Raw genomic sequence first — 72,089 nt, 5'->3', positions numbered from 1 at the left:
ATAGGATTCAAGATTACAATTTCAATAACAAATTTATCGAAAAACAAAACAGAATATATTTATTAATTTACAAACTACGAGTTTTAGGACATAAAATCCAATAGTAGGGGTGTTCCCTTGCCGTCATCTTATATACCCCGCCTTCGACAATAGGTTTACCATCATGTGCGTGAAAAGCAAAGGTCATGAAACGGAGATAACTAGCTTCATTTATACACGATCGGATTATATTTGTTTGATACACTGTTGTATAGATAAACTGGCTACATATTAATCTTTTACTAATTATTTTAGTTCTAATTTTATTTTATAACCATTTATAAAATAAACAACTAAAACACTTATCCCACATAACGAAGTATTTATAACGCTTATAAATATAACGTTAAATAAATAAAGCATACATAAATATAACCCTTATATTATATGATGCATGAGCATGCACTTATGTAAATTAAAACATGCTTCTCTAAATTATAACAATTATAATAAAGAGATGATGCATGACCAATGCATAACCTAAGGTGGGATTTACTATATGTGCATACTATATGACATATTAAAAAAACATACATCGCATGTAATAAATAAAGGATTAATGGATCGGGATAAGCCTTTACAAAACAACGGGAATGAAATAACCCTATCTATTATATTTTTCATCGAGCAAACCAGTTCATAGGCGAACCAGGTTTTGAATCGCCAGGAGGACTCCATCGTGTAGTAAACATCATAGGTAGACGATCGTCCAATGCGCACTAGACGATAGAAGCTAAATTAAACGACCACATAGACGACAACAAGGCTGTGATTATAAGATGAGCTATGTGATCGCTTTAAGTCAGCGACAGGTAACGAGTTTACCTTTGAGTTTACTAAGCGATCATTTAGTTTAGTTACTAAGCGATTGATAGCTTGCTGACCAAACGATCATCCATTACTGACACTTAAGCCGGGCGACAAGTAAACGATTTACCTTTTCTAACTCTAAGTGATCGTTTAGTCATTACTAAGCGTGAAGCTTGCTGTGACTAAAACGATCGTCCTGCGATCATCTTAATGTGACGATAAGGTAAACGATTTACCTTGCGTAATAAAGCGATCTGTAGGCATTATACTAATAACGTTGAAGCTTAGTATGATGCCTCAAAACGATATAATAATCGACTTTGCACTGCGCGTGTTTAAATGTATGTGAGCATCCCATCGTCTACACGACCTGATACTCAGCCATCAACTACATCGATATGTCAACACCAATGCGATAACCTTTGATCGCATCCCTATTTTCTAACCGATCCGTTCAACAGTGATGCATTACCCCAACGTTTGCATGATACGATACCTTTGATCGCGTAACCCCATCGTCTAACGCTGCAATCAACAGCGATTCGCGTTTCCCTATTGTATGCACGATGCGGTCAACCCTTGATTCGTCTCTCTTTCGAAAGATATCACAACGCAAGATAGAATTCACCCCTCCAGAAACAGGGGTCAGTAGATAAGATAGATTGTTCCCTTAAGATTGATTCCCGGCTTGAACATGTTGCCAACGCTTCTCTTTGGAAGAGAAGAACTTAGTCATGAATGTAGGAAGGATTAATTGTGAGGGGATTATTGGAATTAATTATTGGAAGGGTTGACTTATTGTCAGCTTTTCTTTGGAAGGGTTTACTTATTGGATAATTATCTCTTTTTCTCTAATAACCAATTGAGTGAGAGATTATTGGTGGTTTCATGGTAACCATGAGATAAAAGGAAAAATGTTTTCCTAAATTTAGTAGTTGTTAATTTGAGATTTCCATTCTTGGAAATTACTCATGGAAAGTCTGTCAAGTAAATTAGATTTACTAAACGATAGTTGAAGAGAGACTAGACGATCGTGGAGTGTTTTTATATGATACATCACTCAGCTAGCCGATTAGCTCAACGATCGCATAGCTTTTATTAAACGATTGGGTATCGTCCTATTACAGTAGGCTTTGACATCTCCCACTTGCTCAATCGTTTACACGATTGTTCCTTCAGTCTCTTCCTCTAACCAAGTCCATATAGAGCCCACACTTCTGGATTCTCATACCGAGAATACAAAGGTAGGCATTATGGTGGTGTCATACTCAACTCGAAATAGTCGAGGTTATTTGGAGGCCGTTCGTGGTGTTCGTGTGGAGTCAGCTATGTTCGTGATCTTGGAGATCACAGTGTTCGAGTTCATTGTTGATCGTGCTGTGTTACGGTTGTGGTGGATGAGCATTCATGTGTGGCAGCCTAGAAGTCTGTTCGAGCATTCGTGATCAAGGGTGTTGAATATGAGTCTTCAAAGGTATGTGTAATTCTTCCCTTGATCGTTTAGAAAAGCATGTTGTAATTTTGATTAGTGCATATCCTGTTGTTTTCGTTTGTGTACTATGTTCATATATGATTGAAATTTGGAACGATCATTCCACTACTGATGGAAATTCTCATGTCTGATTTCCTTCAAATTGCATGACATGTGTTGGCTTCATCAAGATATTCCATCACTTTGAGAATGTTAAACTGCATCTTCTGGCCATTACCTACATGGTGATTTCTCCTTTGTACACATCGATTTACGTCCTTCCTGTGGATAGAAAAGGTTTTCGCAAAATGATGAGTAGATACTTGTCACCATATGGGTAGGTAAAGGTTATTTTTTCTTAATCCTTTGCCGCAATCATGATTTAATTGTACCCTTCATAGCCATCCAGAAAGAAGAAGAAGTCATTCTCTGCTAATCTATCTAGCATTTAATCAATAAAAGGTAAGGGGAAGTGGTCATTCTTTGTCATTGCACTAAGATTTTAGAGTCCATACAAATCCTCCATCCCGTGACCATGCGTGTAGAGATAAGTTCGTTGTTTTGATTAGGGATTACAGTGATACCACCTTTTTTAGGAACGCATTGTACGAGGCTTACCCATTTAATGTCTACAATGGGAAAGATAACCCTGCGTCCAAGCACTTAATGATTTCCTTCTTTTAACTTTTTTCATTGCAGGATTGAACCTGCGTTGATGTTCAATAGAGCCTTGCTTTCCATCTTTGAGTCGAATTTTATGCATGCAATAAGAGGGACTAATTTTCTTGATATCTGTTGTGGTCCATCCTATTGCCTTAATATACTTCTTCAAAATCTTTAAAAGAGTATCTTCGTTTTCTTCAGAGAGGGTTACTGAGATGATGACAGGTAGAGTGTCATGTTCACCGAGAAACCCAATGAGCAGGAAGCACTTTTAATTCCAATACAGATGATTGCTCAAGTTCACAAAAGCAAAAATTCGGGACAAATAGGAACCGTTAACTTTAACTGAAAAACTTGATATTGCTTTCTTGAATTTCCAAGCTTAGAGGCTCAAAATTCCTACGAATTTCTTTTATCGCATAACATGGTTCAAGCTGCTGAGTGTTCATCTCATCTTTCTCTTCTTCCATTGCCTTATTGATTTCAAATTCAAGCTTGTAAGGCCGGTTTTCTTCCAATTCAATTGTATGACTGGTAGGGTCGAACTTACCATTGCCTGTAAACCCACCTACGTAATTAATATTTATAAATCACCGAACGACCTACTTATACTAACTGGTAATATAAGGGGCAAGTCCAGGGTCGAACCTCAGGGAAGCGAAAAAGATTAGTTCATCAAAACTTGTTTTCAGTTAAAGTGGTAAATGAGGGAGGGCTGTCTCTTATACACATCTAGATGTGTATAAGAGACAGGGGGGGTTTAGTGTGGATGGATAATTGTAATTGCATAAAAATAAAATGCGAGAAAAGTAAAGATAGAAGCGCAATTAATCGAGATGTCTTAGCTTAGAGGAATGGATTTGCCCAATGTAATTTAGATCATCGACCCAATTTATGATTTAAATTTCTTATTTATGCTTAGCTCAATTGATTGGAATCCCAACCAATGGTTCTAATTATCTAATTAATCAAAATGCATAGAAAACGAATCCGCTCCATACAAATTAATAAGTCACATTAAGTTCTAGGGATTACACTAAGATGAGTGTTTAATTTTCAACATCTAATTAAACAATCAATACGGTTTTTCTCTAGGTTGCTAGGAATAGTCCTTTTTGCCTAACTGACCTATTACTTCCAATAGGATTATCCTATAAATATTTTTCAAATATTATAAGGTAATCTCAAATCGTTAGAATCACACGAGAAAATTATTAGGCGTCAATCAACAATTAAAATCATGCAATTCATACATATAGATTCAGATCAAAACCCAACGCATGGTCCAACGCTCACTTGCTCATGCGCCTCGTTGCTTGTCCGTCAATCGTCACAACACTTTATATAAGCGTTGCAACGCTGTGCTTCTGTCTTTCAACGTTGAGATGCATTGGAATGTTGGCAATGATTTAACTCCGGAGCGTTATGACGCTTGGGGCAGCATTGCAATGCTCCCCTGTACTCCAAGCTTATGCCTTTAAGCGTCAGGCTTATACCAATTATGAGCGTTGTGACGCTCCGGTATGGGCATTTTGGTTATTTTGATTCCTTTGAAACCCAAATACTCAAATTAACTCCAAATTGCTTTAAATTAACCCTATTCTTCACCAAATAATTAATTCTACATCTTGGATACTTGATACCTACAAAATAAGGGAATAAACATGTAAAATTCAATAATAAGCCCAAATTAATGTAGGAATAGTAGCTATTTTTTAGAGCTATCAAACAACCCCAACTTAACTCTTGCTCGTTCCGAGCAAGGTAGAAACACACAATCAAGTAGAAAATAATTAAAACATGCTAGCTTAATTTGCAACATTGTTACTCCAGTCTCAACAGTCAATTAGAATGAATTTTGTAATCAAGAACGAAATTCAATTACAATCAATCATTGAAGCACAAGTTAAAGAATGATTCTCAATCTGTTCATGCATGAGTGAGCCTAGAGTTTTTCTAGTTAAGCTTGCACAGTCCGGAAAGGTTTTATAATGTCCTTATTCCGTTTTCCCTCTACTCTGGTTCGATTATCGGCCTCGGACATACCAAACTTCCAAAACAAAAGGGCAACACTAAGACAGGTGTCTAAACACACATACACAAAACATAAAGGGCATTTATTTTACCTAGAGGACTAACTTTCACACCCTTTCTCGCGGGCCCTAACTAGACACGACGGAGGTAGTTCTTTTCACCTCTATCCATGCATATACACAAACTATTTTTTGCAGGCACGCTAGCAAATTCCTCATTTTTTATTTTTTCTATTTTTTTTTAGAATTGCAACTAATTTGATTTTCTTTATTTTTTCTTTCTCTTTTTTATTCATAGTAGGCTCTATTTTATCCACTTTTTCTAATTTTACTCTAAAACAAGCATAGTTACTCCTAAGTCAAAGGTGAACCTTTCAGGGTGACAACAGAAGTACAAACTAGATAACCCAATAACTTAAAGATGCATGAGGGACAAGAAGTTATTTTTAAAATTGGGCTAAAATCATGATCATGCTTTCCTAACGTTTTTTCATGCAAATTTTATCACAAGAAGAGTGTGTCATAAAACTATCATGATAACAACAGACAAACAGTGAGTAAGGCAATCAAGCACATAGCATAGTCTGAGCACAGCGCTCAAGGACCCCAAGCTAACAAAAACTACCCAATAGGTACCCCACCCCTAACTTATAATAATACATTGTCCCCAATGTATCTCAAGTAAAGCTCAATAATAAAATAAAGACAAGGAAACAGAAAACCTCCCCTGATAACAATGTCGCACATGGGATGGTGGTGGTAGTAGGCTCGCCTTCCAAAAAGATGTTCTCCTCTCTTCTAGGTCGTCCCTATAAAAAAAAAAAAAACAAAAAGAAACCTAATCTAGCGTGAAAACAAACTAAGAAAGCAGTAATTGGTTTTTCACCTGGCTCTCTCCAAGAAGGGTAAATTTTTAATGTCGATTGCTCAATGTAACTTGTCCCCTGTCAAGGCACAAAGAAATTCTCGTATTTCTCTAGTTCTTTCTTGGATGAGTCAATATAGCTTAGTAAGGCTATAAAGCTTCTCATCTTCTGAAGAGAACCAGACTTGTCAAATTTTGATTTTTTGGAATGCGATTAAAAATGTAAATAGAAAGAATTGAAAGACTCAAGTGACTCAAAAGAGCCGAAAGAAAGAAAAGTCACAACAGACTCGTGAGGACTAGGGAAACAAAACTCGAATATATACGAAATACCAAAAGTTAGGACAGGGCGAGGTCTTTTGACCTCTAATTCTATCGCCTAGATCTCGTCAGATTTAGGCTCTGAATCCTTCTTAACCTCATAAACCGGCAAACATGGAATCACGTCCTCCTCATCACTAGAGTAGTAGCGCTCTGCAAAGAACTCGACCTCTGAGGTATAAACGATGGATTGCTCTGGTGTGCTCTCTAGTTCTTGTGTGGTCTCCATTAGCTAGGTAACATGGGTGAATAATCCTTTCCATTGAACTTGAAGATCCTACTGAGACTGAAAAGAACTATTAGCAAGTTCAAAAATTGAAAATTTCAAATTCATACCTAGGCACGAATCTCTAGGAAGCGGTTTCTATTCCTCCACCGTGTCAACATGGACTATCTAATGCTTCTGAGTCTCTGAAAAATCAAAGGAATGGTCTGGCAACGACTCGTCCGGCCTTCTAGCTGAAGTTGCAAGTCGAGCAACAAGGTCACTCAAACTTTGCAAGTCAGTCCTAGCCTCTGCCTTAGGGCAAAGACTCTTCTGCTGGATGTGATCAAACTCTTACTGCCTATAGAGGTTGTCCTGCTCAAACTTAAAAGTTTTATTAGCAAGCACCATAGCCAAAGCCTCTAAAGACATACCCGACCTTGAAGACTGAGAGTGAGTCGACTGGTGTGGTGCTGTGAAATTGTGGCCGCCAAAGCTCTATTGCCATCTTGACTATCCATGGTCAAAGGACTCCGCCCGCCAAGAATGGTAAGAATCGTAGTCCTAAGGACCATAATACCCCTCCTTGGTGAATCCACATGGTACTGGTCTCCACTGCAACCTTGGGCATGCTTGCGTGGGATGCCCCTTGAGTATGCAACTCCTGCACACCTCTACTTGCTGCGATCTCCTTTTCACCAAGTGGCCAACCAAGTAAGTCAACTCGGTAAGCTCTTGGCAAAGACTACTTACCTCGTCATCATAATTTTCAACTCGACCTTTGAACGTCGAAGATTGATTAAGAAATTCTGCCAGCTTAACTGACACAAAAAGAAAACAAATCAAAGCAAAAGAAGTTTTAACTAAAAACTGACTAAGAAAAACTAATTGGCTCCCCCGGCAACGGCGCCAATTTGGCAGGGTCGAATTTATCGTTGCCCATAAACCCAGCCTACACAAATAATATTTATAAATCACCGAACGACCTACTTATACTAACTGGCAGTACAAGTGGCAAGCCCGGGGTTGAATCTCAAGGAAGCGAGGAAGATTAGTTCATCAAAGCTCCGTTTTAGTTAAAAGGATAAATGGGGGGTTTGGTGTGGATGGATAATTAGAATTGCATAAAAATAAAATACGAGAAATGTAAAGATAGAAGTGCAATTAATCGAGATGTCTTAGTTTAGAAGAATGGATTTACCCAATGTAACTTAGATCATTGTCCCAATTTATGACTTAAATTTTTTTGTTTATGCTTAGCCCAGTTGATTAGAATCCCAACTAATGGTCCTAATAATCTAATTAATCAAAATGCACAGAAAATGAATCCGCTCCATACAAATTTATAAATTGCATTAAGTTCTAGGGATTATGCTAAGATGAGTGTTTAATTTTCAACGTCTAACTAAACAATCAATATGATTTTTCTCTAGGTTGCTAAGAAAAATTCTTTTTGCCTAACCACCTCCTATTGCTTCCAATGGGATTATCCTATAAATATTTGTCAAATATTACAAGGTAATTACAAGCGTTAGAATCACATGAAAAAATTATTGGGCGTCAATCAACAATTAAAATCATGCAATTCATACATATAGATTTAGATCAAAACCCATCAACAAGTTCGAATAAATCATTAAATTGAAATCTTACAAATTATAGCGAGTTCCTCCAAGTCCCTAAACTAAGAAACCAAAATCTTACTTTCCCATGGGGGATGAGAAGTTACAATCTGGCATTACTCGAAAAATTACTAAAGATACTAAAAATTGAAGAAAAAGGAAGAATGATGAAGTTTAACTTCAGTCTCCATCAATTTGGCCTCCCAAATTCAGCATAATTCGACCTAGGGCCAAGGAGAAGTATATATAGAGATCAACGTAGCGTTGCAACGCTTGGAATACCGTTGCAACATTGATGCGGCCAAAAGGAAGCGTCAGACAAGAAGTCCAACATATGGTCCAACGCTCACTCGCGCCGGCCTCGTTGTTGGTCCGTCAATCGTGGCAGCGTCGCAATGCTCTAGAGAAGCATTGCAACGTTGATGCTTCTGTCTTTCAGCATTGAAGTTCAAGTGTTGAGATGTGTTGGAATGCTGGCGATGATTCAACTCCGGAGCATTGTGACGTTTGGGGCAGCGTTGCAATGCTCCTCTGCATTTCAAGCTTCAAGCGTTGAACGAGCGTCAGGCTTAGGCTAATTATTTGTGTTGTGATGCTCTGATAGGGGCATTATGATCATTTTAATTCCTTTGAAGCCCGGATGATCAAATTAAATCCAAATTGTTTCAAATTAACCCCATTCTTCACCAAATGATTAATTCTACCTCTTGGTTGCTCGATACCTACAAAATAGGAAAATAAACACGTAAAATCCAATAACGAGCCTGAATGAAGCTAGGAATAATAGCTGTTTTTTAGAGCTATCAATGACATGCGTTGACTTCGTTAGGATATTCCATCGCTTTGACAATGTTAAACTTCATCATCTGGCTATTTACCTGTATGGTGATTTCTCCTTTCTACACATTGATTTGCATCCTTCCCGTGGATAGATAAGGTCTTTCCAAAATGATGGGATCATCCTTGTCAACTTTGTAATCCAATATTATGAAGTCGGCAGGTAGAATAAAGTTATCCACTTTCATCAGCACATCTTCCAATTTTCCTTTTGGATGCACTAATGAACGATCTGCCAATTGCAGAGTGACCGTTGTGGATGCAAGCTATTCTATTTCCAATCGCTTGAACACCGATAATGGTATGAGATTGATACTAGATCCCAAGTCATATAGGGCTTGCCCTATGTGGACTCCTCTGATTGAACAAGGAATAGTAAAACTTCCAAGATCTTTCATCTTAGATGGAAAATTCTCTTATATAATGGCACTACACTCCTACGTCAATGCTACTGTTTCATGGCTACCCATCTCTATTTTTTTTATGGAGAATTTATTTAGAAAATTTTGTATAAGATGGCATTTGTTCCAATGCCTACATTAGTGGAATTTTGTTTCACCACTTCAAGGAAACGTTGAAATCGCCCTTCATCATTCTTTCCTCAACCATTGCGTATAGTAGGGTTATCTACTTCTGACGCATTCAAAGTTGAAGTTTCCTCAGCTAAATCTCTGCTTCCTCTAGAGTTTCATCAGATGAAGTTCGTGTAATTGAAGTTTGTGCTGGTTGTCTGATAGGCTATCCATGCACCTCGTGGATAAATTTGTTGATTGAATTTTCTCTTTTCTGATCTTTATTCATTGCCCAACCGCTTCTCAATGTCACCGCATGACATTATTCTTTACTTGAACGTCCTACCTTCCGAGGAACTTCAGTGTTGTTTGATAGTGATCCTTGTGGTCTGCTTTTCAATTCTCGGTGATTTTCCCCATTTGAAGTTCAAAATTTTGAATGGAGGACACTTAACTTTACAGAACTGCCTCATTTTTCTGTATGTATTCTTTTAACAGATTTTTTAGAGGTGGAGTTGCTGGTTGTTGCAATGAGCTTGACGCCTGTTGGTGTTCATTCTATCCTTGATGGAACCCAGATGGTCCATCTCTAGAGACACCATGATGGTTGGTGTATACTTGCTATTTCCACCCCAAGAGAAATTTGGGCGGTTTCGTCAACCAGGATTGTAGATGTTTGAAAATGGGTTATTCTTGACAAAGAAGACAGATTGTAGGTTATGCGGCCATACCTCTAGTGAGTGGGCTTATTCGCATAAAACATAACTCTCGTTAGCCACCTGAATAACTGTATTCACTTGCTCATTTCTGATTCCAGTTTTTTTCATTGCCATTGCTTGCAACAAATTGGTCATTGCATTCACTTGCATCTATAATGATGCGATGACATCATTACTATGTAAACTTTCTTTTCTTCCTTTATAGTTCGATCTTGAGCCATATTTGTTATCCTTCTAGTCCTTATGGTTCCTTGAAAGACAATCAAGGATGTTTTTGGCTTCAACATAAGTTTTATCCAATAAACCGCCTAAGCAATTTGAGATGCTTCATTCAGGCCATCATAAAAAATCTCCATTTGTAAATAGTCAGGGAGTCCATTATGTGGAATATTTCTCACGCCTTTTGAGCCCATACGTCGCTTAATGTTTCATTCTCTCCTTGTTAAAAATTTGAGATTACCCTTCTCCTTTTTGCATTTTCTGTACGTGGAAAATATTTCTTCATAAATTTTTCCACGACTTGCTCCCATGATGTGATTTCACCGGGTTCAAGTGAATAGGCTCACTTCCTGGCATCTTCACATAGTGAAAATGGAAATAAAGTGAACCTAATTTCTTTAGAATTAATGTTGAGGAATACGAACGTGTTGCATATTTCGATGAAACTTCTCAAGTGAGCATGAGAGTCTTCACCTGGTCTCCCTCCAAATTGTCCAAATGTTTGGATCTTCTGAAATATGATAGGTTTTATTTAAAATCTGGAACCATCTAATGCTGGATGCATAATTTGAAGTGAGAAATCATATAAGATAGGCGAAGCATAGTCTCTGAGTGGTCTATTGCAATCATTAGCTAGGAGAATGAGGTTAGCGAGAGCAACCATATTGTCATCTCCATTGTCTCCTACGTTGATTACTGCATTTGGCTCTTCAAGATTGTTTTGTTGATCTGTCATCTTCCTAGCCCTGTTCTTTTGTCTTCTTTCCTTATTTGTTCTTCTTCTTCTGTGAAAAGTTCTTTCGATTTCTGAGACATATAAAGGCTCAAGCGTTGATCCTTTGTTCATAGAACGTTTGTACCTTTTTCATAGATAGAGATAAAATACGCCAGCTTAGGCACTGATCCTTTGCTTATAGAACGAACTGTAAGTTTAACTAGAGTTCTTGTGAGTCTAGAGTCGAACTCAAGGATTGCTTTCTAAAGATGCGATGAAGTGCTTGTTTTGATCTTAATGCACCGTTTTGTCAATAACGTAGATGTGAATGGTTCTATTCTACCAATATTACTAAAATGCGTGAAAGAGTGTGATGAATACCAAAATTTAAGTGAAGCAAGATGCGGAGAAAAATGTAAGATTCCAATAAAAGGAATAGGGTTAAGAAGAATATCTACTAACACTTCGTACGCAATGCATATACCATGCGTTTAAGCAACTTACTCATAATCACAAGTCGCTTCTCAGTGTGTTTAACCACAATATCCTATTTCTAGGATGCATGCAATGAGTATTTAATGCAAAATACATATCTTTATGTCTAAAGTTATTTCTATCCTTGTTTGAGATCTAAAATCTCTTGCATTTTCAAACAGTGATCAGTTTTATTTAGAGCAATCTGTCGATTTGCTCGAAATAGTTTATGAAGTATACATTAAACAAGTTGTACACTAGTATATGATTTACTTAGTACATGTTAGTTTCATTTTCCTCAACCCATTATGAAATTAGTTGCTCATACTTGGTAAAAAGAAGATGGATAGACAAGAAAAAGTGATGGCATTCATATTGGAAATGCAAGTTTCTTAACGTTACACAACAACACAAATGCTAACTAAAATATAAAACGAAAGATATGGATAGAGATCTAAGCCGTCAAATGCAATTTCTTGCGCCTTCTAGCTCTTTTGAATGACTACTTCACGTTGGTTGTGATGGAGTTGATGTTCTTATTCCTTTCTACAAGTGGAAATCTTGAGCTCTCACTCAAGATTTCTCAAATGGAAAGCCGGAGAGGAAGTTATCCAGGGGAAGGAATGGAGAATTTTTGCAGACTTTCACCAATTTCTTGGGTGTATTTTGGAAAGGAATCTTGTAGCTATTTATAAGCATCGATGAGGAGTTTTTGTGTCTCTCACTAATAATTGTGTTGACGCTAGGCATTAATTTCGATACCCTGTCGCGCCACCTTCCTCGCATCAGTAGTGCATTGACTCTGTCACGAACCTTTCATGTAAGCTACCAACTTGATTTGACCTCTACCGCCCATGCATCAATTGTATTTACTGTTTTCTCCTTTGATTGCATTGAACTTATGCGATTTTATTTTGGGCGTCAGGATTTTCCATGCACTCTGGCGGCAACAATTGCTTCATCATTTTAAATAGATTTCTGCATTCAAAAAGCTCAAATTTTATAATTTACAAGGATTATGAATATTTGCATGCTAGTGATCGAGTAATGTAATTAATTGCATGATTTCCTTGTTAAGATAACACATTTTCTATTATTTTTCCTAATTTTTTTAGATTAAAAAAGTAAAATAACTTGCATTTCTAGAATTTATTATTTATTCATGTTGATATAATTCTTAATTGTCGAATAAAGATGTAATGGAACCTCAAAAAAAGTTGTAGTGTTATCCATGGTTGAACTATATAGAATAGGCAGTATGCTCTAGTGAAAAGAAGTTAGCCTAAATAAGAGTCAAATGGATGGATGGCTACTTCAGGGGAAACTCAGTTGGTCCTTTGTTTGAAGGGGGGATTATTGGAATACGACCAAAGTCCTACATTGGTTAGATAAAATCATGGGTACATAGGTGTACATATATATAATTTCAATTAATTGAAAGTCTTTATTGAGCATTTCTAAGATCTTGAAAAGAGAAAATGAAGATTGATGATTTATGGTTGTTATATGATTTAGCAACTTTTGAAAAGACATTATGAATTAAACATGGATTTTCAAATTCTGAAAGGAAACAAACCAATTAGGTTTAAATGAATCTTCAAATATTTTGATGTATATTCTTATATGACTAAAATATTTGAAATAGCCATTATAAACCATTGATAGCATTTGTATAATACATCACATGGATGTAAAGTAGTATTTATTCAAGTTGTTTGAGCTGATTATGTGAATATTTGTTAGTATCCTTTGATCCATGTGTTTGCTCAAATTTATTTAAGCTGATTGTGTGATTATCAATTTGTTTGTTGATGGTATACTGATCTTTAATACGAACATAGATGTAAGTAATAATACTATGTTATTTATGTCCTCACAATTTGAAATGAAAGATCTAGGTGAAGATGATGTGACATTTGGTGTTAAGATAAGGAAAACTGAAAATGGATTTTCTTTATATCAATCACACATTGGAAAATGCTCCTATAAGAACACCTTATGATGCTAGTATGAATCTTAAGAAAAATAAGGAAGATAGTGTTTCTCGATCTAAATATGCAAAGACCATAGGAAATGTTATGTTTTTATAAACTATAATAGACCTATGATTAAAGATCATTTGATTTCTCTTTGTCGTTTATTAAGGTAACTTAGAATGACGAAATAAGCTTTACTAGTGGATGTGTTCTTATTGGGGTAGAGGAGCTATTTCATGGATGTCTGCAAAACAGACTTGTATAGCAAGGTCCACCATTGAGTCTGAATTTATTGCTCTAGAATTAGAAGGAAAAGAAGTTGAGTGGCTTAGAAGCCTACTGGGAGATGAACCGTTGTGGGGGGCATCAACATGAGTGCCTTAGAAGTCTATTTGGAGATGCACCATTGTGGGGGGTAGTATCAATCTCTTTACATTGTGATTCACAGGGTGCCATAAAAATTGTCAAGAATGGTGTATATGATGGCAAGAGGAGGCATATACATCTCAGCATGGAGCCATGAAACAATTATTGCAAGGAGAATTATTTTATTGTAAAGTTTGAGAGAAATTTTGCAGATCCTCTCACTAAATGCCTAACAAGGAGAATAATTCTAGAATTTTCAACAAGTATGAGACTTAAATCATTATAGTAGTCCATAGCCCTTTATGTGGGTGGTCTATTGCGATAGAATTGATGGTCCATAACTCTTCATTTGGGTGGTCCTAGTACAGACTTGATGGACATAACTAAAACCTTTAAAAATTCCATAGTCCTTCCTTTGGGTGGTCCTGGTATGGACTAGATGGATAATTGTAAAATGTTCATAGCTCAATTTTTAAGTGGTTTGTCTTTGATAGACTTGATGAAGCAATTAACGTGATTGTGAAGGCATGATTGCTTTTTATAGAAAAGTTTAAGAGTCTTTTTCTATAGCTTTCACATTGACCCAAGGTTCCATGTGCATGGCCTTAAATATCATGTTTTTATCACGGAATCAATGGAAATTTAAGGAGTAAAATATGTTGGGGGTCTCAACCGTAGTTATTGAAATTTTAAGAGGTAACTCACTTTCTCTAATAAAGTTATTGCACTATTTCACCATGCACCAATTCAAATAGTAAGATATTGATACTTAAATTTGTTCTCCTATCTTTGCTCAGAAACATTTTTAAAGTTTTGAAGTTTTGAAGTTTTCAAGGTTTTTAAGTTTTTTCTTTTGTAGCTTTGTTATACAAGTCATTTGTGGGAAATCATTGGAAATGAATTTGGACCAAGGCCCATAGCAAATATAAAAGTGAAAAAAAAAAAAAACTAACCATTTATAGTTGGAAACTAACCATTTATAGTTGGAAACTAGCCATTTACAACCGTTGGAAACTAGTCATTAATAGTAGTTGAGAACTAGCCGTTTTCTTGTCCTTTTCTTCTTCCTTATCTTCTTTATAAAGAAGAAAGTTTTGCAAGATGAGGGTAGAAAATTCTTTGTTTTCAAGATTTCCAACCTTTACTTCTTCTCTCTACTATTTTTTGAGTAATTTTTCACCAATTCCAACCCAGTTTCGACGAGTTTACGTCAAAGATCGGGAGTAGTTGTGTTAATCTTGGGGAGCATCCGGCTTTGACGATTGAGTATCGAGGTCGCGCCGATCTTGCTTTTAAGGTATTGGGTTTATCCATGACACAACGATCGACATTCAGTTCCAACAATAACAACATTGTCTTTAAAATAAATTGTATCCTTCTACCTCAAGATTTTAATTTTCAAATATATGGCTTTTAATGCTTTGTACTAACAAAATTGGACGCTCTCAACACAGTCAAACATACAAATGAACTTTGAGGACATGGCTATATGAGCCTATCCAAGAGAAAATTAACTTACTTTTACAGTTACCAGCCTTTAATTACTCTATTATTTAATATATCAAAATCAAATGATTTCCATTACTTTTGACTTCTATCTTTTATAACAATTAAATAGTGAGACTGACCCTAATACTTCATTTGAATTAAAACAGTCAAGTACGATTTTTGTATATTGCTTTTTATGTTGGAGATAATTTGCTATAAAAAGAAAAGAAAAAGAAATTGAAGGACAAATTTATGGATTGGCGTTTTAAGAGACTGGATTCTAACAGCTGTAGTGGAGCGGAAGAAGGGAAGAACAGAGAGACTAATAGTATTAAATATTAATTAGGACTACCTTAGATTTTTTTTTTAGGTTAAATCCCGAATTTGGTATTTATAGTTCGGATAAAATCACAATTTAGTTTATGATTTACCATTAGAATTTAATTTCAATGATTCGATAAAATCATCGTAAATAATTTTAACATCATTGACTATTTATGAGAATTTTATCAAAATTATAGAAAGTATTTCCAAGGATTTATAAAACTACATAAAGACTAAAATCTAATTTTTAAATTATAATGACTAAATTATAATTTTCTCCAAACTATAGAGATTAAATTTATAATTTAAACAATTTTTTATCTAATAAAAAATACTTTTAGTCTCTTCGGGGACATCCAATAAAATTAAAACGATATAGAGAAAATTAGTATATGATTCCGACACGTACAAATTGAAGGATAGACTAAAATTTTAAAATAAAAAATATTTTTGATTCTTAAATTTTTACAAAATTTTAATTAATTTACTTCTAAATTTAATCAAGTAACAATTTAGTCTCATTCTCTTTTTTTACATATACTTGAGTGGGGTATATATTGATAAATTCAAATCTTTTAACTTTATGATATGGATTACATGATAATTATCAGACTACATTCATTTTGTTACAATCAAACAATTTAGTATGTTCCTTTAAAGTTTAGCCTCAGTATTACAAATTTTAAATGAAAAAAATCAAATCAGTACAAAATTGAAATTGAAATTGAAATTAAAGTACAAGACTGTACACATGGCTATGGACCAAATTCTAAGGACTAAATGTGGTTTTATAAAATTACTAGAATTATTTTTTAAATAACTTTTTTTTTGTATATTATTCCACCATCTCTGCATCCGAGTCGCCACGTGTGATTGTGAAACATTACAGGAGAAAGTGGAAAAAAAGTTGTCCCATTGTACATCCTGGACGTATACTTACATAATAGCTCTCCACACGGTTTACATGTTAATTATTATTAATTAGATGATCTTGTTACATTGGAAAAAGAATTATTATTTTATTTATTTATTAGAAAGACAATACTTTGCTAATAAATGAGAGAAACAAGATTACAAGAGAGCAAGCCAATTTAGACCTAAATTAGAAAGGTTAGAGCGATAATATCCATCTGACCTTGAGAACGAGGCTCTAGTTAAAGTTTCCCTCATTTCTCTCTATTTAATAAACCAAAAGTTAACAAAATTATATTGAACCAAATTATACCCTTTAGAGATAATTAAATTCACAAAAAAAAAAAGGAAAATATAAAAAAATCGCTTTTTAGCTAGATACAAAACTTAGGCCCTGTTCCGTAACTATTTCGTTTTTTGTTTTTAAAATTAAGTCTATTTCCTCCATATTTCTTATAATGATTTGCATATTTATTAAATACAATAGTTAAATTCTTAGCTAAATTCGAAAAACAAAAACAACTTTTTAAAAGTTATTTTTTTATTTTTCAAAATTTGACTTGATTTTTTAGTTATGGATAAAAAATAGATAAAAAAAAATTGAAAATAAAAATAATATTTATAGACTTAATTTAAAAAAAATAAAATAAAATAATTATTCAATGGAGCTTAACCATTCACTACAGCATTAAGGAAGAAATTATGAAACAGAATTGAGTCCATGCTGGTGTGTTCTTTAAACTAGTAAGTAGAGTTAATTAATTATTAACCAAAATGGTGAGTGGGGATTGTGCTTTTACAAGTGCCAAAATTTAGTGTTGTAATGTAACCCAGCTTTCCATTTATGAACCAGACATATTTTCTTCCCCCCTTTTCCCAGTGCCAAAGTTTTAAATCAACAAATTATTTCTTATATTTCTACATATAACCCTTCTTTTTTTAGAACAAAATCTTAAATAAATTGTCAACAATCTTCCACATAAAATAAATCCAACTTATTTTATTATATAATACAAGATTAAATTTCTTTTGTATCTCATCCTTTTGAAAAAAAAAATAAATAATAATAATAAATAAAAAGAAAAAAGAAAAGAAAAGAAAAGAGTAGACTGTTAATATCAAGATGTCCCAGAAAAGGATTACTTAACTCGCATATCTAATTATGACAAACAAAATCCACATATATTTAGGTTCTTTTTAGTAATTATTTGATTTTTAAATTTTTTTTCTTTAAAATTTAAATTGATTTCATCCACATTTCTTATAATAATTTGCATTTTTTCTAAGTACAATAATTGAATTCTTAGCCAAATTGTAAAAACAAAAACAACTCTATGAAAACTATTTTTCTTAGTTCTCAAAATTTGATTTGGTTTATTAGACTTTAATAATTTATGATTTTTTATATAAAATTTAATCATGATTAATTTTAAATACAGTAAAAAATAATAAACTACATATTATAAGTATCAGTGATGGAAACTGATATAAGTCTATTTTATTGATAGAGATTGATCAAAGTTTATCAATATTTTTTTTACTACTATAAATAATTTGACATTTTTTCTATACGTAAAAATTTCTCTAATATCTTCTCCACATATATATATTTTTTAAAATAACACATAGGTAATGTTCCTTGACAACAATTAAAGTCTCAGTCTCAAATTGACAACGCTTTTGGTCTGAGATTTATAATCCTATAAACTATTACTTATAATTTATTACCCAAATCATTAACAAAAATATTAAGTGGGTAATTGACGACCTAAGCAATTTTTTTTTTTTTAAAAAAAAAGAAATATATATTTAGAAAAACAATAAATAGATGGGACGTAGGTAATTTATATTCCTCCATTCATAATGCCATTATTGGTTGCTGGGGAGCTTAAATTCCAATTATTCCAAGATGTGTGAGGTTGAAGATAGATCCATTTGCTTTAGCTACTTAGAATCCACATCTGAATTAGCATATATATATATAATATATATATATATTATATATATATATATATATAATTAATCATCACAAAAAAGAAAAGAAAAAAGAAAAAAGAAAAAAAAGGCAGAGAGTTGTATCTTCCAAACAAGCACTTAATTGCGTCGTGGACATAACCCTAAGGTTCGGACCCAATGTCACAGAGATATGTCTCTCAGTTTTGCTCCCCATTCCTCTTTTCTGTCTCTCCTATTCTTTTTTATTCAATAATTCAATTTACATTTCACTTCCCACTTTCAACTTTCACATCCATAAAATCAAACCCAAAACTTTTACTATACTTGGTCAATACTTTCTTCTTCTTTACTACTTACTGCAACTCCTCTCTTTATATTTTCATTATTAAACCCAATCATTTTCCCCTTATTTTTGGTCAAGTGAATTCCTTCATCTAATTATTGGTGAAACTGAAGACAATACTTTTCAAAAGGATAGTTATACGTCAGTTTAGAGCAATGTATCAAAAATAATATAATATAGCAACCTCCGTTGAAGGGGGAAGATCATACCTATCCATAAATCTTTCAAACAAAATTGAAACTTGGATATTAATTTCACCCCGTTTTCTTATCATTTTATTATTTTTTTCTTTTTTAAGTTAAGTCTATAAATACTATTTTTACCTCTAAATTTTTCATTTATTTTCTATTTTTTATCCATGGTTTAAAAAACCAAATCAAAATTAAAAAATTAAAAAAAAAAAAAAAGTAGATTTTAAAAAGTTGTTTTTGTTGTCAGAAATTGACTAAGAATTCAATCATTATACTTAAGAAACGTGCAAATTATTGTAAGAAATGGGATGTAAATAGACTTAATTTTCAAAAGTAAAATAAAAAAAACGAAATTGTTACTAAACGGGCCTAAATTTTTAATTGCACTAGATTCCATTACAAGCTTGGGCAAAAGTACTAGAAAAGGAATCTTTTAGTTCGACCATTGTAAAAGTGGAAATCAAACTGTTAGATGAGATATAATTGATTTTACATTCACAAATTAACTTAAACTTTTGGGTCAATTGGTGATTTAAGATGATATCAAAGTAGATTGGTTCAGGAGGCTTTGTATATTCAAACCTTTGCATTGTTGTTCTTTCCCAATTAATATTCATTACCACTTGTTGGATCTTCTTACATATTTCAAGCTCATAAGTGAAAAGAAATGTCATATATAATTAAATTTACCTTCATCCACTAACTTAAATTTTTGGGTCAATTAATGATTTAAGACAAACCAACAACTTTTTAGATGATAATCGGTGTTTTATCCACTTTCCTATACTCATTCAAGTTAAGATTCCTTTCTTGTATTAAGTACAATAACAGAATATCAAAATTTTCACGTGAATTGATGAACTACTACCTTATTAATTTAATGATTGTACTTAACGTAAAAATAATGAACCAAATAATTGAAAATTTGACACACTAACCGATCAAAAGAAGCTCTCCACAATTAGTCATAAACTCCTCCATAAATTAAATGTAAACTTATATACAGAGTACTCATTTATACAAATCAAGTTGCATGAGAAAGTATTCCTGAAAAATGACACGCATTAATTAAGAGTGATTAAAACCAAATTGAGTCCATTAATTGCACAAATTGAGTGAATAGTAAAAATGATACATATAGTAATTAGTCAAATCAGCTCCCTTGATTACAACGGTATTAGAACCCTAATACTGGTTAAGAATTCTTTTAAGTACTAAAAATCTTATTAGGTTGAAAGAGTAACGGCAATGAGCACAAATTTCGAGTAACAAATCTATATCAAATAATTTGAAAATGAAGAAAATAAAATATATATTAAAAAAATGATTAAATTGGTGAATGATTATTTGGTATAGGTGTTAGACCCACTGTGATCATCTCCACTCACTCGAGGCAGCTAACATATATTAAATTTTATTTTATTATATAATATTGGTGCATCGGTATATAAAATATAATTGTCTCCGTCCATAATAATTATACGAGATCAATCTTTATAAAAGTTGACAAGGAATATAAACTTTTTTTTCCCCTCGATGATAATTAATAAACAAAAGTTCATTGATTATTAAATTTAAGTGAATTATACACGTATTATTAGATTGAGGTTGAAATTTAAATATTCATCATCACATTTGCTAAAATTAAAAAAAAAAAATTAGGAAAAATGCATTTTTCTCCCTAAGTTTTATCTAATTCCATCTACCCAGTACTTAAATTTTAGGTTTGATTTAAATTTAGTCTCTCAATTTTGAAATGTAATAATTTTACTCTTATGATTTGAGTTTTATTTCAATTTGGTCCTTAGATGTCAAAATTTACAATTTTATCTCGATTTTTCCCTATATATTCACTTCCACTCTTTAATGTCGATGTCTATTAGTTATTTTTGAAAAATTAAAAAAAAAAATAGAATGGATTAAGTTTCAGTATTCTTTCTTTACTATTAAAATTAAAAACAAAATTTCATTTCATAATTATTTTAAATTAAGTAATAGATATTAACACCAAAAATTGAAGTGATATTTGATAAAAAAAAATTGAGATTAAAAGTGTAAATCTTGAAAATTAAATACCAAAATGAAACTTTAATATGTGTAAAATTTTAATATTTTGAAACCTAATAACTAAATTGAAATCGAACTTAAAACTTGATGAGTAAAATTATAACATTTCAGAATCTAACAAAGGCTAAAATGGAATAAAAAAAAAACTATCATCAAACTAATAAAATTCATAGTTTTGAGGCTATACTATATAATTTTGGATTGTTTTAATAGAACAACAAGATAATAAAAAAATTGAATAAAGAAAGAAAAATCCCAAAAAAGAACATGTTTTTAAATGGATAACACATAAAAAATAATAATAAAATAAATAATTTTTTTAAAAAAAAAAAAGTGAAGGGGAATAAATTCACCACAACTAAATTTGGTACCAGATTTTCAATGAGAAAGAATCTATTACCAAAACAAGATGTATATATATACATCTTTTGTACGGTAGATGAATAGAAAATTCGTAAATAATATATACAATTAATTTCTATTGTTTTATTTTAAAAAGTGCCTGTCATGACTTTTGAATCAAGGACATAAAGAATTGGAGCAATCGAAATAAAAGATTAGGGTAGGTAGGTGTTTTTGAAATTATGATGTCATTGGATGTCATAAATCATTAATATAAATACGAAAAGTGAGAGAAAAAAAAAAAACATGAAAAAGTGAGAATTTAGGGGATATGAAATTGAGAAGGGAGCACAGTGTTAATTGTACAGCTACTATTCCCGTTTTAGTAAAAATTGAAAGAGACAGAAAGCCGATGATGTCGATCGAAACAAATAGAAAGAAATTTGCCACATTGCCTTGTCCAACCAAAACATTATATTTCTGGAAAAAGTATAAAGTAATTAAAAAAGAAAGTGAGAGTTTTATTAATTAATTGAGCTTGGCTAGTAATTGAGCGGTGGAAATTAAAATTCAGCTAAAAAAGAGAGAAAAAATTCAAATCCCATGGCAGCTTCTCTATCACATCTTCTCAGGTTGTAATTAATGAATACAAATTTGAAAGTTGAGTTGAAAAACCGTAATACTTGAAAAAAAAAATAAATATTACGTAATCATTGAATTACAGAAAATAAAGAAAAGGAGGAAACTTTATAAAGTTAGTGCAAATTATTCATGTTAATGGCGAATGAAAGAAAAATAAAATTTAAAAAAAAAAGGAAGAAAAGCAGCTTGAAGGGGCCCATGAAATGTCCTCTCAAAAGAACCCCAGATGTGATTTTAATCTTTCCTCTACTGAAGTAACATAATTTTTCAATTTATTATTTTTTTAGTGTGTCATTTCATTTTTATTTGGTTGCCAAATCTGCCCCAAAATTCCTCCTCCATAATCATGTTAGGCGAAAGACCAATTTGTGAAGGGTCGTCATCTGGGTTGGCCATCACCGCCGATCAGCAACAGGCGGCGCAGCCGCAGACGCAGACGCAGACGCAGGTGGGGGCGGGCGTTCCGTTGAGCCGTTACGAGTCGCAAAAGCGGCGAGATTGGAACACTTTTGGGCAATATCTAAAAAACCAAACACCGCCAGTATCGTTATCCAACTGTAACTGTAACCATGTACTCGAATTTCTTCGATACCTTGATCAGTTCGGGAAAACAAGGGTTCATTCACATGGGTGTGTGTTTTTCGGGCAACCTGAGCCCCCTGCCCCCTGCCCTTGCCCTTTGAAACAGGCTTGGGGTAGCCTTGACGCGCTCATCGGTCGCCTACGCGCAGCCTACGAGGAGCACGGTGGCTCGCCGGAGGGAAACCCTTTTGGAAATGGAGCTATTAGAACGTATTTAAGAGAGGTGAAGGAGAGTCAAGCAAAGGCCAGAGGAATTCCGTACAAGAAGAAGAAGAAGAAGAGAAATAATCAGATGATGATGAATAAGCAGCAACTCCCCAACAACAATAGTAATAATAATGATACCAACGCTCCTTTGACCACTCACATCCCTTGATTTTTCATTCCATTTTCCATGGTGATTATAATTCCTTTCCTTTCTTTATTTCTTCTTCTTCTCCTCCTCTTATTACTTATGCATATTAATTATTATTTTTTATTTAATTTTTGTCTTGTTTGAAACTGGAAATTTTATTACTGTCATGTCATCCCATACTGTCTTTGGAACTTGAAATTGGAATTATGAGTAGTAAAATATTATTATATATTAAGAAGATGGGTTGATTGGGAAATTATGAGGGGGGACTGGGAATTCCAGTGATTAAAAGAAAACCCTAGACCACAAAACCCTAATTTCCATTATACATATAATTTTTTGTAAAAAAGGAAAGAAAACTTGGTATGAGAAATATAGAAAGAATGTGTGAGGAGTGTGGTGAAGAGATTGAGAGAAATAATGTGGTAATGTTTTTACCCTTTTTGTGAAGTATCAGAAAAATAGGCTTTGATTGGTGTGCCATTCAGTGTCTCGGCAAAACACTGTTGTTGGCTTGATGTCCTTAATTTAATAATTAATAATATATAGGTAACCAAAATGTTTACTTTTCAATAGATTTGGCCCTTTTTCGATTCTATACGATTTTTTTGCTCCCCATGCATGGACATTCCACATCCCCATATATATATCCCACCATCTATATATCATCATCATCTATATATAATATTTATATATATCATATTCAACATAAATACTATATTATTTTTCGATTTTATTAGTTTATTTTCTGATTGTACTGCTTTTCCTACTCCATCTACTTCTTTGGTTTGGCACTTTATTATGAATTTTATCCTATTTTTTCTTCATCAATTCTCATATAAGCAACATTATTGTGTCTCGATCCCCCTTCATAAAACTTTGTTAGGATTTTGAACTTCATAATATGTTGCCAAATTTCTTATTTAATTAAATCCCATTTATCTCATGAAACAAGCATTCATCAATGTCTTGTTACATTTATATTATAAGCATGTAAAGTAATTAACTAGCTAATGCTTCCAATAAGTTATAAATGTTTGTGTGTGTAGAGATACTATTAGACAATAATAATCATTCCTACCACAGGTCTGTTTTAGATTTAAGTAATGGACTATTGGTATAATTGAGATTTTTCTTTAAAAAAAATAATATTAATTGATATATATCTAATATTATTAAAAAAAAATTGTACTTCTGAGATTTCTTAAATACCTAGTTAATTCATAAAGTCGATAAATTAGAGTAAACCTCATCATTTAAGGTAGGAAAATTATTTTAAATGATAAAATTATTTAAAATATTTATAAATAATAACAAAATATTATAGTATATAGCGGTCTATCGTAGATATACAGTGAAATTTTATTATCTATGTAAATATTTCGATTCATTTTCCTATATTTGAAAACAATTCTTTAATATATTTTCAAATTCCTGATCCATAGACAAAAATTAATTCTTATGGTTCCGTAATTATTTGATTTTTATTTTTTATTTTAAACAATTGAACTTATAGTTAGTACTTCATTGTCTGAATTTCTTTGTTTTAATTTGTTGTCAAACTTTAAGAGTGTTTTCAAAATTTAAACCAAGCTATATGACAGTTTTTTAAAAATAACTTGTTTCTTTTTCATTTTGACAATGAATTCAAATGTTTCTTTAAGGACATTGTCAAAAAATTGTAAAGAAATGATAAGAAAAACAAACCCAATTTTCAAAGACAAAAACTAAAAAACTAAAAAAACTAAATAGGTATTAAACTAGACCCATATGTATTAGAAAATTACATTGAGTTGATTTTGTTCACCCTTTTTCTCTTGTTCAATTTTTTTGTTTTATAAAATATATTAAATCTGAAAAATATTGTAGGTATTTTTTGGTAATTGTATAGTGATCAATATATTAGTGTGCCAGGTCAAAGTTGATTACACAATTTAATTGTTCTGTTTGATTTTAACCTAATTAATTATTAATGTACTTACTCACTAATCTTCAAATTTCAAATGAAGTTCAAATTTCTATCTCTAGCTCTTCATTTATGGTAGGAGAGAGTACACACTCCTGTACTATTTCTCTCCATTTGTTGTATTCACTGGAACAAGGAATCCAAAATAAATTATTCAAAAGATTTTTCCTTCTTAAGAGTTTTTTTCCTCTCTCTCTTGCTTCTTTTAAAGAAAAAAAAAATGTGATTGTTTGTTTAATTTGATAATGATTGTGTCTCTAGTTTTCTGTTTTAAAAACTTCTTCAATGCTTTTTTTTTTTTTTTTTTTTTTTTTTTTTTNTTTTTAACTCTTGCTTGAATCATATATATATATATATATATATGAACAACTACTTGCAAAGATTCTTCTTTTAGCTTTCAAAAATTGGATAGTATTTTGAAAACATATTTAAAATCTAAATTATATAATGTAGAAATTGCAAGTAAATATATTTGTTTTTCCTTATGTAAACTTTTCATTACTTGAATATTAACTCCCAATGTCTCTCTTTTGATTATCATTTATGTCTTTAACCTTTTTATGCTTATTAATTTTTCTTCTAAATTTTATATTCCAGGGTTTCATGTTGGTCGTAATAGGAAAAAACATTATTGTCTTTGATACTAAACCTCTAATTTACTTCCCCATAATCATGACAATATTGTTTGATATATAGCTTGTTTAGTATGCGATAGTTAAACATATATAGTTTTCTTTTTTCCTTTGGTGTTCAACAATGGCAGAGTGGAGAAACAAACTACCTACCATTTGAATTCCTTACACCCAAGGTCAAATATATAGGAAAAGGTTATCGTATCTAGCTTGTTCCTTTTAATGTTTTAATATAATTATCTCTAATAAGTTAGGTAAACTATTAGAGATTACACATTCCCACGTACTCTTTCAAGACATCAAACCATCCGGAAAAAAAAATGTATGAATATTAAACTACATAACTCTTGTCAAATATAAAGTTTTATCATAATATATAACAAAAGATCATAACACAAGAGTTGATAATCTAGTTCAGTACAATATTACCTACGTCTAGGACAATCTTTGCCCTGTAGAAAGAAACTTCACTAATATAAAGATTACTTCTTATATGTTAGACACACTATCTAACATTGACTCACACAAAAGCAAACTCTTATAGTTTCAACTTTCGGCCCCTCCTATATGTGAGATCCCTCAATTCCACCAATGCTCTAGATCAAGCAAGCTTTTGAGATCCCCTTAGACTAGAACATTTAGGCTCCCCTAAATGTATCCTCAACAATACATAAAATGCCTCAACATGTCACTACTCTCTTTCTTCAAATACATAAACTTACAGTCTATATAACTATCTTCTTTAGACTCTCAGTACACAGTATACAACAGAGAGATTACATCAGAATATTGGAATTAACTGCAACCATACAAAAACGAAAACATCACCTCTGTGTTCTTTGAAAAACTGGCGTCGTAGACATTTCAAATCACTTGCTTAACCTAAACACAAACCTTTAGCATTATATCCAACAAAAATAAGGAATGATAGTTTCCAGATAGAAAACAACTTAGCCAAACACATGATGTTTGACATTTAGGAACACGTTTTGCCTGATGAAGAAAATATAGCTAACCAACACTGCAGTAACATATCACTACACCTAAGCTTATCATTTGTTATATTTCTATATGATCTTCAAAGACTAATTCTATTATATATAATGCGCCATACTGAGATTTTGACAAATCATATAGAGTTATTATATAAATATAATCTTTTTTGCTGTCACAAATCCACCAATATCAGCACCAAACTTATTTTGTGCTTGTGTATCAAATGGTATAAAGTGGCCATTTGAAGTTGTTTGCCACTTTGCCATGCTATATTTGCAATTATATTAAATGAAAATATTTGTCATCAGCTCCCAGTTGCTGCTGAATATTGCCTTAATTAGTGCGATGGAAGCACTAATTGAATTTGCTATTATTTTAAACTAAAACTATATAGTCCACTCTTCACATTTCTAGTAAAATTAGTTATTTGATTTTTCTTATCTTTGTTCGGTAATGGCTAATATTTTTAAGATGATCATGTTAATTAGTATTGAAATTAAAGTCTGAATTGAGTGATATTTTTGGCAGGAATTGAAGAAAGGAAGATGTGGAATTAATGGAAGGGACGAGGTGGAGAATATTGGCGCAATTAAAAAAGTGTGGGATATTGCTTTCTGAAATATACGGTGTTGGCAGTTGTGCAGAGGATTTAATTTATATGGGTAGGTAGCTAGAATTCTGGTTATGAATAATCTATATATATTGAGGCAGCATAATTATTAGGGGTATTAGAAGGCCCTTATTAAATTCTATATATAATTATATATATTGTAGCATTGTCTCTCAATCTTAGGTACCTTCTTTTCATTAGGCCAAAACAACAATTTCTATTGTCTTTTACTGTTTTAAATTTTCCAACCAGAAGAAGGAAAGAGCATCAAGATTTTATCTTTTCATTGCGCATATATATGATTATAGATAAAGACAAATGAGACGATCTATGTGCAGACATAACAGCCTATGAATATTGTCTCCTAGTCATTGTCTTTGTCCCAGGTTGCTTTGACAAGCTTGTGTGTTTCTAATGTAAAGTAAAGTATTTAAAAATTTCACGCATTGCAAAAATTATATACTTTTAGGGGTGTATATAGATTGAGTTGAATCAGATTAGGATAGTTTTTTGGACCAACTTGAATTTACATAGGTCGGGTTGGACCAGATTAGGATAGTTTTTTGGACCAACCCGAAAATTCAGGTTGGCCTTGCACTCAACCTTATCTGTTCTATTTTGAAGGGTCACCCAATCCAATTTTTTCAAGTTAGGTCATCAGGTTGGGATAGTTTGTTTTTCTTTTCTTTTTTTCTTCTTATTCTTCTTCTTCGCTTCCTTCCCTTCTACATTGAAAGAATTTGATACTTGTTGCTCCTTGTTCAATAAATTTTCATATTTTATACAAATGAACGTATAGTACATTAATAATTAAAAATTTCATAATCAAACCACAAACCTTCCATGCAAACATCTTTAGCATTTACCTTAAAATACAAGCATTGAATATTTCAATTAGAATCACCATAAATTCACTACAAATTTCAAAAGAAACTAGTTTAGATCATTCAAATGTTGAAGTTTAAAGTCAACATTCAAAATATTGAAAATCTACATTCAAATTTATTAAAAAAAAAAAAAAAAAAAAAAAAAAAAAAAAAACAAAACAAAACAAAAAAGCCCATGTTCAATAATACAACTATTAGCCTATTACAAGAAAAGTCTAAGCACCATTATGACATCGAGTGAATTTTATTCTTCATTTTTTGTCTTTTCACTCTTGAATGCCTGAAAAAAAAAAGAATATAAATACAAATATAATTATACAAATACAACTAACAAAATTAAGTAATAATATATTATGTTATGGTAGAAGAACTTACAATTAAAATCATCAATTTACTCAAAATTCAATCCATCATTTCAAAATTTGAGTCTTTTTTTTCTTCTTCTAAAATTCTAAAAGCTTTCTCAAACTTAATTGCATGTTCAAACATTAGATAAGTAGAATTCCATATATTGGACACATCTAAACAAACAAGAGCCTTACACTCAATTTTTTCTTGTTTCACACAAGCTTTAGATTTGGCCATTCTCTTAGGTGATTATTGAGAATGACCCACACTTACCCTTCTCTTGTTCAACATTGGAGAGTTAAGAGTGATTAGAGGGTATAAGTAGGAGAGCATCTCTAGAGACTTACAAAAGTGGGTAGAGGGATAGTAAAGAGTTTGTTCTCACACATGTGTCACTATTGTTGCTTGTTTGGTCAAATGGGCTCAGCTTGGGCTTGGGTGAAAAAAAGAAATAGTTTTATTTCTTTTTCTTTTTTAAACCCTCAAACTGTATTAAAATTTAAAAAAAAACGTTAAGGTTTTAATTTTTATTTTTTTCCAACGTTCTTCCTTCAATAGTCCATATCTGAAAATTATACACTCTTCATTTGCTTTCTTGATTTCGAATCTAAGCAAACTCTTTTCTCTCTTCTGATTCCAACTCTCTATCCAACGAGTGCACATTTGAAGTGGGACTTATATTAACCTTGGGGAGCAACTGGCAACAACAATTCGTACCATGGTCGTGTCGCATTTGCTTTCAAGGAGTGCTTTCCACGATACAACGAATAACCTCCATAATTGATGACGAACTACAATTTGAAAGCAAACTTACCAATCTCGATCAAATTCGAAAAAGTTCTTCTAGGCCTGTCTAAATTGAAGCCACTCGATGGAGCAATTATCGTCGTTGGTCCCAAAAGCTGTTGATCTTCTTCGAACAACTTGAGGTAGATTATGTTCTAACCATGTAGTGCCCTGCAAAATCCAAATCTGATGTCGATTCCTCCAAGGATGTCATAGATTCGGCTACCTTAAAGATGCTTCTACCGATCTAGGTCCAACTATGGACACTGAAAATTTCAAGAAGGATAATAAAACTGTCTGTGATCACCTGCTCAACCACATGACAGATTCATTGTTCAACTTGTTCATTGTCCATAAATCTGCAAAGGTGATCTAGAATACCCTAGAATCCAAATATGGAAGCAATGATGCTGGTAGAAAGAAATACGTGGTGCGCAAGTGGTTACAATTCTAGATGGCCGACGATAAACCAATCATGGAGCAAGTTCATGAATACGAAATTTAGTGGCCGATGTACTCTCTGAAGGCATGAAGAGGTGCAAGGTTCTTCAAGCAAATATGTTGCTTGAAAAGTTTCCATCCTCTTGGAGTGACTACTGTAATCACTTGAAGCACAAAAAAAAAGGATCTAATGCTGCAAGAGCTTATCGATCACATGCGTGCCGAAGAGGCGAACAAATAGAAAATAAGATGAACTATTTATCAATGAGTTTGGTTAATGCTACCCTTGTTGAATCTTCCAATGTGAAAGATAGATTCAAAGACAAAGGGAAACAAACAGCAAAGACATCGCAGAAGAAGGATCAATACAAGGGCGTTAGTTGACGAATTAAGAAGTCTAAAGTGATCTGTTATGTCTTTGGTGATGGAATGTACAAGCAAGCAATGGAAGCAATTAGAATTAATAAGCACTCTAATTACACTTAATTTGAGTTCTAAAAGCATGTAAACATGGTTTTATCAAAGAAGAGGGTTTCCAGAATAGTCACCTTTGAAGAATCTATCAAATCCAAGCTTCTCTCCACAAATTTGAACTTCAAATTGACAGTAGACCACCAAAAGTGTCTTCTCTACTATTCTCAGCCTTAAATTTGAGTAGTGCAACTCTAATTTAAACTAAAATGAGAAGGGAGATGGAGAAAGTTTGAGTAGAAATGTTTTCTACATAAAATTATCAAGTTCATCCAACATCCACACCTAACAAATCAAAATTGAAGAGTTTTATGCATCTGATACATGCATGATGAAGTATTCAGCTATCATACTGATAGCCATTTTAATTAGCATTATAAAAGTGGTATAGGTGTTTTTTTTAGATCAAGCCACAAAACCATGGAAATTTCCACTATTGAAAGTGGATTTTTCCAATAAAATTGATTTTCGATTTGTTTGATTTAATTCAAAATTAATCAAAACTTCTAAAATTGAAAAATAAAATCAATTTTTGATGTTAATTTAATATCAAATATTAAATTAATCAAACACCTAGGTTAAATCATGAATACAATTCATGTAATATTTAAATCAATATTTAAATACGTTTGACCTCTCTAATTTCGTTTAATTTCAACAAAATCAAATGTTGATTACATTGGATAAAAATTCAAACCCTAATTTGAATTTGAACATTTCAAATTCAACCCCTAATTTTCAATTTGAACACTTCAAATTGAAACCCTAATATTAGGGGTGTTCAAAAAAATTGAAGACCCGAAAAAATAGAGCAACCCAACCCAACCTAGCTGGTTTGGGTTGGTTCAAAAAAATGGTTTGGTTTGGGTTTTTTTCTAATAAACCCGAGTAGGTCGGTTTGATTCGCAGGTTTATAGGATAGAAATTCGGTTCGAACCAAACTGACCAAGAACCACAAGGCCCAGCCCACTCCCAGCCTAAATATATTCAGTATTAAATTCACGCTTCATTTCCATTCCAGCCTTTCAGCAATCAGTATCAACGCGCCATTTCCTTTTCGACACGTGGCCCTTGAAAATCGGAGGTTGTTTAACGTTTTGGTTTCCTTTCTTTACACATTTCAACTTCTAACTTCCCAGAAACTCAAATCTTGGTAGGTCAGTGACTTAGCAGTCACTCATCAGCCGTCACGTTTCAACTTCCCATTGATGTTTTGGTTTCCTCTTCGTCCGACTTCCAAGTCCGACTCTCTAATCCCATTGGGTTTCAGTTTCAACTTCCCACTGACATTTTGGTTTTCTCTCTGTCTGACTTCCGAGTTTAACTCTCGAATCCCATTGGGTTTCAGTTTCATATCCCGTTAGGTGTCAGACGTTAGCCACAGCCATTATCTCCCTCTCCGAGCCTCTTCCTCTTCGTTTCATATTTCCGAATCCCAGTCTCACAGACTCACACCTGTCTAGTTGCCACTGCATTTCCTGTCTCTTATACACATCTAGATGTGTATAAGAGACAGTATATATTCCTCGCTGGTTTATGGTTCACTTATGCTCACAATTTATTTTGTTTTCCTTTATTTGTTAATATTGTAGATGGAAGATAGTGAGTTGATCGACAATGAATCACCACCTATAAATATTCCCCATGCATATTCTAAACCATCGTAAATGACAGTCATTGGCAAGAGAAAATCAACTAGGCCATCATCTCCAGTGTGGGATCACTTTACAAAGATGGAAAGATCTAACACCGAAGGCATAAGATGCAAATGTAATTATTGTGATAAAGATTACGTTTGTGACACTTCTTCATGTGGAACTAGTACCTTATAGAAGCATTTGCGAAAACAATGCAAAAATTATCCATTTAGAGAGCAACCTAAAGGGCAAACCATACTAAAATTTCAACCGAATGAAACTGATGCTGAAGGTGCTATCAATATGAATTTTTTGTCTACTGCCTTTAGTCAACAAAGAGTTAGAAATGCATGTGCTAAGATGCTGGTATTGTCTGAGGTACCATGAGAGGTTTAAAGAATTGTGTAATATTGCATGTCCTAAATGTTGGGATTGGTGTCCTAATTCTCCTGAAGTCTCGTAGTTTGTAAACTGTACACATTGTTATGAATAAAATAAGAGTTATTTTATTTGGCATTTACTCATATCCAATAAATAAAGCTCCATGGTTATTGTATGTAAACTTAAGCATGTATATGAGATATACAAGTGAATCATGCCTTAAGTGATAACCTAAAAACGTCTGTAGTATAAGGATTAAGGAGTGATACTTGATCTTGGTGACACTACGGATATGACCCGCTTTGTAGAGGTTTGCAAGTGTTGTGAACTACTACAGATGGTATATCCTGACCATTTATGTGGAGACATGCGAGCGGGCATGTCCTATACAAAGAATTTGTATAAGACCGGACCACGAGATGACTAGTCTCTGTATATAATGTTGTTGATGCTTGAGACTTACATCTCACCTAAATGACCATAGGTGACATGACCTCAATCCTGAGTGTTTTTGGAACTCCTGCCTTTGAGAGCGGTTCTTTGATTAGTATGGGTGAGAGTGGCCAGATTGCCAACTCAACATGCTTACCTTTTTAGAGATTTGTCTGATTTGGGAGCTGGGAACTCAGTTACACAAGATGAAATTCACTCTTTCCCTGAAGCAAGGATAAGTAGATAAATTACTCCCTTAAAGGATGATTCCGGGTCTTGAACATAGTGACCACAACTTCTCTTTGGAAGAGAGGACTCAGTCATAGTAGGACTATGACTTATGTTCATTAGAGGGATCAGTGGTACTTAAAAAGTTAGATGTAACTATAGAGGCATGACGGTTATTAGTCCAACTGCATTTACAAGCGATCTGTGAAGGGTTATCGCACTATTGATTGGTTGATATGGACACAAAATATATCTGTAGTAAGAAGAGTACAGCTGTCGGTCTTTAGTGAAGTGTCTGACAGTTAAAAAATGGTGGATCTTGTGACTAAAGAGTTTAGTCAGTTATTCACGTACCGTTGGAGCTTCAAGCTACAGGTCCATATGGTCCACTTGGTAGCTCAATGGATTCAAGTTGAGAATCAATTCTTGGTGTTGATTTGAAATGTTCAAATTGACAAGCAGAAATTCGATTATATATGATATGATCGGTGTGATGTATGAGATACATCAAGTGGAGGATTAATATAAATGAGATTTACATTAAGTACCATAAATAGAACAAGAGCTAGGTTTATATGTTTCATGAGATGAAATATTAAAACTATAGGTTATAAATATAATATGGTAAGTTGGTTATCATATATATTTATAATAATATTCATTATTAGATAATTATCTCTTTTTCTCTAACCGTGAGATGAAAGAAAAAAATATTTTCCTAATTTTAGTAGATGTGAGAGTTGCTATTCTCGGAAACTCACTCACAGATCCCTGTCAGGTGAATAGGATTCACTAAACGATAGCTGAAGAGACTAAACGATCGTAGAGTGACACTACTCAATAGTTCACTCAGCTGATTGTAGTTAAACGATCACGAAGCTTTTGCTATACGATTACGGAGCATTTGCTAAAAGTTTAGACATTCGTCTATACGATAGACTTCTGTCATCTCCCACTTGCTCAATCGTTTACATGATTGTCATTCCTCCAATCTCTTCGTCTAACCAAATCCACATGAGCCCACATTTCTGGATTCTCATACCAAGAATACCAAGGTAGCCATTGTGGTGGTGTCTTACTCAACTCGACGTATTCCAAGGTTTTTGGAGGCCGTTCGTTGGGTTCGTGATCTTGGAGATCGTTGTGTTCGAGTGGGCTATTGATTGTGTTGTGTTACGGTCCCTGTGTTCGAGCATTCGTGTGTTGCAGTCTTGGAGATTGAACAAGCATTCGTGATCGAGGGATTTCCCTTGATCTTATTGAAAGCATGCTATAATTTTGTATTGTGTATGATCGGTTAGTTTCCATTTCTTTATTGTAATTGTGTATGTTCAAATACGAATGGAATTTTGGAATGATCATTCCGTTGCTCATGGAAATCCTCATGTCTGATTTCCTTCACTAAGTTTGACATTCCTTCAAGAATCACAATTGTTAGGGATATTTATCAACTGTATGTAGATGATTTTTTTTTTAAATCAACTTTAATAAAAAATGGTCAAAGAGTGAGCCTAACAACAGATACTTGGACTTCCTTACAGAACATCAATTATATGATTCTTACAGCACATTTTGTTGATTCTGAATGGAATTTACAGAAAAGAATATTGAATTTTTGTCAAGTGCCTAATCATAAGGGAGAGACAATTGGTAAAGTAATTGAATGTTGTTTATAGGATTGGGGTATTGATAATGCAACTTTAAATGATTCAACAATCTCATATATGAAGAGAAAACTAAAGATTTGGAAGTCCCTTATTTTGGATGGTGAATTCTTGCATATGAGATGTTGTGCTCATATTATGAACTTGATTATCAATGATGGATTGAAAGAATTGCATGATTCGATAGTTAGTTACGAAATGTTGTAACATATGTTAGATATTCTCCTAAGTAATAAAAAAAATTTAGATTACTTTGGGCATGAAAAGATTGAATCTAAAGCCCTTGTTTGTCTGGATGTGTTTACAAGATGGAATTCAACATATTTGATGCTTGATCATGCTTTAAAATTTGAAAAGATGCTTAGAAGAAGAGGATGAAGATTTTGTACATCACTTTACTGAAGATGAGAATGAAAAGAAAAGAAAAGGGCCACCGGCCTTAGCCGATTGGAACCATGTTCGAACATTTGTCAAATTTTTGAAGATGTTTTACGATCTTACATTGAAGGTTTGTGGCTCAACTTGTATCACCTCTAGTACATTTTTTCATGAACTTTGTGAGATTCAATGATGTTTAATAGGTTGGAGCCAAAATGTGAAAAATGTGATATATACTATGGCTTCCAATATGAGAATGAAATTTGATAAGTATTGGGAATCTCTTGACAAGATGAACAAAGTGTTGTTTATAGCTATTGTGCTTGATCCACGATAAAAGTTGGTCCTTTTGTTTCATAAGTATCTATGGGGATGGAGTTGTTAGAACAATGACTAATGAGGTGAAGAAATATATCTTTAGTGAGAAGAGTGCAGCTGTCGGTCTTTAGTGGAATGCTTGACAGTTAACAGATGATGGATCTCATGACTAAAGAGTTTAATCAGCTATTCATATACCATTAGAGCTTCAAGCCATAGGTCCATAAGGTCTCCTTGGTAGCTCAATGAATTCAAGTTGAGAATCTGTAACGCCCGGATCCTTAAACCTTATGATCCGACTGCTACGACATGCATACTTAGACTTTTCTATCATGAGATGAGTTTTGGTTGAAATTTCAAAGAACATATCTAAATTTTATTAATTAGATAGAAAAACTATCTAGAAATTTATTTATCAAAACACCAGGATCCATAAAACATTAGCGTGGTGGTACAAAATGCATGTGCCTATAATAGTGAGTTTGATGGTTGGCCATTTGAGCGACGTCCAACTCTGCCCTCTACGCTGTGTTCTTACCTACAAAGTCTGTAAAAATATAGGATGAGTACATAATATACCCAGTAAGTAGTTCTCACGTAGGGTAGTGACCAAATGCACAATCACAAGCAACATGTCATGAAAACATATGATTGGGACCGAAAACGTATAATAACATAGATCAAATCCTTATCTCCACACACGAGCATGTAGTCCCTTGTTCTTCAAAGACACTTGAAGATCGTCTTGACCACCATCCAGTGATCTAATCCTGGATTGGACTGGTAACGACTAACAATCCCTACTGCATAGCAAATGTTGGGTCTGATACACAATATTGCATACATTAAGCTTCCAACAGCTAAAGCATAGGGAATCCTTCTCATCTCCTCAACCTCTTGAGGTGTCTTAGGACATTGATCCTTAAACAAAATGATTCCATGCCTGAAAGGTAACAAACCCCTCTTGGAATCCTGCATCCTGTACCTGATTAACATTTGATCAATGTATGATGTCGAGACAAGGCTAACCTCTTATTCTTACGATCCCGAATAATCTCGATCCCTAGAACATAATGTGCCTCACACAAATCTTTCATTTTGAATTGGGCGGCTAGCCATTTCTTAATGTTAGTAAAAAAAAACCCTACGTCATTCCTAATGAGTAGAATATCATCCACATACAGTACCAGGAAAACTACTAAGTTGTTTATGATCTTCTTGTAAACACAAGCTCATCAACGTTCTGATCAAAGCCAAATGATTTGACCGCACTGGCAAATCTAATCTTCCACGATTGAGACGCTTGTTTTAGCCCATAAATGGACCTATTAACCTTGTAAACACTTTGCTCTTGATCTGGAACTATGAACCCCTCTGGTTGAGCCATGTAGATGGTCTCCACAAGATTACCATTAAGAAAGGCAATCTTGACGTCCATTTGCCATGTCTCATAATCATAAAATGTGGCTATTGTCAGAAGTATTATGATAGACTTCAACATGACAACAGGTGAGAAAGTTTCCTCATAGTCCACTCCCTCAACCTGGGTATAACCCTTTGCCACAAGTCTAACCTTAAAAGTTTGCACCTTTCCATCTACACCTTGTTTTTCCTTGTAGATCCACTTACACTCAATAGGTTTTACCCCATCAGGCTGATCCACAAGTTCCCAGACATTATTGAAGTACATAGACTCCATTTTTTGGTTCATGGTTTTAATCCTCTCATCCTTGTCAACATCCTCCATTGCTTGCTTATAAGACAATGAATCCTCGACCCCATCATTAGAAATGACGTTCTAGGCTTCAATTAAGCCTATGTAGCATTCCGATGAGTTTATAACCCTCCCACTACGTCGAGGCAATCTCAACTCTTGAGATGGTTGACTAGATGAACCAACCTCAACAACTCTTGTTGATTTGTCAGTCTGTTCAACAACATTTGTTGTACCCTCAGTAGTCTTAATCTTACTAGAAGTCTCACGTAAAACAAGCTTACTTCATGGTTTATGATCCTTGATGTGGTTTTCTTCTAAGAAGATAGTTTTTTTAGAAACAAACACTTTGTTTTCACTTGGATCATAGAAGTCTCCACCCCTCATTTCCCTAGGGCAGTCTACAAAAAGGAAAACTTTCGAACGTGGTTCCAACTTCTTTGGGTTAGTCACAAGCACGTGGGCTTGACACCCTCCAAATCCTAAAGTGGCATAAACTACCTTTACGGCCTCTCCACAACTCAAAAGGTGTTTCAGATGAAACACCTTTTGAGGGAATGTTGTTCATAATATAACATATAGTCTCCACTACAAAACTCTAAAACGAGTCTGGAAGATGAGCATAACTCATCATAGACCGAAACATGTCTAACAAGGTTCTGTTTCTTTTTTTTTTTGATACACCATTCTGTTGAGGTGTACTTGGGGCCAAGAGTTGGGACGTAATTCCATGTTCTATCATATAGTTTTTGAATTGGAGGTCCATATACTTTCCACCACGATTAGATCGTAGTATTTTTATCTTCTTACCGAAAAACTTTTCAACTTCAGCTTTATACTCCTTGAACTTGTCAAAGGCTTCAGACTTACATTGCATTAGGTATAGATACCCGTACCTTGAATAATCATCTATGAAAAAGATGAAATATTCATACCCACCTCGAGCTCTAACACTCATCGGACCACAAAGGTTTGAATGTACAAGCTCCAAGGCTTCCTTGGCTCTGTAACTTTTCCAGTAAAAGGTCGTTTAGTCATCTTGCCTTCGAGGCATGATTCACACACTAACAATGAGTTTTCTTCTAAACTCTTTAGAAGTCTACATTTCATCAATTGCTCAATCCTATTGAGGTTGATGTGACCTAACCTTAGATACCAAAGGTGAGTGTTTTCCTTAGAAGAAACCTTTGGTCTTTTAGCTGTTGTCGCTGTACTGAACATTTTAGTATTAAACAAGGCTTTTATAACTAACGACCTTACTACATACAAGTTATTTTCCATTGAACCAAAACCAATCTCCATCCCATTCTTAAAAATAAATACTTTACTCTTAGAAAAAGAGACGATATAACCTTGTTCAATGAGACAAGAAATCGAGATTAAGTTTCATATAAGGAACTACAAAAACATGATCCAGTAACAAATAACATTTCTTGTCCAAAAATAACTTCAGCCTGCCTATAGCAGCAGCTGAAACAACCTCACTAGTAGATTCGAAGAGTCATCACTCCTTGCGGCATGTTTGCCAGGAACTGAATCTTTAGTAAGAGAAACTGACGTGATTAATAGTACCGAAATCAAGGATCTAGGCAGAATCATCATTCTCTACCAAACACGTTTCCAAGACCAATAAATCATATTTACTATTTTTAGACTTTCTCCTCTTTTGGAGAGTAGTGGGACCAGCATCAAAACCTAAATAAGCACCAAGTTCCATTTCAGAGAACAGTTCTTGTCGATAAACTTTAACAGAGTCAGCAACACTTGCTTTCTCTTCCTGAAGGTTAACTTGGGAACTGTACTACTGGTTTTGTCATCTATCCCTTTGTGCTAGAAAGGTAAGAACTGATGTTCAAACAATTCTTACAACAAGTCCATGATCTCACGTGCAATGACCATGTTCTCAACCCTTTTGGCCAAAGCATCAGGTATGCTAGCTAATATGTGAAGTCGGGCCAATGAATTATCCTTCATCCATACCTCATATGCATTATGAACACTTTGCAATGCATCAAGGGTCAGGACTTGAGAAAACTCCTCAACCATGACAAACTCGAGGTCGTTTACCATAAAATACGTTTTACAAGACTCTTTCCACTGTATTAAATCAGTCAAACTAGAGGCATTGAACGGAAAATCAAATATGTTGCTGAAAAAACAAATACATTGACCTACATTAGGATTTAAAGAAATACTCGTTGAAAAACATACAACCTCCAATACGATTTAGCAAAACTAACATGAACCACATGTGACATCTAGTTTCCAATGATGCTTCAAAGGTTTAGGACAAAAGTCGTCGAAGGGTGGTCAATTTATCCCTCCTCTGAATTGATACATTCTCAACCAACCATTAATACGAGGATAAATTTTGCTCCTATAACGACTAACCATCATTGATTTGGTCAAGAAATCATTAACTTACTTAACAATTTCTCGTAAATGTGACCCGTCATTTTAGGCCCTAGAGTTCCATCCCAAGTAGCCAATCTGAAGGGAAAAAAACTGATTGGGGCAAAAACTAAAGTGACCCTATCCATTTCTGGAGTTCACTGATGCGTTGTGAAAGTGATGAAATAATGGTGTATAATTGCGATGGTGGTTTATGTGCTGCACATGCAAGTTTTCCTAGTAAAACCCAAGTATAAATCTTACTAGGTTTCCCAGTAAGTCTAGGGTCGAACAGAGGGACTATTGAGATACTTATGCGTTAGTAAATTTTAATTCCTTTGCGGTGACAAAAACAAATAAGTTGGGTTGGTGTGTTGTTTTAAGTATAGATCCTATGCGGCAGAATTGAGTAAAGAGTTGATGATAGTGAAAGTTACAATGAGTATGTGGGGAACGATTTGAGAAGGGATTTAGCTAATACTTCCTAAGATTGCATTCAAGTTATGTGATCATGCTACACACACATAACAACATGTCATCTCTCAATGCAAATGCCATAGTTCTTAACTCTAGGACGCATGTGATGTATATGATAATGTTGATAGGACTTATGTCTAAGCCTTTATTCTTGTCTATGTGATGATGAATGACACACACATACATAAGGTGACCGCATACTATCATATACTATTTCTAGGGTGAATGCGATGCATAATAGAAAACAGAACTTATCTCTAAGTCTCTATCTCTTGCTTATGTGGTTCTAATCTGACTCTCTCAAGCCTAGATTCTAACTTGACCCTCTCAAGTCTAGGTTCTTTCTTTAGACTACTCTCTCAAGTATCTCTAAAGGGTGAAGGACGCATACTTAAGACAAGATGATCGCATAAAGTGAAGATCTTAGGTCATGCTAGCTAAATGATTCTCAACCCATTCAGAAATTTAGCTACTCATGCGAAATATGAAGAGATTGAACAGATGTTGAGATGCAAGTTCCATTTTTTAAATAAAGTCAGAATACAAAAAACAATGGAAAGTAGGGATAAGAAGCCCGGTAGCAATGTCTTGCTTCCCAAGGCTTTTATACTGTCTTTTTACTCTACTTTGTCCAGAAGAATATCCTTGCTCTTGCAAGTGTCAGCCCTCTCTCCATTTGTAGCGCCTCCTAACAGTCTTTCGAGCTATCCAAAAGTGATTTCTACTGTGTCCACTCGATATAATCATGATTGGTAAGTTAACCCTTTATAGGTTGTCCGTAATAACGGCTGGGTCAATTGTTTTGTGATCTGATCATCAAACTGTGTCCCTCTTGAGCCAATGAGAGGGCAGGCCCCCTTGTTCAAGACCCAGAGTTGATACATAAGGGAACAACCTCTCTACTATACCTGAAAGTGGGTAGGAGATAATTCCATCGTGCACCTTATGTCCCTAGCCATCTACCCAGTTTTACCCTTGAAATGAGAGGTTTATTGAGTCAGCGTTGTTGAGCCAACCCTCACCTACGCAAATCTAAGGATAATCCCGAATAAACAGGAGTTCATAGTTAGCTCTGGATTAAGGTCAAGTTACCTAGGTCATCGCTTTGAAATAATCAGTCTTAAACAGTAAACAGTGTTAGAAAGTAAGAGTGACTTATTTTGTGGTCCAATCTTGTGCAAACTCATTGCACATGACGCCCCCACTTTTCATGTCATAACATGTATGAATTAGGATCACTTCGTTTGTAGTACTTACAACTTTTTGTAACAATTACAGAGTGGGCTGCATCCAATAGTGTTACCAAAATAAGACACCCAACCTTATCAATATACTATAGACCATTTTGACTATTTACTCAAACCTGGTCCATTTTTATGTCTCTACATAAAGTTCAAGTACTCATGTAATAGTCATGGATCTTTTAGTTTATTGGATTTATTTCTAAAATGAAATAAGAAATTCATATACTCAATAACAACTTATTGAATTTTTAGAAATAAGTTTATTCTTTACAAACCACGAGTTTTTAGGACATAAAACCTAACAAAAATCTCATCTATCTTAAAGGAAAACACATGGAATTCTTAAAAAATTACTAACCTTTACAAAAACATTCTTTTTGATAAAAATACGTCACTAACGCATCCCATCATAGGATTTCAATAAATTTCACTAAGTGTCACAGGCTCACTAATGCAAAGGCATGCGTCTGAAGGACTCCACGCATAGCAGATACATTGGTTCGAGCTGTTCCTATTAAATCACCACTTACAAGTATGGGTATCTAAATGTCGGTGTCTGAAAAGCAACTGAAATGGCAGGTGGCTGACCAGGACATGGAAATTAATGTTGTCATATCACAAGTGCTGAGGGGAAACACCTATAAATAGAAGACTTGCAATCGGAAAAAGCAACATAACATAGATAGAGCATCTTAGAGCTTAGGTTATAGTAGTTTTGCTGCTGCAAGAAGATCACGGGAGGAAAAGAACCATCACCATTGTTGATCAAGGAGAATTGAAGAGAACCAAGATCAAAAGAGAACTTTTCTTCATTTCTTTAACAAGTTGGTTGTACACACATTAAGATCAAGCCAAAGAGGATAAGAAATTAAACTCTGTGGCTTGACTCTTTTCTTTTTACTTTATTTCCATTCATCATTCCATGCGATTAAGTGTGTTATTGTAAAGACAATTTCGATCTTTAACAAATCATGCATTTGATCCATTCACATTTGCCTCGGCTTACAATCTCCGTGTTAAATGCGTTTGTGACTTTGTACATGCTAAAATTCTAAAAGCTTTAATCATTTTGATCATTTGGTTGAATTTACCTCAGCTAAACCATTCGAGAGAATAATATAGCTAGAAACGCATCAAGTCAGAACGAATAGTAGCTTTAGAGATAAAGATACTTGTACTTTATTGTTTTCTATAACCAATGCATGCACCCTAGAAATAAGAACATGTGGCATTTGCATTGAGAAATGTTGAATGATTAGATAAACAAAAACCCAACTCATTGACATACATTTGATTGTAAACACACATCTTTCATCTTCATTCCTACCCACGCTCTTTCGTTTTCATCTTACTTGGATCAACACATTCACTTATCACTTAGCACCATTCCTTCATTGAACCTTATATTTCACTTGAACTCTTGTTTCTTCTTGTACGCATGCAGTAAATTAGTGTAGATAACTTTGCCAGTATTGATTTAGAACCTTTCTATATCAGTGCAACATAAGGCTTGCGTTAGTCTAACCTAAATCCCTGTGTTCGAACCTGTACTTATCGAGAACCTGAATTAGATTTATACTTGGATCTAGCTCAAGGTAAAGCTTGTATGCATTAGCGAGAGAGTGTAAAACATCACCCATTCTTCTCACCTAGAGAAGTCAGTTACCATTTATCTTCATTTAGATCAATCTTATCTTCCATTTACACTTATAATACACTCTTAGCGCACATCAAGAAACCACGAACACCTACCCATGCTAAGTTCCTAAAGGACATTATGTCCAAGAAAAGGAACATAGGTAAATATGAGATGGTGGCCCTAACACAAGACAACAAAACGATAATTCCTCCAAAGATGCAAGACCCTGGGAGCTTTACAATACCTTATTCAATTGACGGAATTTATAATGGACACGCTTTATGCGACCTAGGAGCAATCATAAATTTGATGCCCTTGTCAATTTTTAAACGATTAGAGATTGGAAAAATTACTCCCAACACAGTTACCCTTCAGTTAACGGATTGATCCCTCGTGCAATCGGAGGGGAAGCTAGAAGATGTGTTAGTTAAGGTGGATAAATTTATCCTCTCTGTGGACTTCATTATACTTGATTACGAGATAGATAAAGATGTCCTCATTATCTTGGGATGGTCATTTCTCTCCATTGGAAGAGCCCAAATCGATGTACATAAGGGAGAAATCACAATGCATGTCAATGGCCAAAAGCTAAAGTTCAACATCATTAAGGTTGATGAACTATCCAGACGAATTAAGTTCATATGATATAGATGAAGAGGGCCCTGCAGCTTTGATTGGGGAACTGATGAAGAAATAGGATCGAAGGAAAAACCTATTGCTTCAGTTGAATCATGTTATGCGATGATAGAAATCTAGAAAAATTGTGAATCGTTGAATATAGATGAGAGAAAAAGCACGAACTCGTCCTTACTTGAACAACCTCCAATTTTGGAATTGAAAGTTTTGCCTGTCCATTTGAAGTATGCATTCCTTGGGCAGCATAAGACCTTACCATTTATTATATCAGCCACATTTTCCAAAGAAAAAGAAGCAGCCCTACTAGAGGTATTGAAGAAGTACATTAAGGCAATAGGGTGGCTCTTATTGACATTAAAGGTGTAAGTCCATCCTACTGCATACATAAAATCAGGCTTGAAGAAGGACAGAAAGGCTCTATTGAACCTCAACGCAGGTTGAACTCTGCGATGAAAGAAATCGTTAAAAAGAAAATCATTAGGAGGTTAGATGCAGAAATTATTTTCCCCATTTCAGATGGTACATGGGTTAGCCCAGTGCAATGTATTCTAAAGAAAAGGGGGATGAAAATTGTACCCAATAAGAAAACTGAATTAATACCAAGGCGCACATTCACTGGTTGGAAGATTTGCAATGATTACCGAAAACTCAATGCAGCGACCAAAAAGGATCACTTCCCCTTGCCCTTCATTGACCAAATGTTGGACAGGTTAGCAGGGAATGACTACCTTTTCTTTTTGGATGGATACGTGGGGTATAATCAAATAATAATTGTACCTGAGGATCAAGAAAAATCAACTTTCACATGTTCGAATGGGACATTTGCCTTTCGACGCATGCCTGTTTGACTATGCAACGCCCTTAGCACCTTTCAAAGGTGCATGATGATTATCTTTTCAGATTACCTTGAGGAGTCTGTAGAAATATTCGTGGATGATTTTTCAGTCTACAAAAGGACGTACAAAGTATGTCTAGAAAATATGGAAAAAAATCCTAGAGAAGTGTGAGGACGCGAATTTGGTTTTGAATTGGGAGAAGTGTCATTTCATGGTAACTGAGGGAATTTTTCTTGGACACAAAGTTTCCAAATCCAGCCTAGAAGTTGATAGAGCAAAAATTGAGGCCATTAAAAAGTTACCACCACCTACAAATGTGAAGACTCTGAGAAGTTTCCTAGGACATGTTGGTTCTTTTGAAGATTGGTCAAAGATTTTTCAAAGATTGCTAGACCGATGAACATGTTGGTAGAAGCTGATAGACCTTTTGATTTTGACGCCAGTTGCCTTAACACAATTGAAAAATTAAAGAATGCGCTAGTCTCAGCTCTAGTTCTGATTACACCCGATTGGATAAAACCATTCAAGCTAATATGCAATGCCAGTGTATATGCGATGGGTGTAGTTTTAGCTCAACGAATAGGAAAGGTTCTTCATCCCATCACATACGCAAGTAAAACTCTTCATAGCACTCAGGAGAATTACACTACTATTGAAAAAGAGCTGCTGGCGGTGGTCTTCACCATGGAAAAATTTAGACCTTTTCTGTTGCGGTCGAGGGTTATCATCCACATAGACCATTCAGCTATCAAATACTTGATGACAAAGAAAGATGCGAAGCCAAGACTGATCAGATGGGTTCGACTACTTCAAGAGTTTAGTATAGAAATAATAAATAGAAAAGGGTCAGAGAATAAAGTCATAGATCATCTGTTGCGACTTGAAAATCATGAAAATGATTGCATCCAACCCACTGTAAACGCCTCCTTCCCTAATAAACTGCTATTAAAGATCGATGATTACTTGCCCTGGTATACAGACATCGTCAATTTCCTTGTCTAAAAAAATTTCCTATACATCACGACAAAAGAAAAGGCTCATGCACGACTGTAAATTCTATTATTGGGACGAGCCTAACCTGTACAAAAAAAGCCCTCACCAAATTTTGAGGCAATGCATTCTCGAAACAGCATTTCAACGCATCATATATCAATGCCATGAATCTCCCTACGGTGGGCATTTTGGAAGTCAACATACGACTTCAAACGTGTTGCAAAGTGGATATTGTTGACCCACCTTATTCAATGATGCACGCGAATATATCATGAAGTGTGATAGGTGCCAGCGCATCGGGAACATTTCAGAAAATAATGAAATGTCGATGAATGTTATTTTGGAAATGGAATTACTTGATGTTTGGGGGATCAATTTTATAGGTCCATTTTTGCCATCCAATGGCCACAACTACATCTTGTTAGCTATTGACTATGTATCTAAGTGGATAGTGGCGATCTCATGTGCTTCAAACGAGGCGATCACTGTCTCAAAATTTTTACAGAGAAACATCTTTACTCACTTTGCACTCCGCGTGCTATTTCAAGGGATGAAGGCACACATTTCATCAATTGCATTATTGATAAGCCTCTGGTCAAATACAACGTTCATCACAGAATAGCCACAGCTTACCACCCCCAGACAAATGGCCAAGCTGAAATATCCAATAGGAAAATTAAGACAATACTTGAGAAAGTTGTCAATCCGATGCATAAAGATTGGGCACAAAGACTAGACGAAGCGTTTGTTGGGATTGGTGTCCTAATTATCCTGGTAGTCTCGTAGTTTGTGAACACTTTGTGAACATATTGTTATTAATAAAATAACTGTTATTTTATAAGCATTTACTCAATCTAATAAACTAAGATCCATAGTTATTTTATGTAACTTAAGCATGTATGTAAAGACATACAAGTGGATCATGTCTTAAGTAATAACCTAAATGGTATGTAGTATAAGGATAAAGGAGGGATATCTTATCCTGGTTACACTACGGATACGACCCGCTATGTAGATGTTACAAGTGTTGTAAAGTGCTACAAATGGTCTGATCCTGACCATTCATGTGGAGACATGCAAGCGGGGATATCCTATACAAAGAGTTTGTATAAGACCGGACCACGAAATGATTAGTCTCGTTACATAACGCCGTTGATAATTGAGACTTACATTTCACTAGGAGATCATAGGTGACATGACCTTAATCATGAGTGAGTTGGGAACTCCTGCTCATGAGGGCAGTCCTTTGATTTGTATGGGTGAGAGTGGCCAGATTGCCAACTCAACAAGCCTACCATTTTGGGGATTTGTCTGATTGGGGAGCTGAGAACTCAGCTACACAAGATGGAATTCACTCCTTCCACGAAGCAGGGGTAAGTAGATAAATTTCTCCCTTAAGGGCTGATTTGGGTCTTGAACATAGTGGTCACACCCTCTCTTTGGAAGAGAGAACTCAACCATAGTAGGACTATGACTTATTGTTCATTAGAGGAATCAGTGGTCTTAATTAGTTAGATGTAACTACAGGGGAAAAACGGTAAATTGGCCCAGTTGTACTTACGAGCGATTTTTGAAGGGTCATCACACTGTTGACTGGTTATACTCAATGGACACAGAAATATATCTGTAGTGCGAAGAGTGCAGCTGTCGATCTTTAGTGGAGTGACCAACAGTTAACGGATGGTGGATCTCATGATTAAAGAGTTTAGTCAGTTATTTATGTATTGTTGGAGCTTGAAGCTATAGGTCAATAAGGACCCCTTGGTAACTCAATGGGTTCAAGTTGAGAATCAGATTTTGGGTTAGTTTGAATTGTTTAAATTAACGAGAGGAAATTTAATTATATGTAATATAATTCAATTAATTCAATTATATGTGATATAATTGGTATGATGTATTAGATACATTAATTGGAGGAATTAATATAAATATGATTTATATTAAATACCATAAAATAAAAAAAGAACTATAGTTTATATGTTTCATATGATGGAATATTAAAACTATAGGTTATAAATATAATATAATAAGTTGGTTATCATATTTATTTATAATATATTAATTATATGATAATTAATTTTTTTCTTTAATAACCGATTGAGTGGGAGGTTATTGAAAGTTATGGTAAATGTGAGATAAAAGGAAAATCATTTTCCAAAATCAATTGAAGAATTATTCATTTCGGATTTGATCTCACAAAGGCTATCGAGTAAAATAGTTTTACTAAACGATAGTATATACGATTGAGTACTGAGTTTACTATACGATAATTACTTGATTACTTGTTACTACACGATCGAGTAGCAAAGTCTATACAATAGGCTTCCTTTTACTAAACGATCAAGTATCTAGTCTATGCGATAGACTTCATCCATCTCCCACTTACTCGATCGTTTGCTTGATTGTCTATCTCCTCCTTTCCTTTATCCAAAGTCACAAAGAGCCCACAACTCCTGGATTCTCTCATCGAGAATACTAAGGTAACTCTTGTGGTGGTGTTCATGTTCAGTTCGAGGGTCAAGGATCAAGTTGGACTCAATAGTGATCGAGGATTCTTCAGTTCATGCTGTTTGCGTTCGAGTATTTCTTTGGACTCGTTGGAGTTCAATTGAGGGATACTTGAAGAAAGGTTCTTCAAAGGTTTGCATACTCGATCCTTGTATTTTCATTTATAAGTAGCAGGCTTGTAATTTACTCATTAAGCATAATCGTTTCTCGTTGGACAGTAATTGTTGTATTCTTTCTCAATGGGATTTGGAACGATCCGCTTTCGCTCACTGGAATGTTTTAGATTTCCTTCAATTGGTATCAAAGCCAAGTTGTTATGATATTCCAAATTGCATTGTTATATTGAACTTATTTTACAGTCGTGGTGGGTTTTAAGTTTATTCTACAATGCATTTAAGCATTAAGTGTGTTTTTGGACGGTTTGATGGATGTTTCGGGATAATAGCCTCTGTTTTAAAGCTTTATTTTACATTTTAAAGTTAATTTGTAAGGGCCCTTGCATTTTTTGGCATAATTAATTTGCTATCGAGTCTATATTCAAAGATCTTAAAGTGTCTTGAGTTGTTCGTGGTGAAGTTTCAAAGAAGCATGGAGATGCTGTTCTCATCGAGGAAAAAGAAGACCAAGTGTTGGTCGTATCGTGTAGCCCAGGCTAAACGATCATTTAGATTTGGCTAAACGATCGAATAGAAAAGTTATAACTTAATCGTGTAGAATTTACTAAACGATCATATGGCTGATGCTAAACGAACGAGTAAAGTGTTTACTCGATCGGTTTGTGTTGGCTACTTGATCGTGTAAACGATGGAGGTAAACGATCGCATAGAGTATATGATACTCGTTTCATGGTAGGCGCATGCACTAAACGATCAAGTAGGTTAGCATGCTTCATCGTATAGTCACTGGCTACTCGATCACTCGGTAAGTATTACTCGGTGTTTGCTCCTCGATCGTCTAAATGATCATGCTTCATCGCATAGTTGTCGTCTACTCGATCGTTTAGGCTTGCGTTTAAACTCGGTGTGTTACATGATCGAGTGGCCTTCATGCTTCATCGCATAGTCAAAGGTACTTGATCATTGCTACACGATCGTGCTTACTCGACCAACGTTACTCGACAATCACATGAAGAAGCTACACCCGGTTCACTCGGGTGGTTCAAGACCTGGTTCACTTGTTTGAACTGATCGACTCGATGGTTCAATGTAATAGTTTGTTTTATTTTGGATTTTGAGGCATATTATTCCGGTCCATCATATCTTTTTTAATGTACATGAGATGTATGTTAGTTTATATGCCATAATGTATGACATATAGATTTAAAACCCACCTTAGGTTATGCATTTTTTTCATACATCATATATTATAATTGTTATGATATAGTAGATTGCTTGATTAAATTCCATTAATGCATGCTCATGCATCATATAATATAAGAGTTATATTTATGCATGCATTAAGCATATTCATGCATCATCTTTATATTATGTGTTATAGTATAAGGGTGTATGAGAGCATGTATGCTTGGTTCATTATAACAGTTATATAAAAGTAGTAATGAATGAACAATACATAGAGCATGACACTTAGGTTTATTTATAAGAGTTATAAAGGCTTTGAGAATGTGTTGCTTCACATTGTGGTTGGTTTTGATTGTTTCATTTTTTATAAGTGTTATAATTAATGAAATTAGAATTAAAATCAATAACCAAGAGTTGCATGCAAACTTAGGTAAAATCATGTTTTAAAAGGGTTTTAAAATTTGATTGAGATAGACCTAAGTTCATGGTTCTAATGAGATTAGAAACCTAAGTTTAATCTTTTAAATCGATTTAATAGGATTAAATTGATTTCCATAAGAGATTAAATTTGTAATAAATCTATCTATAAGGGACCTTTTGTCAAAGGCGGGTTCTGGCTAGGCTGGGGTATTTAAGCTGACGGAAACAGAACACCCCTACCTGGGAACCTATCTGAAAAGGTGCATTAGATAGATTTGCTACAAACATGCAACAATTGATTATATGTTCGTTAAAATGTTTAATGAATGATGATAAAAAGTTATTTAACCAAGTAAGAGTTACTTTTGAGCAAACCTAAACAATCACTTAGTTAAAATAATTAGCCATGTTCTTTCTATGTAAACTAAACCCTAGGTTCTTAAAATACTCAGTGGGAGAAAAAGATGTATGTGATATGTCAATTCCACTCATGTTTCTCCCTGAATGTTCATGCCGTGAGATTCATGCTTGGCCTCGTGGCGCCCTGTGAGCATCCCCCTTCGGATGGTGTTTGTATGGGTCAATATCAAAGTGAACAGAGAGAGTACTTATAGTAAATGGGTGAAGGATGTATGTCAACATGTCCTGTCATCTCCTTCATTGGTTTGCACCGTATCTTCTTGCACGACCTCGTGGCACCCTAGGAGTATCCCCCTTTGGATGGTTTGTGTGGTTGGTTAATATTAAGGTGAACTCCAGAAATGGATAGGGTCGCTTTAGTTTTTGACCCAATCGGATTTTTCCCTTCGGATTGGCTGCTTGGGGCAAAACTCTAGGATCTAAAATAAAGGGTCACACTTACGTGAAATTGTTAAACAAGTTAATGATTTCTTAACCAAATCAATGATGGCTAATCAATATAGAAACAAGAATATTTCTGGTGTAATGATTGGTTGAGAGTGTCTCAATTCAGAAAAGGGATAAATTGACTATTCTTTGGTGGCTTTTGTCTTAAACCACTGAAGTGTCATTGCAAAACTAGATGTATTACGGGGTTCATTTAGTTTTTGCTAAACCAGATTGGATTTGTTTTCAAGAGTATTTGCTAAAATCTAACGTAGATCAATATGTTTGTTTTTTCAGCAACATGTCATTGTATGCTTTTTCGTTAGTTGCCTTTTCTAATTTCACCAATTACATACATTGGAAAAAATCTATTAAAACGTATTTTGTGGTAAACGACCTTGATTTTGTCATAGTTGAGGAGTGTCCTCAAGTCCCGACCTCTGATGCATCGCGAAATGTTCGTAATGCATATAATGTGGATGAAGGTTAATTCGTTGGCTCTACTTCACATTTTGGCTAGCATACCTGTTGCATTGGCCAAAAGGGTTGAAAACATGGTTATTGCACGTCAGATCATGGACTTGTTGTAAGAATTGTTTGAATGTCAGTTCTCACTTTTTGAGCAAAATGGGATTGATTACAAAAAAAACCAGTAGTGTCAGTTCAAAGATAATCTTCAGTCTTTCTTGAATGTCAAGGGACTAAAAGTGAAAACAATTGTTGCTGACTCTAATGAAGTTCATTGACGAGAATTGTTCTTTGAAATGGTACTTGGAGCATATATAGGTTCTAATACTAATCCCACTACTCTGCAGAAAAAGAAGAAATCTAAAGACGATAAATGTGATTTATTTGTCTTAGAGACGTGTTTGATAGAGAATGATGATTATGCCTAGATACTTGATTCTAGTGCTACTAATCATGTATGTTCTTCCCATCAAGGATTTAGTTCCTGAAAAAAGTTGGAAGATGGAGAGATGACTCTTTGAGTCGGTACTGGTGAGGTTATTTCAGTTGATGTTGTAGGCAAGTTTAAGTTTTTTTGGACAAGAAATGTTATCTGTTACTGGATAATGTTTATGTAGTTCCTCATATCAAGAGGAACTTAATTTCAATTTCTTGTCTGATTGAACAAGGTTATACCATCTACTTTTCTGAGAATAAAGTGTTTATTTTTAAGAATGGTATGGAGATTGGTTTTGGTTCAATGGAAAATAACTTATATGTACTAAGGCTGTTAATCATAAAAGCCTTGTTTAATATTGAATTGTTCAAAACAACAACAACAGTAAAAAGACCAAAGGTTTCTCCTAAGAAAAATGCCCATCTTTGGCATCTAAGGTTACGTAACATCAATCTCAATACGATTGAGAACTTGGTGAAATATGGACTTCTAAATCATTTAGAAGAAAACTCTTTTCTAGTATGTGAATATTGGCTTGAAGGCAAAATGACCAAACGACCTTTTACTGTAAAAGGTTATAGAACCAAGGAAACCTTGGAGCTTATACATTTAGACCTCTGCGGTCCGATGAGTGTTAGAGCACGAAGTGGGTATGAATATATCATCTCTTTCATAGATGATTATTCAAGATATGGGCATCTATACCTAATGCAACATAAGTCTGACGCTCTTGAAAAGTTCAAAGAGTATAAGGCTGAAGTTGAAAACTTGTTAGGTAAAAAGATAAAAATACTACGATCTGATCGTGGTGGAGAGTATATGGACTTAGATTTTCAGAACTATATGATAGAACATGGAATCACATCCCAACTCTCGGTCTCAGGTACACTTTAGAAAAATGATGTATCAGAAAGAAGAAACAAAACCCTGTTGGACATGGTCCGATCTATGATGAGTTATGCTCATCTTCCAGACTCGTTTTGGGGATTTGCAGTGGAGATTGCAGTTTATATTTGAATAATGCTCCCCCAAAGAGTGTTTCTGAAACGCCTTTTGAGTTATGGAGACGTCGTAAAGCTAGTTTACGCCACTTCAAGATTTGGGGATGTCCAGCTCACGTGCTAATGGCTAACCCTAAAACGTTGGAACATCGTTCGAAATTTTTCCTATTTGTAGGCTACCCCAAAGAAACGAGGGGTGGATACTTCTATGATCCAAGTGAGAACAAGGTGTTTGTGTCGATAAATGCTATCTTCTTGGAAGAAGACCACATAAGTGATCATAAACCACGAAGTAAGCTTGTTTTAAATGAGATTTCTTGTGAGACTATTGAGAGTTCAACAAGAGTTGTTGAATAGGCTGATAGATTAACAAGAGTTGTTAATGTCAGTTCATCTTGGCAACCATCTCAAGAGTTGAGTCTGTCTTAACATAGTGGAAGGGTTGTGAACCCACCAGAATGCTACATGTGTTTGACTGAAGACCAAAACATCATATCTAATGATGGAGTTTAGGATCCATAGTCTTATAAGCATGCAATGGAGGATGTTGACAAAGATGAGTGGATTAAAGCCATGAATCAGGAATGGAGTCTATGTACTTCAATTCCGTCTGGGAACTTGTGGATCAGCTTAATGGGGTAAAACCTAGGTAATAAGTGGATCTACAAGAGGAAAAAAGGTGTAGATGCAAAGGTGCAAACCTTTAAGGCTAGACTTGTGGCAATGGGTTATACCCAGGTCGAGGGAGTGGACTATAAGGAAACTTTCTCACATGTTATCATGTTGAAGTCTATAAAGATTCTTCTATCCATAGCCACATTTTATGATCAGAAGATATGACAAATAGACGTCAAGATTGCCTTTTTGAATGGTAATCTTGAGGAGACCATCTACATGACTCAACCAGAAGGATTCATTGATCCAGATCAATAACAAAAGATTTTCAAGCTTAATAGGTCCATTTATGGGTTGAAACAAGCATCTAGATCTTGAAACATTAGATTGATAGTGCAATCAAGTTATTTAGCTTTGATCAGAATGTTGATGAGCCTTGTGTTTACAAGAAAATCATCAACAACTCAGTAGATTTCCTAGTATTGTATGTGGATGATATCCTACTCATTGGGAATGATGTAGGTTTTCTAGCTGACATTAAAAAGTGGCTAGCTGCCCATTTTCAAATGAAAGATTTGGGAGTGGCATAGTTTGTTCTAGGGATCCAAATCATAAGGGGTCGTAAGAACAAAAGATTGGCCTTGTCTCAGGCATCGTACATTGACAAGATGTTGATCAGGTACTCGATGCAGAATTCGAAGAGAAGTTTATTATCTTTCAGGCCTGGAATTGTTTTGTCTAAGAAACAGTGTCCTAAGACACCTCAAGAGGTTGAGGAAAAGAGACGGATTCCCTATGCATCGGCTGTTGGTAGCCTTATGTATCAATGTATCGTACTAGACCTGACATTTGCTATGCAGTAGGGATTGTTAGTCGTTATCAGTCCAATCCAGGATTAGATCACTGAACGGTGATCAAAATGATCCTCAAGTATCTATGGAGAACGAGAGACTATATACTCGTGTATAGAGATAAGGATTTGATCCTTACAGTATACGCAGACTCTGACATTCAGACTAATAAAGATTCTCGACAATCGACATCAGGTTAGTGTTCACTCTGAATGGACGGGTTGTAGTTCAGCGAAACATCAAGCAGGGATGCATCACGGACTCCATTATGAAAGCCAAATATGTAGCCGCTTGTGAAGCTACTAAAGAGGTTGTTTGGCTTAGGAAGTTCCTTACAGATTTGGAAGTTATTCCAAATATGTCTTTGCCGAACACACTCTATTGTGATAATAGCAGAGTTGTGGAAAATTCTAAGGAACCTCAGAGTCACCGAAGAGGAAATCATATCAAACAGAAGTATCATTTAATCAGGGAGATTGTGCATCACGACGTCATGAAGATCGCGTTGGAGCATAACGTTGTTGATTCGTTACAAAGGCTCTCATGGCTAAAGTATTTGAGAGTCATCTGGAGAGTCTGGGTCTACGGGACATGCAACACTTTGTCTAGGGCAAGTGGGAGACTAGGGTATAGAGTATGCCCTAGTTTATTATATATTGTATTATTTTTGTATTGTACATTAGTCTTCCGATGCATTAGAACAAGTGGGAGATTATTGGGATTGGTATCCTAATTCTCCCGGCAGTCTCATAGTTTGTAAACACTTTGTGAACATATTATTATTAATAAAATAAGTGTTATTTTATAAGCATTACTCAATCCAATAAACTAAGATCCTTGGTTATTTTATGTAACTTAAGCATATATGTGGAGACATACAAGTGGATCATGCCTAAAGTAATAACCTAAATGGTTTGTAGTATAAGAATAAAGAAGGGATATCTTATCCTGGTGAAACTATGGATACGGCTCGCTTTGTAGATGTTAAAAGTGTTGTAAAGTGCTACAAATGGTCTGATCCTGACTATTCATTTGGAGACATGCGAGCGGATGTATCTTATATAAAGAGTTTGTATAAGACCGAATCACGAAATGATTAGTCACTTTATATAACGCCATTGATAATTGAGACTTACATTTCACTAAGATGACCATAGGTGACATGACCTTAATCTTGAGTGAGTTTGAAACTCCTGCTCATGAGGGCGGTCCTTTGATTTGTGTAGGTGAGAGTGGCTAGATTTCCAGCTCAACAAGCCTACCATTTTGGCGATTCATCTGATTGGGGAGCTAAGAACTCAGCTACATAAGATGGAATTCACTCCTTCCCCGAAGTAGGGGTAAGTAGATAAATTACTCCCTTAAGGGTTGATTCCGGGTCTTGAACATAGTGGTCGCACCCTCTCTTTGGAAGAGAGGACTTAGTCATAGTAGGACTATGACTTATTGTTCATTAGAGGAATCAGTGGTACTTAAGGAGTTAGATGTAACTATAAGGGCAAAATAGTAAATTGGTCCAGCTGTACTTACAAGTGATTTGTGAAGGATCATCGCACTATTGACTAGTTATATCCAATGGACATAGAAATATATCTGTAGTGCGAAGAGTGTAACTGTCGATCTTTAGTGGAGTGACCAACAATTAATGGATGGTGGATCTCGTGATTAAAGAGTTTAGTTAGTTATTCACGTATCGTTGGAGCTTCAAGCTACAGGTTCATAAGGACCTTTTGGTAGCTCAATGGATTCAAGTTGAGAATCAAATTTTGGGTTAGTTTGAAGTGTTCAAATTAGCAAGAGAAAATTTAATTATATGTGATATAATTAAATTAATTAAATTATATTAAATTATATGTGATATAATTGATATGATGTATTAAATACATTAATTGGAGGAATTAATATAAATATGATTTATATTCAATACCATAAAATAGAAAAAGAACTATAGTTTATATGTTTCACATGATGAAATATTAAAACTATAGGTTATAAATATAATATGATAAGTTGGTTATTGTATTTATTTATAATATATTATATGATATATAATTATTTTTCTTTAATGACTGATTGAATGGGAGGTTATTGGAAGTTATGGTACTATGAGATAAAAGAAAAATCATTTTCCAAAATCAGTTGAAGAATTATTTATTTTAGATTTGATCTCACAGAGGCTATCGAGTAAAATACTTTTACTAAATGATAGCATATACGATTTGTTGGAGTTAATGCCCTAAACTCTTGTTGGGTCCTGTAGTTTGTAAACACCTATATGGAACAAACGCTTGTGATGTAATGATATGAGATATTTTCTTCACTGTTGATAACTGGTAGAAATACAAGTTATTACAGCTCAAATAAGTAAAACAATGAGAGAATGGGATGGTAAAATAGGCAATATCATATCTGAAAGCGCTAAACTAAAAGGAATTGCGATCGTGAGTGCTTATCGCATAAAAGCGGTTAATTTACCTATTTTGTGCAGGTACAATGCGATGGCACACATGAAATTGCAATCCAAAGGCACAATGCGGCAACACGCTTGAAGTTACAATCGCAAGTCATGCGACCGTGAGTAGAGTTCTCAAATGATGATCGCATAAAGACCTCGCATCAAGGCGACAACATAATATATCATGATGGGATGTAAAGCTGATAACTGTCGATTCCGAATTTAATTGACAAGGCCTTAAAAGCCACACGGTAGCAAGTACATTGAATTTTCGATGACTTTTAAACGACGCAACAGAGTAGGGAAATTAATGCCGCCCATCATTACAATCATTTGTAAGAAAAGTTGCTTCACCTTGAAATCTATAAATATCAAAGGCCACCAGAAAGATCGAGAGTTAGTTAGTCGATTCCCACACATACTTATACATATACATAGAGGACGGAAGAGAGCAAGGAGATGAGGAAAAAGACGAGGAAAAGCCGAGAGAAATTGCTCCCAGAAAGATCGAGAGATTGCCGGAAAGAAATACAAAGAAGAGAGGGTTAACCCTTGCAGAGTAAGAATCCACAACTAGAACAGAGTTGAAGTGACAAAGAGCAGTGTAAAAGGCCACAGGAAGCAAGACATTGCTTACCAGGCTTGTTATCTCTCAAATCCATTTGTTATTTTGTATTTAGTACTTTATTTGTAGAAAATTGAAACTTCATTTCAATCTATGTTCAATCTATCCACACCATGTATGAGTAGCTAAATTTCTGAATGGGTTGAGAAGTACTTAGCTAGCATGACTTAAGATTTACATTTTATGCGATCATCTTGTCTTATGTATGCATCATTCACCTTTGGACATACTTGAGAGAGTAGTCTAATGATAAAATCTAGGCTTGAGAGGGTCATATTAGAATCTAGGCTTGAGAGAGTCAGATTAGATCGCATAAGCAAGAGTAGAAACTTAGACATAAGTTCTATCTGCTATTTACACATCGCATGTGCCCTAGAAATAGGATTGGTGGTATGCGGTCACCTTGTCTTATGAGTGCATCATTCATCATTTGGACATACTTGGGAGAGTAGTCTAAAGACAAAATCTAGACTTGGGAGAGTCGGATTAGATCGCATAAATAAGAGTAGAAACTTAGGAATAAGTTCTATTGACAATTTCGCATATGCATCACATGCGTCCTAGAAATAGGAATTATGGCATTCTGCATTGAGAAATGTAGTACTAATATTTGTGTGTAGCATGATCGCATAACTTGTGCACAATCTTAGGAAATTTTAGCTAAACCCCTTCTCAACCCCTTCATCACATACTTATTGTAACTCTATGCTTTCATCACTCTGCGTTTAACTCCTTCGCATAGGAAAAATCTCAATCAAAACACTATCCACTTCATTTATTTACCACTGCAATAGAATTGAAGAGTCTATTGCATATCTACTTAGTAGTCTTTGTGTTCGACCCTGGACTTACCAGGAAACCTAAGAAGGCTTATACTTGGGCTTTGTTAGGAAAACTTGCATGATCATTGCACAACACACATCACCGCATAACTCACGCCATCGTATCACAATTTTACTCATCAACTATTTTCTATGAAACATGAGATGTTTTATTTGCATTTACCACAATCCAATAAACTAAGATCCCTGGATATAGGAGGTAAACCTTATCCTGGTGACACTATGGATGCCACCAACTTTGTAGATAGTTACAAGTGTTGTGACGTGCTACAGATGGTCTGATCTTGATCATTCATATGGAGACGTGCAAGCGGGGGTGTCCTATACAAAGGAGTTTGTATAAGATCGAACCACGAAGTGTTTAGTCTCGTTATATAATGTCGTTCATGACAGAGACTTCACTTCACTAGGATGACCATAAGTAACATGACCTTAATCCTGAGTGAGTTAGGAACTTCTGCCTTTGAGAGCAGTCCTTTGATTTGCATGAGTGTGACTGGCCAGATTGCCGACTCAAACCTACCATTTCAAGGATTCGTCTAATTGGGGAGCTGGGAACTCAGCTACACAAGATGAAATTCACTTCTTCTCCTAAGTAGGGGTAAGTAGATAGATTGCTCCCTTAAGGGCCAATTCTGGGCTTGAATGATGTGGCGCCACATACCTTCTCAAGGCTCAAGAGGTGACCACTCATAGTAGGACTATGATGTACTGTTCATTAGAGGGATCAATGGTACTTAAGAAGTTAGATGTAACTACGGGGGAAAAATGGTAAATTGGCCCATATGTACTTACGAGCATCTGTGAAGGGCTATCGTACTGTTGACTAGTTATATTCCATGGACACAGAAATATATTTGTAGTGAGAATAGTGCAGCTGTCGGTCTTTAGTGGAGTGCCCGACAGTTAACGGATAGTGGATCTCGTGACTAAAGGTTTAGTCAGCTATTCATGTACCGTTGGAGCTTCAAGCTACAGGTCCATAGGATCCCCTTGATAGCTCAATGGATTAAATTGAGAATCAGTTTTTTGGTCAGTTTGAACTGTTAAAATTGACAAGAGGGAGTTTGATTATATATGCTATGATTAAACTGGTTCAATTATATATGATATAGTTGTCATAGTATGAGATATATTAATTGGAGGAAAATGATATAAATATGATTTATATCAAATAAAGGAGAAAAGAACTATGGTTTAAATGTTACATATGATGTGATATTAAAAATATAGGTTATAAATATAATATGATAAATTAGTTATTATATTTATTTATAATTAAAATAATTATGAGATAATTGTAGGCGGTTTCTCCTTTAATCATGTGTGAAGTGGGAGGTTTTATTCAGTTTTCATAACTGAAGGATAAAATGAAAAATGTTTTCATTTTGTAAGGAATTGCTTCATTAAGTACACAGCCAATGGTTTAGCTCACGAGAGACTGTACGATAGCCTTCTAAGCTTTTTACTAAACGATCGTGTACACACGCCATTATCTAAATGATCATATAACATTTTACTAAATGATCGTGTGGCTAGAGAGTTTTACTAAACGATCATGTAAATGATCAAACCTTTTTTCCTAAATGATCGTATACCTGCTGAAATTTCACTAAAGATCAAGCACAAAGTCTATACGATAGACACTATACTCTTCCACTGACTTGGTCGTTGAGTTCGATCGTTGTTTCCTCTAAACCTCTACCAAATCCAATAGAGCCCACACCTTCTAGATTCTCACTTTGAGAATACCAAGGTTACTAAGTGGTGGTGTCCGAGAGGTTACTTGTTCATGGAGAAATTTGTTCGTGACTACTAGACGATGGGTAGACGATCTAAACGAGAGTGAGATTTTGCTGTCCAAAGTCTTCACGAAAGTGAGAGGTCCGTGGAAGAAAATTTGGAATGATCTTGCTTCCGCTTATAAGTTCTCTTTGATAAGAGTTTCTTCAATTGGTATCAGAGCTAGGTTCTAATATTCCAAATTCATTGATGTATAGAATAACATTTACATTCTTGGTGGGTAAAGCATGTTTGCATTCTGTTTAAGTGTTAAATAAGTTCGTGGATGTGGATTAATGGAGTTTCTGAGATGGCTGCCTCTGGTTATTGAGTTCTTTTTCATTCGAAGTTAATTGTAAGGGCCCATACATTTATGGGCATATTAACTTGCTATCGAGTTTGTAATTCAAAGTGCTTGAGTTAGTGTGAGTTGTTCGTGATGAAGCTTCAAAGTAAGGAGTTACGCATTACTTTGAGGAAGAAGAGGACCAAGCGTTGGACAGATCGTGTAAATGATGGGGGTAAGCGATCGTTGAGTATGGGATACTCGGCAACATTGTTGACGCATGTGCACTAAACGATCGTGTAGCTCAGCAAGCTTTATCGCTTAGTAAAAGTTACTTAGTGCTTGTTCTATGATCGTCTAGACGATCGTGCTTCACAGCAATGTAGTCGTCTATCCAATCATTTAGACTTGTGTTGTTTTAAATTAGTGCGCTAAACGATTGAGTGTTCTCATGCTCTATCGCATTATAAATGGTACTCGAAATTAGCTAAGCGATCGTGGTTACTTGCCCAATTTACTAAACGATCAGGGTAGACTTCGCCTAGACAGTTCAAGACTCGGTTCGCTTGTGAATCGATTTTCTCGATGATTTTATGTAATAGATAGAATTTAATTTTCGGTTTTTTAGGCTAATCATCCCGGTCCATTAATTTTTTGTGAATGTACATAAGGTGTATGTTTTATTATATGTCATATAGTATGCCATATAGTTGAAATCTCACCTTAGGTTATGCATTGGTCATGCATTATCTCTATATTGTAAGTGTTATGATATAGTAGTCTGTATGATTTAAATTACTTCAAGAGCATGCTCATGCATCATATAATATAATAGTTATATTTATGCATGCATTAAGCATATTCATGCATCATCTTTATATTATAAGTGTTATAGTATAAGGGTGTATGGAAGCATGTATGTTTTGTTCATTACAAGTATATAAGAGTTATATATATTAATGAATGGACATTGCATGAAGCATGACACATAGGTTAAATTATAAGATTTATAAACACCTAGTTATGCATAGCAATGGGAATGGTTTTGGTTGTTTCTTTTATAGATGTTATAAGGGAAATAGAACTAAAATCAATAAGAAAGACATGCATGCGAACTTAGGCTTGAATCATGGTTTTAAAAGAGTTTTAAAACTTGGTGGAGATAGACCTAAGATGACGATTCTAATGAGATTAGCATCCTAAGGTTTAATCTTTTAATCAGTTTAATAGGATTAAATTGACTAATAAAATATTAAATATGTAGCAAATCTCTCTATAAGGGACCTTTTGTCTAAGGCGGGTTCTGTCTAGGCTGGGGTACTTAAGCTAACAGAAACGGAATACCCTTACCTGGGAACCTATTTGGAAAGATGAATCAAATAGATTTGATGCATGCATGCAAATTTGAGGATAGTACATTAATAGGACTTGATTTGAACTTGTTTAATTCCAAAGACAATAGTTGTTTTTTAGCAAATTAAACCGACTTAGATAAAATCAGTAGCTGGATGGTCTAAGTTAATGAACCCCTAGGTAGAACATTCAGTGGGAGGTACTTGGGGTATATGATACTTCACTTAAACCTCTTCACGTTTCTCCCTTTATGTTCACACCGTGAGATCTATCCTCGACCTCGAGGCACCCTGGAAGTGTCCCCCTAAAGGATGGTGTTTGGGTAGGTCAATACTAAGGTGAATGGAAAGAATGTTCATAGTAAGTGGGAGCAGGACATGTGACAACATATCCCACGATCCCTCTCATTAGGTTGGATAACATTTCTGTGCATCGCCTCGAGGCACCCTGGGAGTGTCCCCCTATAGGATGGTAGTTTTGCACAACTCTTTATCTGATCTCCTGTATAGGATAAGTTTACTTTAGTCTCTTGTCCTAATATGCTTTTTCCCTACGATGGGAGCATTAAGGTGGGACTCTAGGGTAAAAAATGAGAGGTTACACTTACGCAGAATTGTTATAGGTTAACAGTTTTTGACCCAAAAATGGTGAATATTCGTGTCAGTTACAAGAGTTATTTCTGCCTAGTGGTTGAGAATGTCTCATCCCATACTCTATCCCTTGTATTTTCATTTATAACTAGCATGCTTGTAATTTACTTATTATGCATAATCTTTTCTCACTGGACTCTAATTGTTGTGTTCTTTCTCAATGGAATTTGGAATGATCTGCTTCCACTCACTGGATTTCTATGTTTTAGATTTATTTTAGTGTTATGGGCATATCGACTTGCATATAAAACTCCTATTGAAATGCCTCCATATTCTCTGGTCTTCGGTAAAGCTTGCCATTTTCCATTGGAGCTTGAACACAAAGCATTTTGGGCTATAAAAAGACTTAAATTTGACTTAAAAGCTATAGAGGAGGTGAGGAGGCTCCAGCTGTTGGAACTGGATGAATGAAGGCTACAGGCATACGAGAATGCCAAAATATACAAGGAACGAACAAAGCGTTGACATGATCAACACATTCATAAGAAAGATTTTGAAATTGGCCAAAAAGTACGATTGTTTAACTCTCGACTGCACCTTTTTCCAGGAAAGTTGAAATCATGTTGGTCAGGACCTTTCATTATTAAGGAAGTCTACTCACATGGAGCGGTAGAATTAGTTAGTGAAGATAGGACCACATTCAAGTTGAACGGACAAAGGATCAAGCCCTACTATGGAGGTGATTTCAATCACGAAAAGGCCTCTATAGACTTGGGAAAACCCGAGTAATGCGATACAAGAAGTCTGTACACCATAAAATATTTTTTTTTTCAGGGGCACATTGTAACCTTTTTTGTATCCTTTTATACTTTTGTTACCTATTCTTTTTAATTAATTGTTCATTTGTTTATGCTTTTCTTCATTCTTATTTTGTGATCAATGATTGCTAGACAAAGTTGAAAAATATTTGGGAAAGAGAAATTAGGGTTTCTGAGGCGAAGAGTGATGCGATGAGCTTGGTGATACGTGGGAATTGTAGCCCAACGCATCCCTAAAAAGACCATCACTTGTGAGGGAACGATACGTCATCCCACCAAAGGTCGGTGAAAGGACACGATGCCTGGTATTCCATCAGATCACCATTATTGAGTGAAGCGTTATGACTACCTCAAATCGCAAGGCGACCCATTGTTTCCTCTTTCATTCTTACTTGGCCCATTTAAACCCATCTTCTCAAACAACCCAAGCTCTTTACACTTTACCAAAACCCTAACCCTTTGAATTCTGGCAATTCTCCATCGAAGCTTCAAGCTCTTCGGTCTACCTTCCATTCGCATGCACTCTATTCGAATTCCAAATGGGCCACCAAAATACCTCTTCCCCCTCTTGTTCCTCCACTCCCACCTATTCCTATGAGGTGGTATCTGTTTGTTGCTATCGTGAGATGTTCTAGGAGTGTATTTGTATAAAATAAATTGGAGAAATAAGTTCTAGGTATAAGTGATGTGTTTATGCTTTGATGCGTTTAAATAATTGTAACGCGTTGGGGTGTTAGTAATAAGCACATAACGCATACAACTCCTAATGACGTTCAAGTTTTCCTAAACCAGACCCAAGTATAAATCTAATTTAGGTTCCTGGCAAGTCCAGGGTCGATCTCAGGAATTCAGTTAACCAAACGCAGATCTTACGTTGTATCTACTATAGGGGTCTTCCTAAATGAATATGAGAAATGTATTATTTACATTAACTTGTTGTGCCTGTGCAAGAAGATGCAAAAGAGTTGAGTAGTGAATGATGGATCATGTGAAAATGGAATTTAGGGTAGGTGGACGCGTCGTCTAAGATGAATATACACAACTAAGATGTGATATGGATGAGATAGGATGATTTGCTTATCTTTTTGTTTATGCGTTAGACCTTATTCAACACTTCTTAATGCGAATAACATACAAAGCCTATCTCTAGGGTGCATGCATCTAACACAGAATGCAAGAGACACCAGTAAGTCTATCTCTAGCTGTACTAGGCGTTCTACTTGATGTAGCTTAGTTATTCTTTCGAACAATCTAAGTGAAAAATGCTTTTACCAAGTTGTCAAGTTGGCTTAAGCATTAGAATAAAATTATGCATAAAGTATTAATGTGTTCAACATAAACAAGAGATAAACAATAGTAAGTATGAAGGATCAAATATATGAATTTTATAAAGAAACAAGGAGTCTTTACAAACACAATATTCAATCGAATGGAATGAAAACGATAAATAAGAGGGAAACTGAGTCAAGCCAAAGAATACAATCTCTTGTAGTTCTTTGGCTCAATCTCGTCGTGTACAATCACTTGTATAAGCAGCGGACAGAGTATCTTTCTCAAGAGTAGCTTCCTCTGCTCCCTGACCGGCGGTAGTGGTGGTTCTCAACCCTTTTGATCGTCTCACACCATAGCACAGCTTCTACAAAATTAAGACTATAACTACAATTTACAGAGAGTAAGGATCTTGATGATTCTTCGAACTCCTTAACTTTGGAGGGACTCCATCTATTTATAGGCGTTGGTCATGTCCACTTGGTGAATGGGCAGCATTAAAGTCCATGCCCTGGTCAGTCGCCTGACTCTCGGAAGCTTTTCAGACATCGCTTGTTGCTTGGAAGCTTTTCAAACGCCGCCTGCTGCTTTGAAGCTTTTCAGACGCTGCATGCTGCAGGTGCCCATACTTGCAAGTGGTGATGTGACACAATCAGCCTGGAGCAATGAATCTTCTCTGCATTGAACTCCCTCCGACGCATGGCCCATGCATTAGAGCTTTTCCTGCGGCACTTGTCTAATGCGTTAATGTTAATCCTTGCGTTGAAATCCTGAAATACAGTGCGTTAGTGCCGCGATATTTAGTAATAAAACTTCTTTTGCATGAGTTTGCTGATGTTTGAATAAATCGATACCTTTCTACTAAAAATGAGGAGAGTTAACATTAAAAACTTTAGTTGTTCCAACTTAGGAGCAAAAATAACTTGTATTTCTATAAGTTATCGCCACCCCCAAATTTGAAGAATGCTTGTCCTCGAGTATTCCAAAATAATTCTTTATTATCTCCTTTGTCTTAAATGTGCAGAGTTCACCTTTCATCATATTCAGTCATAAACAAAAAAAAAGTTTGGAAAATACAACTCAGATCGACTCTTTTCTTGAAAGAATTAATGTTTAATTTCCGATGCAGTAGGCCTTTTATCACAACTCCTTTCATTTCTCAAAACATTTCCATTTTTTCTAAACCAGCAATGCGTTAGATGCTCTTTGTAAAATAAATATCGGATAAAAAGAAAAAGAAAATTACCCATGCGTTGTTCCAGGTATCCCACTTTCGTTTTGGCTTACCCCCACGGGTGTCATGCGAGCATCCAACTACGAGTGAGAACCCTTCACAACTACACTCATATCTAATATTCATGCGTTTCAAGATATTTTTTTTTCTTCAGATTAGATAGAGGAGTTATATGGGACACGTTGGTCTAGGAAACTTAAATTCGTTTTGGCTTGCCCCCACGGGTGTCATGCGAGCATCCAACTACGGCTAAGTGCCTATTCCAATCTAAACTCATGTCATTTAAGGTTTTCTTTTTCTTTCGAAGTAATGACAGAGGAGTTACGTTTAACATTCTTCTTATTTTGTTCCCTTGTTCTTAATGATGTATTCGTTTGATGCGTCTTAACTTGGATTTCCCACATCCCCAAATTTGGAGATGAGCTATACTCATCCCAAATTTGGAGACGAGCTAAATCCTCATTGCTAAAAGAGAAACAAAATTTCAAAAGGCTTTGAAAATTTTAAAGGAGTTTAAGACTTAAAGCTTGCACGCGTTAGAAGGTAAACTTAATCTTTTTAGAGAAGTTCAGGCCTTGTTGATTTTCCTAACGCCCACTTTATGCTTATAGATTTCATATAGTTAATATCATTGAGGTTAGGCTAAGCACAAGACTTAGAAAATATTCAAAGAACAAAAATCAAGCATGCCAAGGTCAAACGCAAGGAGCAAAATGATAAGGAATTCTCATTCATTTTCATAATTTCACATGAATTGAACAAAAAAGGCTAGTAGATGCAAAAAAAAACAATTAAATCAAAATACAAAAAAAATAATCCAACACCCCAAAACTCTACTGTACTGGCGCATGTCTCTGCATTCTTCCTCAGGGTTTTCATCCATAAAGCGTAAGGGGTTCCTAAGATGAGCAGGTGGTAGAGGCAAAGCAAACATTCCAACCAAGACCTGATTGATGTATTGCGTTGTGTAAACAAACTGGTCTTGCATCCGTCTTGTTTTTGCCTTAAATAATCCCTTAGTACCCGATTCTGCTGCTAGAGACCTTCTATAGACACGGCTAGTGGTCTGAGTTGATCACTGATAAACGTTTTCAACTCTTCCAAATCTGCGCTGCGTTGAGGCGTTGGTTCATCTCTTCCAATTGGGTCTTCAAAAGTTGCTGCATTGCTAGACCCTAGCCAAGTTGGCTAAAAAATTATTGGAGGAGGCACGAACTTGGGAATTGGAATTGGTTGGGGCGAAGGAAGAGAATAAGGGATGTCCTGATCCATAAATGTTGGTTCTTGGTGCGTCTGATCAGGACTCTCTTCTGGCGGGGCCAATGGTGAGTCATGGGAAGTAAAATCAAGGGCTGGTTGCGCTTCTTCAGCCAAAAGTTCAAGCTTAGCTTCATATTCTTCATGCTCTAAAGCTTCATTGGTATGTTCAACAATCAGGATGCGTCTTCTTTTCGGGGCGCGTTTTGATGGTCGAGGCTTGGGTGCCACTTCTTTGGCAGGTAAGGCAAGTTGATATGGTGAGCCACGAAGTAGACGCCTTACTAACTTGATGTCTATTAAGCCATCGACATCTTCATGGTCATCCCCCAGAGGGATGCCTCCATGTTCGTATAATGCACAGATCAGCCATGGAAAGTAGAGTTGCCCTCGTGGCTTGGTCTTGATGGCTTTGATCTGATCCCTTATGATTCTTCCAACGTCCAGAGGGATGCACTGCATAACATAATAAGTAGCTAGGATGCGTTCCTTTGATAATGTCTCATTATGCATTGTAGGCATGATGCTACGTTTGATCAGGTAATACCATAAATTTGTGTCTGGAGTTAGATTCCTGGAAGCCAACATTTTTTTACCCATTTCTCGATGTTTGCCATTTGCTTCCACGCTTGGCTACTGTCCTTAATGCATCTTCTAACTGACTTGACGTAGGCTGCTCTAAGATGTGATTTCCCTCTGCGTCTGGGTTACTGTCGATGTTGAACACTTCGTTTATTTTATCAGCTGAGAAGCGCACTAACACCCCTTCAACAAAAGCTGCGTTCTTCTCCATATCGAACTCACTATTGTAGAATGTGCGGACAAGGTTGGGCCAGATACAGTGTGCCCAATGCAGAACTGGTTCCATCCTAATGCATTTATTGTCTCAGTTATGTAAATTGACAGTGGGTGGCGTTCGGGGAAGAAGCCCTTTTCTACAAGTATGTCATTAAACTAACGCTTTCTTCCCGAAGTCTTCTTAGGTAATGCCTCGGTTACCTTGCGTTTCCCTGCCGCATACTCTTTTGCTTCCCTTGCCAGTTTTCTCAGTTCCTTCTCCAATTCCCTTTGGAGATCAGTCTTTCTTCGCCCTTGCCTTGCGGGCTTGTAGTTTTCCAATTCTTGCTCTAATGCGTTGTGCCTTAAGCTATTTTCATGTGTTGCACCCTCAGGTCCGGATGCAACTTGCTCATCTTCTTCTTCCTTCAATATCAATCTTCTTTTTCTCGATACTCTTTTTGATTTTAAAGGCCTTTCATTCGCATCAGATGAGCGTGGTTGAGACGCATCAGGGCCAACTCTGCCTTCTCTATTTTTTTCTTCCCTTTCTTCTTCTTCCTCCCTTCCTTCTTCTTCTAGTTCCTTTTTAAGCATCATCGCATACCGCTCCATTTCGTCTAACTCAAGTGATGCGTTAGGTGGGTCTGAACGCATCACTTGTTCTTCCTCTTGGCCTTGATTGAGGGATGCCAAGATTGCACCAAAGACCTTTTGCTCGTCGAGTCGAGCCAACTTTACCAACTCTTCAAGATTGCGCTCTGATGCAGGACTATCAGAGGTTGGTGTATGGGTGGAGTGAATGGAGGGGTGCCCATTGGGGTGTGAGGCGTCCCAGGGAAGATATGAGGATGGGCGAAGGAGATGGTTGGCTCGACGTGTCCAATTCCACGGGATAGATGGTGGCCAAGGGTTTGATAGAAAGTGGAGGTGGTGGACGCACTACTGGTGATGGTGCGTTGTGGGCATAGGCTAGGAGTGGGTTGTGTGTTGCACCCACCATAGTGATGTTAGGGATAATTGGTGGTGGTGCAGGCTTGGTGTAGGGTTTGGATGCAACCATAGATGACGGACGCGTCCTAGGTCTTTCTAGTGTCTTGGCCCTTGGCTTGGGGGCAGATTTGGGTTTTTGTTAAGGGGTTTTAGGTTTAAGTTGAGGGATCTTGGCCAGAGGGGTAACGATGGTTTTGGAGGCTTTGGTAGGGAGTTTTGTGGGGGCTGAGGAAGGTTTAGAAACGGCCGGCCGCTGGGAAGAGGTAGTGCCGCCATGTATGGGTTTCGTTTGGGCAAGGGTTGTGGTAGTTTCCCTAGGGCTTGAGGGGGTGAAATCGACACAGAGGCAGAGGAGTAGAAGCTTACCGGAGAGTCGTTGCCAAAGTTAATGCTCTGATTCTGGCTATCTGAGGCAGATGACATGGTGGTCGGAGAATTCGAGCGTTGGAAGCGAGAGAAACGGAGGGGTTCGGCGTGCTTTTTTTCTTTTCTTCTTTTTTTGTTTCAGAGGGTTCGAAGGCGAAATGAAGAAGAAGAAGAAGAAGAAGACTTGGATTGTTGGGCCCTTTTATAGGCAGAGAGGTGATCGTGGCTGACGTCAGGCAGCGTCTGACGTCTGTAATAAATATGAAGTTGAAGGGTCATCTCGGTTATCTAAATACTCGAGTGCTTTTGTGTTCTCGAGACGCGTCTTTTCAACTGGGCCATGCGTTAGACTTGCGTCTAACGCGTCCGTTGTTTCAATTGCAATCATACACAAATTTTTAAAGATAAACAAATAAGTTTCCAATTTTTGTAAAAGCAAAAACAATCAGTTTAAAAAACATCCAAACAACTAAATCAACAAATTCAAACACATCATAGAATACAAAATGCAAAAAGATAAGGGTGAGAGAAGTGTCCCTGGAATATATGGCGTTGCAAACGCAGGGATACGTCGACGCGGGCCTCAACTGGCTTGTGTAATGCGAGAGATGACTTCTGGCGATCCATCCCATCTTCAAAGTAAGGCTTAACTCTTTGGGCGTTTACCTTGAACGCAATGGTGCCATCTTCTCGAGTTATTTCCATAGTTCCATATGGGAAGATTTCTTTAATGATAAAAGGCCCTGACCACCTGGATTTCAGCTTTCCTGGAAACAAACGCAGACGTGAGTTGAAAAATAAAACCTTTTGACCAACAACAAGTTCTTTCTTACTGATGCATTGATCATGCCAATGCTTTGTCTTTTCCTCGTACAGCTTGATGTTTTCATACGCGTTCAATCGCCACTCTTTGAGCTCGTTGAGCTGAAGTTTGCATTGAACGCCCGTGGCATCTAAGTTCATGTTCAACTTCTTCACTGCCCAAAACGCCTTGTGCTCCAACTCTACAGGTAAATGACAGGCTTTTCCAAATACGAGAGAGTATAGAGACATACCTATAGGAGTTTTGTAAGCAGTCCTGTAGGCCCAGAGCGCCTCATCCCTGTCTCTTATACACATCTAGATGTGTATAAGAGACAGCATCATTCCTAGCACAGGCCCACTGCTTCTACCCCTGTCTCTTATACACATCTAGATGTGTATAAGAGACAGCATCATTCCTAGCACAGGCCCACTGCTTCTACCCCTGTCTCTTATACACATCTAGATGTGTATAAGAGACAGACCTCATCCAGCCTCTGTGCCCAATCTTTCCGTGTTGCATTGACGACCTTTTCCAAGATGGACTTGATTCCTAGATTTGATACTTCCGCTTGACCGTTTGTTTGAGGATGGTAGGCAGTGGCAATCTTGTGCCTAACATTATATTTTTCAAGTAATTTGGAAATGATGTGATTAATAAAGTGCATACCTTCATCGCTCATCAGGGCTCTTGGCGTTCCATAACGTGTAAAGGTATTCCTGGTAAGAAACTTAGATACAGTGGACGCATCATTCCTAGCACAGGCCCACTGCTTCTACCCACTTAGATACATAATCTACTGCTAACAGGATGTACTGTTGGCTACAGGACAGGAGAAAAGGTCCCATAAAATCTATGCCCCAAACATCAAACAACTCAACTTCGAGAATATTATTCAAGGGCATTGCGTCCCATGAGGAAATATTCCCGGTGCATTGGCAGGGGTCACATTTTCGAACAAACTCCCTTCCGTCTTTAAAGAGGGTGGGCCAAAAGTATCCGCTTTGAAGAACTTTCGCTGCGGTTCTTTGCCCACTGAAATGCCCTCCGTAAGGAACACTTGGCTAAGATGCGTTGTGTCTCCTCCTCCGGAATGCATCGACGCAGTATGGAGTCAGGGCCTTGTTTATATAGAAATGGTTCATCCCAAAAATAAAACTTGCTGTCATGGATTAACCGTTTCTTCTGCTATTGAAGTTCCCAAGGAATTGCTTGGTGGTTAGAAAATTGACTATGTCTGTATACCAAGGTTCCCTGCCTTCAACTCTAAACAAGATTTCATCAGGAAATGCGTCATTGATTTCACTTTCTTGGGCTTGCATTTCTTGATTCTCTAGCCTGGACAGGTGGTCAACCACCTGATTTTCTATTCTCTTTCTGTCCTGCATATCAATGTAAAACTCCTGTAGTAGTAGCACCCATCTTATCAATATTGGCTTTGCATCCTTTTTGCTCATCAGGAATTTAATAGCCGAGTGGTCGGTGTATATGGAGGCTGACACACCAACTAAGTAAGATCGAAATTTTTCAATACCAAATACCACAGCCAACATCTCTTTTTCAGTAATGGTATAATGTTCCTGAGAGTCATTTAGTGTTTTGGACACGTAGGAGATGGGATGTATCAAGTTACCCTTCTTTTGCCCTAACATAGTTCCTACTACCACATCACTTGCGTTGCACATAAGAATAAAGTGTTGCGTCCAGTCCGGTGCTATCAGTACTGGAGCTGTCGTCAACGCGTACTTCAAAGTTTCAAACGCGTCAGTGCAATCTTCGTTAAAGTCATAGGGTCGGTTCACCTCTAGTAGTGCACTCAGAGGTCGCGCAATCTGAGAGAATCCTCTAACGAACTGTCTATAGAAGCCAACATGCCCTAGAAAACTTCGTAAAGTTTTAACATTTGCTGGTGGTGGAAGTTTTGCTATGACATCAATTTTGGCTTCATCTACTTCCAAGTCAGCCTTAGATACTTTGTGACCCAAGAAAATTCCTTTACTCACAAGAAGTGACATTTTTCCCAATTCAGCACCAAGTTTATCTCCTCGCATAGAGCGAGGACGGCCTCCAAATTATCTAGAAATGACTAGAATGAGTCTTCAAAGACTGAAAAATCGTCCATGAAGACTTCAACGGTCTTTTCTAGGAAGTCAAAGAAGATGGCCATCATACATCGTTGAAATGTCCCTGGTGCGTTACACAGCCCGAAGGGCATGCGTCTGAATGCAAATGTTCTAAAGGAACAATTAAACGTGGTCTTCTCTTGATCTTCAGGATCTTTCAGAATCTGGTTGTAACCAGAATAACCATTGAGAAAGCAATAAAATTCTTTACCTGCAATCCGTCAAGCATTTGATCAATGAAAGGAAGGGGGAAGTGGTCTTTCTTAGTTGCTGCGTTAAGCTTCCGATAATCCATACAGATGCGCCAGCCCGTGACAGTTCTCGAAGGTATGAGTTCATTATTATTGTTGACAATCACGGTCGTTCCCCCTTTCTTGGGAACGCATTGGACTAGACTTACCCAATTGCTGTCAGATATCAGATGAATAACTCCCGCGTCCAACCATTTTAAAATCTCTTTCTCGACCACTTCTTTCATTATGAGGTTCAGCCTGCTTTGAGGCTCGATTGACCTCGACTTCCCTTCTTCCAGCCTAATCTTGTGTATGCAATAAGATTGTCTTATCCCACGGATACCCGCAAGCGTCCAGCCTATTGCACGCTTGCGCTTCTTTTGCATCTGCAAGAGAGATTTCTCATTAGGCTCTGTAAGATTTGCGAAAATGATCACAGGTAAAGTGTTGTTGGTTCCAAGGAATGCATATTTCAAGTTCCAGGTAACTGTTTCAACTTGAGTTCTGGTGGTTCTTCAAGTGATGGACGCATTGGTTTTGTCTACCGCTCACTCAGACTTGGCGGCTCTGATTCCTTCAAGGTCTCCTCAATGCGAGGACCTCACATACATGAGTCTCTTCTTCAAGCAACTTAATACTGTTTAGTTGACAATCTTCACTGTCTGGGAACTTTAATGCATTAAG

General features: G+C 35.7%; 3 protein-coding genes across 3 annotated transcripts in view; 1 reads left to right on the top strand and 2 right to left on the bottom strand.

The window, feature by feature from the left end:
- Positions 1-22,341: 22,341 nt before the first annotated feature.
- On the top strand, positions 22,342-27,584 carry LOC120072812 (protein LIGHT-DEPENDENT SHORT HYPOCOTYLS 10-like). Its single transcript, XM_039025325.1, has 2 exons — positions 22,342-23,091; positions 27,172-27,584. Exon 1 carries the CDS (start codon positions 22,459-22,461, stop codon positions 23,068-23,070), a length of 612 nt encoding a protein of 203 aa, XP_038881253.1. The 5' UTR covers positions 22,342-22,458; the 3' UTR covers positions 23,071-23,091; positions 27,172-27,584.
- Positions 27,585-68,739: 41,155 nt separating this feature from the next.
- Positions 68,740-71,100, bottom strand: LOC120073419. Its single transcript, XM_039026271.1, has 3 exons — positions 70,295-71,100; positions 69,534-69,663; positions 68,740-69,366 (listed from the first exon to the last, which is right to left on the bottom strand). Exons 1-3 carry the CDS (start codon positions 71,098-71,100, stop codon positions 68,740-68,742), a joined length of 1,563 nt encoding a protein of 520 aa, XP_038882199.1.
- Positions 71,101-71,981: 881 nt separating this feature from the next.
- LOC120073418 overlaps positions 71,982-72,089 on the bottom strand; it is a 612-nt gene continuing 504 nt past the window's right edge. Inside the window, exon 1 of the mRNA XM_039026270.1 lies at positions 71,982-72,089. This exon is cut by the window's right edge and continues 504 nt beyond it. Within this exon, the coding sequence (XP_038882198.1) occupies positions 71,982-72,089 (108 nt within the window).

The sequence above is a fragment of the Benincasa hispida genome, chromosome 3, assembly GCF_009727055.1.
Source record: "Benincasa hispida cultivar B227 chromosome 3, ASM972705v1, whole genome shotgun sequence".
Taxonomy (NCBI): domain Eukaryota; kingdom Viridiplantae; phylum Streptophyta; class Magnoliopsida; order Cucurbitales; family Cucurbitaceae; genus Benincasa; species Benincasa hispida.
The sequence above is the reverse complement of the archived record's forward strand: the minus strand, read 5'-3'. Positions and strand labels throughout refer to the sequence as shown.

Excerpts from the sequence above, each read along its gene's own strand:
- LOC120072812 (XM_039025325.1), top strand. The coding sequence starts at position 22,459 with ATGTTAGGCGAAAGACCAATTTGTGAAGGGTCGTCATCTGGGTTGGCC.
- LOC120073419 (XM_039026271.1), bottom strand. The coding sequence starts at position 71,100 with ATGCGAGGAGATAAACTTGGTGCTGAATTGGGAAAAATGTCACTTCTT. Across the intron at positions 69,664-70,294 it reads GTTGAAGGCAGGGAACCTTG|GCACAAGATTGCCACTGCCT; the intron begins GTATACAGACAT and ends ATATAATGTTAG. Across the intron at positions 69,367-69,533 it reads GGGCACAGAGGCTGGATGAG|ATGTGTATAAGAGACAGGGA; the intron begins GTCTGTCTCTTA and ends ATACACATCTAG.